General features: G+C 36.6%; 5 protein-coding genes across 5 annotated transcripts in view; 3 read left to right on the top strand and 2 right to left on the bottom strand.

Annotated features, from left to right (window-relative positions):
- Positions 1-13,147: 13,147 nt before the first annotated feature.
- On the top strand, positions 13,148-17,093 carry LOC118751077 (replication factor C subunit 1-like). The gene is given in 10 exon segments (XM_036485842.1): positions 13,148-13,306; positions 13,380-13,532; positions 13,534-13,629; positions 13,631-14,069; positions 14,267-14,379; positions 14,446-15,023; positions 15,109-15,808; positions 15,869-16,020; positions 16,117-16,780; positions 16,837-17,093. Coding segments are annotated over 10 exon segments (3,033 nt in total). The 5' UTR covers positions 13,148-13,297; the 3' UTR covers positions 16,966-17,093.
- Positions 17,047-18,656, bottom strand: LOC118751078 (queuine tRNA-ribosyltransferase catalytic subunit-like). Its single transcript, XM_036485843.1, has 2 exons — positions 18,269-18,656; positions 17,047-18,208 (listed from the first exon to the last, which is right to left on the bottom strand). Exons 1-2 carry the CDS (start codon positions 18,398-18,400, stop codon positions 17,123-17,125), a joined length of 1,218 nt encoding a protein of 405 aa, XP_036341736.1. The 5' UTR covers positions 18,401-18,656; the 3' UTR covers positions 17,047-17,122.
- An 8,467-nt stretch (positions 18,657-27,123) lies between these two features.
- Positions 27,124-31,400, top strand: LOC118751076 (structural maintenance of chromosomes protein 5-like). The gene is given in 17 exon segments (XM_036485841.1): positions 27,124-27,352; positions 27,423-27,974; positions 28,042-28,207; positions 28,209-28,289; positions 28,354-28,452; positions 28,516-28,812; positions 28,869-28,970; positions 29,030-29,238; positions 29,296-29,459; positions 29,536-29,662; positions 29,721-29,926; positions 29,997-30,214; positions 30,273-30,473; positions 30,538-30,762; positions 30,827-30,984; positions 31,050-31,167; positions 31,232-31,400. Coding segments are annotated over 17 exon segments (3,123 nt in total). The 5' UTR covers positions 27,124-27,251; the 3' UTR covers positions 31,331-31,400.
- Positions 31,401-37,984: 6,584 nt separating this feature from the next.
- On the top strand, positions 37,985-62,223 carry LOC118751074 (meckelin-like). Its single transcript, XM_036485840.1, has 10 exons — positions 37,985-38,275; positions 44,212-44,876; positions 44,934-45,272; positions 53,829-54,452; positions 54,519-54,788; positions 54,851-55,218; positions 60,473-60,629; positions 60,705-60,792; positions 61,577-61,740; positions 61,818-62,223. The coding sequence occupies exons 1-10, from the start codon at positions 38,059-38,061 to the stop codon at positions 61,896-61,898; spliced, it is 2,973 nt and encodes a 990-aa protein (XP_036341733.1). The 5' UTR covers positions 37,985-38,058; the 3' UTR covers positions 61,899-62,223.
- A 5,654-nt stretch (positions 62,224-67,877) lies between these two features.
- LOC118751073 (E3 ubiquitin-protein ligase TRIM33-like) overlaps positions 67,878-72,089 on the bottom strand; it is a gene marked incomplete at its 5' end in the record, with an annotated part of 8,958 nt that continues 4,746 nt past the window's right edge. The window contains one exon of the mRNA XM_036485839.1: positions 67,878-69,840. Within this exon, the coding sequence (XP_036341732.1) occupies positions 69,502-69,840 (339 nt within the window). The remainder of the gene's footprint in view (positions 69,841-72,089) is intronic.

The raw sequence follows: 72,089 nt of genomic DNA, 5'->3' as shown, positions 1-72,089 counted from the left end.
GGTTCCTCACCTATATATTGGTGCTGATATTCTTAACCCTCTCACTACAAAAAATCAACCGCTGAAGCTAAAAATCTGAAAATTTGTTTACCGGCTAATTTTGGGTCATTGATTTCAAAAATACCATCAAAGATTTTATAAAATTATTAATTTTACCGTTATTCAGCGTCCATTATATTGGAGAGCGGTACTCTAGATTTGTAAAAAGGGATGTGCTATCAATAATTTTTATTTCTTTCTTTTGCGAAATGTATTTCAAAACTGAGAATAAAATTTAAATTTTTTTCCGATCTCAATTCCACCTAAAAATAGTTAATTTATATATATTACACTTAATATCGATTTTTGTGACACTTTTCCCTTTTGTGAAAAAAACACGGCAAACTGCATCCCGAAAGTATAGTAAAAGAAATGCGGTAAATAAGAATAATATACTTTTCTCAAAACAGCTGTTATTTTAAAAACAAAAGCTCTTATTTAAGAAAAAAAAGAGCTTTAAGTAAAAAAAAAGTTTGTCCAATGTATTGGGCGATTGTACTGAAAGGGTTAAATTAGTTGATAAAGTAAAAAATCTTGGCTTCATAGTAAATTCTAGACTGACTTGTGAGGATCACATAAACGATGTCGTTAGAAAAATTTACGATACACTGCGGTGTCTCTGAGTTACCTCTGCTTTTACACCACAAGACACTACGAAAAAAATGGTAATAAGTCTAATTGTTCCCCTCTTTACTTAGTCCCATGTAGCTTATAGCGAACTTGACTCTCAATCATTTCAAGAACTAACCGTTGCTTTTAATTTGCACCTGATATGTACATTAGATTACATCACCAAAAAAAGTCCGCCGGGATTAAAAAATTTATTATATTTTAAGACGTCCACCAAAATATTTCGGAAAAATATTAAGATTTAAGCGAGCTGGGCCGACTTTAAAATGCCTTCAAAAATAGAGCTTTTTATCAATAAAAATTGTTTCTTAAAGAACTTTTTGAAAAAAGTCCCCTCAGATGACAAAACAGATTAGGCTTAAGAAATCTGCAAAAAAAATATTTAAAAAACTTTTCAACGAAATCGTAATAATGAGATTTTTTATGCTGTTTTTTTTTACTTTTTTCAAAGAGTGATTTACGAAAAACTTAAATAACTGGCCAAAATTATACTGATTTAGACTTATGGGATCTCGGTAAAAAGGTATTTTCCCACTATTTTTATTTATGTGCAAATAAAGTCATTCGTGTCGCAATTTTTTTTTTGTTTTCAAATACCAACACATCTTAGTTCTACTTTGAATGATGTTCGTTCATCCTACCTTTCTCTTTCATCCTTTGAATGAGCTTATTAGCAAAGAAACAAAAAGGGTGAGAAAATACGTTTCCAATGATACCACATAAGTCTAAATCGGAAGAGTTAAGGATCAGTTATTCAAGTTTTTCTTATACCAATCTTTGAAAAAGGTTAAAAACCAGCATCAAAAATCTCATTACGATTCCGTTCAAATTTTCTTTTTTAACATTTTTATGTAAATTCTTTAAGCTTAAACCATTTTGTCATTTGAGGGGATTTTTTTCAAAAAAACATCTTTAAGAAACTATTTTTATTCATAAAAAACTCCATTTTCAAATCGGTCCAGCTCGCTTAAATCTTAATATTTTTCCGAAATATTTTGGTGGATGTCTTAAAATATAATAGATTTTATAATTCCCATGGAACAACAGTACCGATTTTTTTTGTATGGGGAGTGATGCAGTCTAATGTACATGGGTTAAGGAATTTTTATCATTTAAGAAATATTCAGTTTGAGCATTTATAACATTCAAGACGGTTTCCACCTGTGTAAAACGTTAAACTCAAATTATTTAATAAGTCAAATGAATTATTAATGTATGGGTATAAATTGGGTTAAAAATGTTTTTTCTGAACTTCATTTAAGAGCGTTGTCATATTTTTTAGAAATATAATTCAACTTGAATTAAGAGAATACCCATATTTTAGGCTGTTGTACGCTCTTTTTAAATCGGTGTCGATCAACACTTAAAAGTATCGACTGAGCAAATCAATACACTTGCCACCAATCCATTGCAAAATAATTTGCGCCGACTATTTCGTAAATTTGAGGCGTCACCTTAAAAACATACGATTACTTCGTATAAGTTTTCAGATTTTTGAAGATACTTTGCTTCTCGAATAAAAAAAAAACGGACACTCCATAGACCGGTTTTTTGTTTTAATTATCACCCGGACAAATAGACTAAAAACCGAACTGTCCGGTCAAAACCCGGACACCAACCCGGTGATGACAGATGTGTCGGTGCTTAACGTGACTACAGGTCAAAATTAGTTGACATCAACGCCCTGAAATGCAAGTACCTCAGTACCAATTGGCAGTGTGGGGTGGACACACTAACCACCTTGGTTGGGCTCGAGGCCCATTTAAAGCTCTGCCGTACTATGGGTCCACCACCCGGTTGCAATGCAACTCCCCATTGAACCATTGCTGTTTCTACCCGCATTTGGGTGTTAAACCACAGCCACCATATTACTTTCCGAAGGGCCGTACCATGAACAGACCGGAGTAATGCTCACCAGCCAGACTTGCTCGACCAGCTAGACTAGCCCGACTTACACAATTTTCACCTGCCGGCCTTGCCAAACTTGTTCACATGCGCACCTGATGTCTCCCACATGGAGACATTTTCACCATTTCACCATTTTTATTCATTTTATTAAACTTCTTTCTCACGGTTTTGCAAGATGAAGGAGGGAATAACTAGAAAAGCAGAAAATTAGTTTAAACTGTCAAGCCAAGGAGGGCGCCGATGGACCTGATTTTACTTCTTAAAGTAGGTACAACTATGTCGTCGACGTTTGACGGATTTGAACGCATCTTAACTTGGTCGTATTCTGTATGCGTATGTTTTGTGAAAATTTTGAAGAATTTTTTTTTAATTTTACACAAAGTTTGAAATTTTAATTTCGCTTGGTGGCACTGGAGTCACTTATAAGAGTCGTATTAAAGAAAGTGTATATGTATTAAAAGTAGAGAAAAATTAGTCAAGTATTTCACTTTCTGTGAGATCGAAAGTGACATTTGGGTTTAAGGAATCTGAGGGTTTTTACTTGTAATCTATTTCTACGTTTGGTTTTTATCCGATTCTGAACTCAAAAGATACGTTCAACATTTGCCGGGCAATGTGGAATAGACAATATATGTATGTACCTTGAGCTATTTTAAAAATGTTTACAAACATCGGGTCGTTCAGTTCGTTTTTAATAAATTTTATTTGCTGGACCGCGCGTTCATCTGCACACGCCACCAGATTTACCCGCCCCTGATGCCACTCAGCATCACAGACGACTGGTGCAGGCCCGGGATACTTCGGAGGATCCCTTTATATACTCTGCATATACTCATCAGTGCGGACTTCCAATTGTCCTTGATAATGTGGCCGTCCGGACGGTCCTTGTCCAACTCCGCCAGCGTGAGGTGCTCTTTGGCGGCCTCGCTGAATGGCTTCGTGGTGGACACGGCGATGGACGGACGGGTAGGAGGAGAGGAAATCCTTGTGCCTTTTGGATCCTGAGATCGTTGTGTCTTGGGGGCTAGGTCCTTCCGTGGGTTCGCCTTAGTGGATGGTTTGTCCTTACCGCCTTTCCCGGAGGATCGCTTGTCGTTGGCGGCAAAGAATTCCATTGCCCACTTGAGGGAGGCTTTTTGCTCCAGTCTTTTAATGACCTTGGAGGCTGCCCTTCGGTCGCGCTGAGCCCTGACGGAGGGCGGAATTATTTTGCTGCATTGGAGCAGCCAGGGCGCCGATCAGGGTCGTTTGCCCCGGTTGTTGGAGTTTTACTCGCAGCTTGTCCGTGGAGGACTTGGGCTCGGCTACTACCCCCTGCGAGTTGGATGTGCCGGGGTGGGCGTAAAGAGAGGAGGCGTCCGCAGCTTCCCCACCGGCTTCGACTTTCCCTTGAGGGGTACGGTTCTGCTGATATCGCTGGAAGTATGCTTTCCCTCTGTGGGCTTAGCACTCCTGCGGACGATCGAAACTGATTGGGCCCCGTAGGCTCTGTCTTTGGCACCGTGGTGGGTTTATTGGACTTAACTTCGCAATGTCCAGCGGCTGCACTACCCGTGCAGGGTTCCGATACTGCTTTATTTTTAATCATTTTCAACTGGATCTTTGGCTCGCCTAATAAGCAGAAGCCTTCTTGCACCATTGCGACAAAGGAGGAAGCCTATTCTGCCGTAGCGGTGTAAGCAACGATGCCCATTGCCCAGTCGGCACCCGCTTAGAGGGTATGTCAAGGCGGATTTTCGCCAACGTAAATTGTGAAATTAGCTAATTTCTTGCACTATATGAGTCGTGTTTGCGGAAGATTAAAGTTCACCATATTTCAGTTGTGAATTAAAAAAAATCAATGTTTAACAAAATGGTAGAAATATTATGAAATTTCGTATCTAATTATTTCGATCTTTTCTTGCCCTCATTTGTAAAGAAATAAATATTGTACCAGCATGCTGGTATGTTTAACGCTCGTATCTTTTTTTGGATAAAAAGCAGTATATTACTTCGTGAAAATACCGTTTCGCAGTATCTCCATTTAAAAATAAGAGCATTTGTTACAATACATTACAGAAATAGTTTCCCAATAAAATTAAGGAATTCCTGGTATGGTCACATAATATGACCCCGAGACAAAATGATATGTCTAACAAAAGCCATGTAAATCCAAATTTCTCTTTATGTACAAAAATTAGAATTAAAAAAAGTGGCATATTCTAGTTTTAGGTGTTTGCAAAATACCGTTGATTTTTGATTTTTTTTTTTTGCTGACGGCGCACAGTGGGACGTCCTGATATAAGCTGCAGCCAAAAGTAGTAACCGCACTAGAAATTCGCTGAAATTTCATATATGCGCTATTCGGCACTTGGGAATGAGGAAATGCGGAAAATTATAAAATTCAACGCACTACCACGCCCACAGCTCTTGTGAACGGAAATAGTAAATGTTATCCGATTTTGATTAAACTCAGAGCATATGCTGGTTTTAATGAGAAAAGCATAAATCTGAAAGATTGTCAAAATCAGGTTACATTATTTTCAATAATTTTAGAAAAACAGGCGCAAATTTAAAAAAAAAAAATCTTTTTTGATGAAATTCGGAGTGCCCTGCTCGCTTAAGCCAAAATTTTCCAACTTGGAAGATAATAAAGAATTTCTTATTACGGCGCCCACCTCCTACACAACTGCTCCAAGTACTAAATTTTATGAATTTTGGAGAAAATCAACAGGCGCATTTATTTTATTTCTAAAGAAGTTCCTATTTCTTCATTTTAAAAATGACGAAACGAAAACATGTACAATAACTGCATAATAAATTATGTGCACGATATGTATTTACACTGAAACTTTCAATTTTACCTATATTTTATACAACAAAAGCTTAGCTAAGGCCAGCAGGACTCTTGCCATCGAAGCGTCCATTTTTAGCTGAATGTTGAATGGGGTTGTTATTATTTATTTATGTACATATCAGAGTCTTTCCATTCTGCACTACAATAAAAATTCAATAAATTTACAGGAGGTGGGTCTATAAAAGGAAGAAGATTAATTGTAAAATATTTTTAAAAACATTTTTAAGAAATATGAATTCTTGAGTTTTCTAAAATCCATCCATTGAACATTCTTTTTTGCTAGATGCATCAAATTTACTCGACCCCGGGTTAAAAAAAAAAAATTAGTTTTAAAGTTCTTGCGAAATGAAATAATGGGCGCAGATGATTTTATGAAAACGGGTAGCGAGTCGTCGCTTGAATCAGTAGAAAATGAGTTCGATCTTTGGGATCCTCATAAATCTCTTGTATACAAAGTAACAACAAAACGGTTATAAAAGCTTGGTTAAATAATAATTAACATGGTGCTACAAAAAAAGTCATGAAATACACCCGAAACAAAAGGGTAGATTGAAGGTATGGTCGAGTACAACATGAAAATAGGTCCCGTATAGTTCCTGAACCATCCAAAAAAAAGTTATTTTCGTACTTGGTGCACTTACCTATTAATACCTTGACTATTTTCCACCCGATTTTAAAAAACGAACAAGTTTTGAAATGAGGATTTAAAACGATGTATAGCAATATATTATCAGACTTTGCTTGTTGGGAGTTTTTATAGGTTAAATTTTAATGAGCCCCTATTTTTCTTAATTTTTTGAACTTTGATCATTTGATTAAATTAATCGATTATTTTTGTCCAATTTATGATTTAATTGTATCGTAGTTTTGTGTTTCATTAATCGATTATTAATAGATTAATTATAAAATAATCTTAAAAATATTTTCAAGAAATATGAATTCTTGCGTTGTCTAAAATCCATCCATTGAACCTTCTTTTTTGCTAGCTGCATCAACTTTGCTCGACCCCGGGTTAAAAAAAAATTAATTTTGAAGTTCTTGCGAAATGAAATAATGGGCGCAGATGATCTTATGGAAACGGGTAGCGAGTCGTCGCATGAATCAGTAGAAAATGAGTTCGATCTTTGGGATCCTCATAAATCTCTGGTATACAAAGTAACAACAAAACGGTTATAAAAGCTTGGTTAAATAATAATTAACATGGTGCTACAAAAAAAGTCATGAAATACACCCGAAACAAAAGGGTAGATTGTAGGTATGGTCGAGTACAACATGAAAATAGGTCCCGTATAGTTCCTGAACCATCCAAAAAAAAGTTATTTTCGTTTGGTGCACTTACCTATTAATTAATACCTTGACTATTTTCCATCCGATTTTAAAAAACGAACAAGTTTTGAAATGAGGATTTAAAACGATGTATAGCAATATATTATCAGACTTAGCTTGTTGGGGAGTTTTTATAGGTTAAATTTTAATGAGCCCCTATTTTTCTTAATTTTTTGAACTTTGATCAGCGCTAATTTCAAAATGTCTATGAAAGTTGCCAATATGTGGTATTTATCTAAAAGAACATTTATTTTCGAATAAATAGATACCTCATCCAATGCCATTGCATAAAAATTGTCGAAGTTAAGCAATTTAAGCAAAAATACGGTCTTGAATTTATATGTGTGTATGTACCGGATGTGCAGATTTTTTGAGCCGGATGTGCAGATTTTTGGGCTCTTAAGCAAAAAAAAAAAATGTTCGTGAATTTTTTGGAAAATGGGCGTGGCACCGCCCACATATATCAAAAAAATAGGTGAAATTCCATCGTGTGAGGGATGCACAGCTGCATGCAAATCATATAAAAGGAAAGATATAATGCATTTTTCAAATTTAAGGGTTGAAATTTTGTTCATCCTTTAAACAGTGGAATTGTATTTCTCGTCTCAAAATCTATAATATTAGTATCATAAAAAATACAAAAAATGTTTTTTTTTTGTTAATATATCCGTTAGATTTTGCGTGTTTTTTTTCGAAGAACACTATTTTTGGCCAATTTTTTTAAGGTCAAGAAGTGATTGTGGCTCAATGGCAATAATTTTCCTTGAAAGGCAATTACATTAGATTTCAAAGCCTTTTTGTTTCATATCAAAATATTGCTTATGCCGAAAGCGCTACGATTAATTGGCAAAAAGTGATAAAAAAAACCACACTGTGTGCCGTCGAGTTAGCTCGAATATTTTATTTTTCAGTCGAGAAGTGTAATTTGATATATGATTTATAAAATTATATAATTAATTTATAGGCAATATATAATAAATAAAATGTCTATCATACTTGGGCGTAAAAATTTTTTGATTGTTATATATATTATTCTGTTATTTTTGATCATTATCAACTATTTCTGATTTTTACGAACTATTAATGCAATTATTTGATTAATTTCAATTATCCATCAACAAGTCAAAGTACATCTAGACAAAAATTATGAATATTTAATAACTGCTTGAATTATTTATTTATTGTATTGTTATCCAAATCTCAAATTTTAAACAATAATCATTACTTTTATAAAATTTTAAAAAGAAAAGACTGAAATGTAGAAAGTTAATGAATTTTATTTATTTTAATGATAAAAGTTTTCATTTTAGTTCACTCGAAAACGAACTATGTATATATTCATTTTATTTTTCACTAAAATATTTTCTTTTGCGTATTCAATATTATTAAAAGATAAAAACATAGTATTTATTGTACCTGAAACCTTTTACTTTTAATTACACTTAATGAAAAATGCATTTAAATTTATGTTCGAAAGTTTGAAATACTTATGTATTTACCTATTTTTGCTTTTAATTAACTCAAAAAATTTAACACTAATTATTGGCAAACCTAAGACTGCTAAATCAAGATGTGTAATGTACTAAAGTGCACTTCATGATACAATAATGTTTAGAAGGTAGTTTCACTTCAAATTTTTTTTACATAAACCGTGTCTGTGAAAAACATGCAATGTGGCCACTGCTACGATATAGAACTTGGGGATTTTTGCTTGTTTTTTAGATATTTTTAACAGAACATATACAGATTTATATATATAATAACTGATCTTTTCATTTAAATAAAAATCATAAAAACAAAAATGTAACGACAATATTTCTTGTTTAAAATGTTTTAGATCCATCGCGCACCATGGATTAAATCGGCCCCGCGATTAAGTTGGTGTAGTGTGCGGCGCACCTCCATACATCTTCATGTACATATTTAAGCGAGCCCTACAATTTAAGTAGCCGACCGATAAAGTCTGTGGCACGCGGTGGCTCTTATACATAGCTGTATTCATACACCTATTGCGTGTGTTGCAATATCCACGTAAGCAGCAGTTAATTTTTTTATAATTTATTATGAAGAAAATTATTAAAAAATATTAGAAAATTGTATACTTATGTATATGTTTGGCTTTCCTTTGTTTTATTTTTCTAACGTTAAAAGCTGGATTTTTTTGTTTGAAAAAGTTGGTACAACAAAAAATACGAAACACGTTTTCTGTCACATAGCTAACATGGCGGATCAGAAGAAGAAGTGAAACTCCCTTCTATTGTATCATGGTGAACATCAAAAGTTTTTTATTGTATATTCATGAACTAATTTTATTTTTTGACTTCCCAAGTAGTGGTTTTGGTCCATAATTGGACTAGTATTTTTCTGTCTGTTTTGAACTAGTATGAGTCTGGTATATTTCTGGCCGAAATCTGACAATTGCTATCTCGTAGGACATCCCCATGTTAAAAATACCAGTCGATTGCATGGAAAAAAGATAGTTGGCTGACTAGTTGTGCATGCGGTTCATACGAGTTGGTAGGTACATAGTTAACAACTAGTACATTTGACTACAGGGATGTTGTGGCATACTAATATTACTACACATGTGTGTGTATGTATAAATAATATATGTAAGTGTAATAAAATTGTAGTTTAAAAAACTAAAACCTCCCTATTATAATTGTCATTCGTACTGTCATCAGGTATGTAACTTGAGAATAGAAATCGCTGCATCTTTTAGGCGCATCAATATTACATAGTTACATCCCGAGCTAATAAAAGGAAGGTAATAATAATAAAAAAGGAAGGTAAAAATTATCTCTTATTTTTTACTTTTCGTAAAAATTACTGCGAATGCAATTTGAATGAATTTCAATTCTATAGTTTTTAGTTTATTTAGTTTGTAATTAGCTTTTTAAACTGATATAAAATAAAGGCATTTATATTTATTTACTTAAAACACGAATTTATTTTTATTTCTAGTATTCGCACTAAAGCATGACTACAAAACTAGTTTATTAGCATATTTTAATTAATGGTATCTAATAATGTCCCGAAATATCCCGGGATCCCGGGATTACCAATTTAAGATCCCGAAATCCCGGGATTCACAAAATGGTCCGGGATTGGATGCACAAATTTTTCAAAAAAGCATCCAAGATAAATGCGACTCTTTGCTAGTTGTTGGAATCAGTGTTGCCTGTTGAGTCGTTTTCCGGCTAGATTTAAGGTCGGTTGTTCAATGTCTGATTAACACAAATCGGAGGTAGAAGCTCAGGTTAAGTACAATGACTGCTTTATCGATCATATGTTACATGCATGATCAGTGATCGGACTTCTACCGCATTGTGGTAGATCTGCCACTTCTTGAGCATCTACCAATCAAGGTCTGGAATCTACCACATATTCGCGTTTTTGATTACTTTTATTTTTGCTTGACATAATTTTCTTAATTTTAAGAGCAAAAATTGTCCAACACTAAACACTATATGGTAACAAGAATGATGACAAGAAGGAAGACTCCGCTTTCCCGACGACGATGAAATTTCTCAAGTGAAAGTAAACAAAGCCGAATGGGAGGATAAAATAAACTGTAAAATAGTAAATTTTCTCAGTAATCAATTTTTTGACGGAAACGCGGTTTTATTGTGATAAATTACAAAATATATGATTTGTAAAAAGAATTAATAGCGGCGATTTTTGTGAAAGTATTAGCAAATTTAAGTGCATCTAAGGTTTCTGAGGCGTTGTTTACTTTTACTTGAGAATTGTCAAAATCGGCAAATCCCAATTAGCTGTTTCTGGAGCGTGCCACATTTGTTCCCTACATCGTGATGTGATAAATATAAAAGCTGGCAGCACTCCGCAAGGTTGCAGAAATCTCTTTTATGGACTACAAAACTGCATAGATACCATTTTGTAAAGATGCTGATTTAAAAGTTAAAAAATTTTGATAAATTTCGTAATTTTTGCACAAAGTCTGGTGTTTGTTGAGAATCAGCTAAATTTTCTTAAAAACATAATAAACATCAGGGGCCGGTTGTTCAATGTCTGATTAGCACTAATCGGAGGTAGAAGCTATGGTTAAATACAACGACTGCTTTATCGATCACATTTTATATGCATGATGTCGTAAACGTCGATAATGATGTTTCACCGCCAAGTTGTAATAACCAGACATTGAATAAACTAGATAAAAATAGCCAACACTTACCAAAATCGTGCGTTACATACTTATAAAATGAAGATTTGTAAAATAAATGTCTACAATAGGGTTGCCAGATTCTGAAACAGAGAAAGGAGTACATTTCTATTTTCGATAGAAAAAAAGCAGTACGAAACATAAAAAAGGAGTACAATTTTTGTTTTAATTTTTTTGTGCAATTTATTCTTACAAATTACCATTAATTAGGTACAAACAACAAAGATATCATAGAAATCTTTTTCAAAGCAACAATAAATGTTAAAAATAAATATTTATAGGGGGGTTGGTCGAATGAATGGCCTCCTAGTCACCAGTTCCGAGTCCTTTCCATTCCTGAGAATGAGGCCTTATGTTGGACAAAAGGCCGAGTATAAAGGAGCCAAGAAGATTACAGAAGATATGCAATAAAGTAACCGACGAAGACTTGCGTGCCGCTTGCGCTTTTCTCTCAAAGTGTTTACCGCTGGTAATCCCAAATGAAGGTTAAAATTGAAAAACTTATTAATAAAATTTAAGTAAAATCTGTGGATAATTAACAATAAACCGCTTTTATTTAAAAAAAAAAAAAACCGTGCAACAGTTATTATTTTACACCCTGTATATAATAAAATATTAAGAGCTGGAAAAAGGAGTACAACAGAAGTACAAAACTAAGAAAGGAGTACATTTCCAGATATTTTTTTTTGGGAGTACAAGGGAGTACATTGCAATAAAAAGTACGTTTACTCCCAAAAGCAGTACGTCTGGCGACCCTAGTCTACAAATAACTTTCACCCCTATTCTGCAACTCTTTCGTATTCGGATTTTGCTACGAATCGTAGAAATTCGTAACAATGGCATGCCTAAAAACGAACGACAAATGTTTGTGCTAACCAATTTATTATTTTTGTACGTGTTTTTGCATCCAATCACCGCGCACTTCATTTTAATTACATTTGCACAAAAAATCACTTAAAAATCACTGAAATAAACCACCGACAAAATAAACATAAAGAAAGAAGCAAAACAGAAATAGCAAACTTCAAAATTATGAACGTCACACACTTTTTTCTCAATTGCTATTACAAATGGCTGCTTCTGAACCGGTCAGATCTGTTCTAATTAGGCCTGGGTAACGGCGCCAATTTTTTGGCGCTGACACACTAACCCCAGCACCACTGTTGGAATCAGCACAGTGTGTTGGCGCAATGGCGCCTCTTCAGGCTAAAGCTCATTTCCTTTATTGCTGCAGTCTGCACCAAAGTGAATTACTACAAAGTTATATCGGCTGAGAAAAAACTCAAGTATACCCAAGATCAAAACCCAAAAATACAACAAACCCATCATTTTCACATTCAGAAGGACCGCGACGAACTCTAGCAACACCACCTTGTATAAATTCGCCTTGTGCTGCACATATTACAAGAGACCCTTCTATTTCGGGTGTTCTTTGCGACACCCGGTGTTGTCAGAGTTCCGGTGTTGAACTAAGGTGAATTAATACAAGGTGGTATCGGTTGGGCAAAAACAACTCAAGTATACCCAAGTCAAAAATACAACAAACACATAATTTTCACATTCAGAAGGACCGTGGGTAATTTTAGCAACACCACTTTGTAAAAAATCGCCTTGTGCTGCACATTTTACAAGTGACACTTCGCTTTTGTGTGTTCTTTGCTGGTTCTTTGCGCCGCCCGGTGGTGTCAGTGTTCCGGTGTTGCTGGCGCCATTGCGTCACTGAGTTGTGTCAATCGGTATCGGCGCCAGTAACTCAGCTCTCGGTATCAGCACAATGGCGCGGCGCCGCACTGTGTTACCCACGGCTAGTTCTAATTGGTTCATGGTTTCTGCAGCAACTATTACTACGTTTATACGTAAGCTATTTGCAAATAAAAATAATTTGCAAATACCTAACTCCCTGTTTATTCCATGGTGAAAAATTCTTGTTTAATATTGCCTGATTATAAAAAGGCAATATAAACTTGCTTTGGTTGCAGTCACACCAAAGAACGTAGATAACGTTCTTTGGTCACACCATGCAACTTTAATTCCTCAAACTGATTTCCGAAAAGGGACAGAAAGGTCGTTCTGGCTGTGGCACATGGAAGTGAAATTTCTCTTTCTCAATGTGACAGCGAATTGCTTTGAAAAGTGGAAAATATTGCAATGTCTGGCACGCTATGATGTGTTGGCTTTAAAATTTTGATTTATCTCACTGCCTTGGCAGCCCCTTTAATCAGCTGTATGCAGATGCCAATTTTGAGTTTGCGCGTAAATCACCGGTGTGAAGCTCTGGGACTTTTGTACTGCCTATAAATTGATTGAAATCAATAAATTTATTTTAGAGGAAACGTAATAGAATTAAACCGAATATTTAGTTTGTGATAAATGAAATGCAGCGGGTAAGTTTCATATCAATTGCTTTGCATTTAGTTGTTCAATGTTAATTCGTTTGTTGTACTCACGTTCGTATAGGACATAACTTCCTTTTTCAAGCGTGCTACGCCTGCAAAAAAGGTCGAAACTGCGAACGACGATGAGGAAATGCAAAAAAGTAAACTTAAAAAACGAACCGCTCGAGTAATATCCAGTGACGAAGATGAGGTTCCAGAAAGCCCAAAGGCGCCTACAAAAAACGCCTGCCAGCAAAAAGAAGCGCGTTGAAGAGAAGTTGCCGCATGAAAGAAAAACTCACGTCAATAAGAAACCATCACTTTCAAAATTGAAAAAACCAATCTCCTAAAAAGCTAAAGCCAATCGACCCCAATTCAGTTTTTGGAGGGGAAACTCTTCGTGTAGAGGCTAAAAAGCCGCCACCTCCAAAAATAGCAGCTGTCATTGAATTGGATGATGAGGAAATCGATAAGAGTCTAATGGAAGTTGATCTAGAAGTAAGTGCGCAAGTCGAAAAAAATACAAACGGAAGGCGAGAAGATCGGCGTTCAAAGTCAAAAACACCGCGCAAAAGTCCCTCGAGGGCAAAACACACACCTAAAAAAGAGGAAAAACGGGAAAAGAATATCGATAAAACAAAAGAGCCCAAAAAAGAAAAGGAGCATGCAGATGATAAGCCGAAGAAATTAGAAGCCACGCCTAAAACTGAAAAGAAAAAAGATAAGAGCACACCGAAGGCTAAGAAACAACTCTCGGAAGACCTGGAAAGCAGTAAGCCAACATTTCGAGCTCTAACCGCCAAAATAACGTAAGCGACATTATTTTCAAAATTTTCTTTTTGATGCAGAAATGCATCTAGATGCTCTAGAAATAGGTCTGCATCAAAAAGAAAATACTAAAAAAAAATGTCGGTTAGGTTATTTTTATTAAATATGAATCACGTTAAAACTTGTAATCTTAAATTAAAGGTGTGTTGTCCGATGAGGAGCGTCATGAACGTAAGCGCTTATCTGCCATACTCTACCAGAAATATAAAAATCGAGCAAGTGTTATAAATCCTGGATCAAAGGAGGTTCCAAAGGTATTTCTATTAATACTTCGATTTATCTGTTAATGGTTAGTAGCACGGTATATTATACATTTCAAGGGTAAACCGAATTGCTTAGCGGGACTAACATTTTTAGTCACTGGGGTATTAGAATCTCTGGAACGAGACGAGGCCGCGTCAATAATAAAGGAACTTGGAGGAAAAATGAGTACCACTGTAGGAAAAAGGCTTAACTATTTAATTGTCGGAGAGGAAGCTGGGCCCAAAAAGCTTGTGCAGGCAGAAGAGTTTGGTGTGAATGTGATAAGTGAGGATGGACTGTTCAACTTGATTCGAGAAAAGTCAGGTGATGTTTCAGACAAAGAAACGAAAAATTACATTAGTCCGGATAACATAAAAGTAGAATCAACAGATTTAAAAAAACCTAATAAACAAAAACTCAAGGTCAAAGAAGAATTGAAGCCAACGTCTCCTGAAAAAAATCGAAAACCGAAAAAATCGCCCAAAGTGGAGAATGTTATAAAAATAGAAAAAAAAGAACATAGTGAAGAAACTGAATGTAATGTCCAATTCAAACAGAAAGTAGATGACGCAAATCTTCAGTGGGTAGATAAATATAAACCAACTAGTGTAAAAGAAATCGTTGGTCAATTCGGACCGACGAGCAATGTGTCCAAGTAAGTAAATATATGTATATCAAGTGAAAAAAGCAACTACACAAAAAACATAATTTTTGGTACTTATAATTATTTATCATTAAAGGTTAACTAATTGGCTCTCGAAGTGGTACATTAACCATGATGGCAAAAAGAAACTTCAGAAACCTAATCCATGGGCCAAAAATGACGATGGTAGTTTTTATAAAGCAGCATTGTTATCAGGTCCACCAGGTATTGGCAAGACAACCACAGCTATCCTAGTCTGCAAGGAATTAGGCTTTGACACCGTTGAATTCAATGCGTCGGATACGCGTAGCAAGCGTCTTCTAAAGGAGGAAGTAGCAGAGCTACTCTCAAACAAATCCCTTTACGGTTATTTTCATGGTCAAGGCAAAGAGGTTACAAAAAAGCATGTACTTATTATGGACGAAGTTGATGGCATGGCGGGCAATGAAGACCGCGGGGGCATACAGGAACTAATTGCACTTATAAAAGATTCTTCCGTGCCGATTATTTGCATGTGTAATGATCGCAACCATCAAAAAATGCGGTCCTTAGTTAACTATTGCTACGATCTGCGTTTCAGTAAGCCACGAACTCAACAAATTAAGGGACGTATTTTGAGTATTTGTTGTAGGGAGGGTTTCGATATTGATCCCGATAAAGTAAATGAAATAATAGAAGCAACTAATAATGATATACGCCAATCTATAAATCATATTTCGTTGTTAAGCGCTGGAAAGAATTTACCATCTAACAGTACTAAAAGTGCATGCAAAACCGCAGAGAAAGATTTGAAAATGGTAAGCAATATTTATTATCGAATAATGCAACATGTAACATACACTAACTTTTCCGCGCAGGGTCCTTGGGAGGTGGTGCGCAAAGTATTCTCCGCCGAAGAACATAAACATATGACACTTAACGACAAATGCGATTTGTTTTTCCAAGATTACAGCTTGGGACCATTGTTCGTGCAGCAGAATTACTTACAGGTGTCCCCCGTAGGTTCCAAGTGAGTGATTAATTATTCTTAGTGTCGCAGTTTCTTAATTTACTCGAACGCTTGTTTACATAGTACACCCATTGAACCCTCATCCCTCCCTTTTAGGTCTGAGGTACCTGCTAAGGTTGCTCTTACTGCAGACGCCTTAAGTTTGGGTGACTTAGTGGATAAACGAATACGCTCCGATTCTGCTTGGTCCCTGCTGCCAACACAGGCTGTGTTTAGTTCAGTAATGCCAGGAGAGTATATGAGTGGCCACTTCACGGGACAAATAAATTTCCCTGGTTGGTTAGGTAAATATTCGCGAACCAATAAGCGAAATCGTTTGGCTCAAGAGATTCATGATCACACCCGATTACGTACTTCTGCCTCACGTCAGTCCATTCGACTTGACTACGCCCCTTTCCTTCTGGCGAAAATTGTGCGCCCTTTAAAAGATAAGGGAATGGAAGGCGTTAAAGATTCACTGGATGTTCTAAAAGAATATCATCTCTTACGCGAAGATATCGACTCTTTGATCGAACTTACTGCATGGCCTGGCAAGAAGGGTTTAATGGACGCAGTAGACGGCCGTGTGAAGGCAGCTCTAACACGCTCATATAATAAAGAGGTTTTAGCATATTCGTATTCAGTGACTGCAGGTGTAAAGAAAAAGAAAGCTGAAGCAAGCGAAGAAAATGAGTTGTATACTATTGAGGGTGAAGAGGAAGGTAATGCGGCAGCATCAGATGAAGAAGATGATAAAATAGAAAATGATGGTTTGATTAAGGTAAAATTTGCTTTAAATTGTCTTTCTTAAATTAAATACTTACAATCACTCCACAGGCGAAGAAAAGCAGTGCAACTGCATCATCTTCGAAAGCAAAGGCTGGCACATCAAAGGGCAAAACTGGAAGCAGTGCTGCTAGTAAGAAAACAACAAGCAAAGCTTCATCAACTAAGGCAAAGAAATAATATAGGGATCTTTTTGTCGGTAAATCATTTTTGGTTATTATTTGGAATTATATGTATGTATATAATAGCTTCTATCTGTTGTACTTGTTTGCTGCATCTATTTCAATATATATTTTTTCTATAAACTATTTAATCGACTTATAAATCTAAAATACTGTTATGCCTCGGTTTGAGTTGTTTTTTGTTCATTCGGCGGCAATTCCACATTGACCGCTTGTAAAGCTTCCCTTATCCAAAGCGGAACTGGTTCGCCATCAAAGTGTATAGCCATAAAATCACAGATAAATTGCGGAAATTTATCACGTTCTATTGCGTCTCTCATATGCCTCATCAACCTCAATTGATATGCCACGTTATGTATACTTAACAAACTACATGAAACCGATTCGATGGCGGCAATATGATGTAGGTATGAACGTGTATATCGACGACATGTGCTGCATTCACACTTTTCGTCTATGGGACGCATATCGTGTTCATACTTTTTATTTTTTAAATTAAGTTGTCCTGCATTTACTAGTGCACAGCCGAAACGCGCCGTTCTAGTAGGAAAAACGCAGTCAAACATATCAATACCGAGTGCAACACATACCACCAAGTCAGCTGCGAACCCTACGCCCATTAAGTATCTTGGCTTGTCCTTAGGTAATAAATCTGTGCAGACGTTAACTGTACGCCAAAACTCATGCTTGCTTTCTCCGCCACTAAGACCACCAACAGCGTAGCCGCGAACATCTCTCTTTATAAGTTCGTCAGCACACTGTCTACGCAAATCAGCATCCAATGCACCTTGTACGATGGGAAATAGGCTTTGATCATCGTCACGCGAATGTGCAGATATACATCGATCCAACCAACGAATAGTACGATGCATAGCCTCTTCAACGCGTGGTCCAACCGTTGTTGTCTTCACTACATCATCCAACTGCATCATTATATCGGCACCAATAGTGTTCTGAATTTGTATTGAGTGTTCGGGTGTTAGCATACACTCACTGTTATCAAAGGGTGAACAAAAGTTTACGCCATTTTCGTCTATTTTTGCCAATTTGAGTAAAGAAACCATTTGAAAGCCTCCCGAATCAGTGAGAATACCTCTCGGCCATCCCATAAATTTATGCAATCCTCCAGCTTTTTTTAACGTTTCGACGCCAGGTCGCATGCCTAAATGGTAGGTGTTTCCCAGAAGTATCTGGCAGTTAAGCTCAATGAGCTGATCCGGTAGCAGACCTTTCAGCGTGCCCTAAATATAATAAAGGTGCAATAAAACCTTTAGATAAAGAGGGAAAGGTATTGATCTTACTTGGGTGCCCACTGGCATGAAAACTGGCGTATTAACTTCTCCATGGCGTAGTGTCATCAGGCCAGATCGTGCTTTCGTCACAGAACACTCAGCAACGACTTTGTAGGTAAGAGGAGGTACCTTAGCAGTCATGATTGCAGAAATTGGGGCCTTTTACAAGATTTTAAGTAAAATTCAACAACAAGGGGGCACCCCAACAACCGAAATATTATCTTTTATTCCTTTTTGTAGTGACGTTCTTTGCGGCACGTGCATAGAAAATCTATCTTTTTTGTTTTATTTAGCGTTCTCGGTTCGAAGTAAAGGCCATAATTAAATAAGAGCGTTTGACGGCGCGTTTACTGCCTTGTTTCGATATTTGCGATTTTTATGCGGGCAACATCTCTTTTACTAACTGCCATCCCTAAATTGGCGCGTCAAGCGCCAAGCAACTGTCAAAAATCCTCATGCCCATACAATTTGTATGAAGCATCCCACAATAACGCGGCGCTTACGCCGAGCAAATGGAATTTTCATTTTTTGACAGGGCGTTACGTGTTGAAGTTGGATGCAGAAGACGGAAAGAAAGAGAAAGGACAAACAAGTGAAATAGGAAACGAGAATAAAAACGAGAGGACCTGAGAAAACGTCAAAAATTACGACGCGTTGATTTGGGGATAGCGCGCGCTGACACTCGTTGACAATGGATAACGTAACGCTTAGCGCTCCAATTTAGGGACGGCAGTAAGGCGAATTTATACAAGGTGGTGTCATGAACCAAAAATACAAGATCACGCCTTCACCTTAGTAGCCCGTTATAGTCGCATTTAGGAAAAAAGTTGGGCGCTCTGACATTAGCCGTTTGTTTACATTTGTTCGTTGTTTACAATTTGGTGGTGGCTTTATACCGCAATTTTCTTAATTTTCGCTTGTGACAACGTGTGCACACATAAGGTAAAGAATAATTTAACACAGCGACATGGTTTATAGAATTTGCATAATAAAAATGATTATTCATGCGTTCAACATTTACGCGGTTTTTTTGTTCTTTTCGTTGTTTACTTCTTACAACAAAGATGGCGTCAAGATTTCAACAGCTAGAAAATAACTTTTTTCTTTTTTTCGGGAAGGCGTGATCTTGTGTCTTTCGTTCATGAGGTGGTGTTGATGGCGAATTAAGATTTTCGCCGCGGTACTTCCCAGTGTCAAAATGATGTGTTTGTTGTAAACAAGGCGAATTCATATTACAACAAACACATCATTTTGACATTAAGAAGTACCGCGGCGAAAATCTAAATTCGCCATCAACACCACCTTGTATAAATTCGCCTTGTCTTTTACAGTAAAACGCCAACATTTGGTACATATCGCGGGGAGATTGCGATAAACGGGGCGACAAATTTTTACTATGGCACTGGAAAGCTGGGCTCGCGGCTGTTCAAATATACCTGCTTTCAGGTCCCAGGGCCTTCTAGTTTTAAAGATCTTGTTGAAAGTAATTTTTTTTTTTTTTTTTTTTTTTTAATATTAATATCTTATAAACTACATAATCGATTAAAAAAGTAATGTTCCAAAATAAATATGATAAAAAGAAATTACATAATTTATATTATTGTGGCGAATACTGCGGCAACGCGAAGCGAACAACGAGAAATAGGCAGAATGTTCGAGGAATGACGTAGAATGTTCCACAAGGAGAAACGTCAAGTTGGATGAACACTGCGAACAGCGAGAGAAAGAGAATGATCGATAAACTTCGGAATGTTCTAGAGTTGCCATAAGTGCAAGCGCAGGTATATAAGGGCGTCGCCACAGCGAGGTGAGTTAGTTACAAGTCAGCAAGCTACAAGTAAAGTGAGCAGAGAAGCGAGTTGCGAATAAGCAAGCTATAAGTTTAATTGTGTTAACAAGTTCAGTAAAGCGTTGTAATTGCTTTAACAAGTATTGCAGTGTTTTTACTGTATTAGCAAGTATTGTAAAATTGTTTGTTGTACAATAAAGTTAATTGTACTACCATTTGGCCATCGTTAGCCTTTATTTAACAATCCAGCGATACGAACCGGAGCATTTGGGAAATCCGGACGAGGGTTCAAGGATCACGATGTAGCGGAACAAAGGTGGCGCCGTCAGAGGTACCGCTACTTTGGTTTTACCGATTTTGACAGTTGTGGTAACTTGTAAATAAACTTTTGTTTACAAATCAGTGACATAGAGAAATTTGAATTATTAGTGAAAAATCGGTTAAAATCGTGTTAATTTGGAATTTGTTAGTGATTTTTCAGTTGAAGAGTGTGTAAAAACTGATAAAATGAAGTGCCGTGTATTAAATTGCGACAGTCGTGAAGGTAGTGCCTCGAAATGCAGCTTTTTTCCTTTCCTCGCAACGATGCTGTGGCGAGAAAGTGGGTGGAATTCTACAAGCAGGATAAGCCATTCAATTTGGATGCCAGCTTCATATGCATGCGCTGTTGTCCTTCCATGAAGTGCACCATGGTGCCCCATCTCATTATGCGTAGATGCAAGTGTAGCGCTGCGACGAATCTGTGCATTTTGTGTATATAGGGCGCGGCAATGCCGTTCCCGAAATGTTTTTTTATTATTATATTGACAGCATTTTATCAGAGTCATATCGCTTCTGCTCCAAGCAGCCTCCTTTAGCAAGTTAGCTAATCAATCCCACTCAGATGCTGGCGCAGTTTGCTGCACCAGCCTTAATTGCAAAGCAATGGAGTACACTAAAACGTTTGCTGCAGCAGCCTTAATTGCAAAGCATGGAGTGCACTAAAACGTTCTCTATTCTCCAATAGATTAGATGAAAAATGCAATATTTTCGCATTGATCAAAATTAAAACGCGTCTTTCGCTGTAAAGTGAACTGTTTTGACAGTTTGAACTCGTTCTACTTTTGTCTATATTCTTTGTTTACTTGTGGTACACAAATGTCAACGGCCAGGACGGCGCAATCTTGTATTCTATCATTCTTGTTCAAGGATAATAGTAACATTATTTTTCATATACTTTAAGGTCCAAAATTAAAAAAAAAAAACGAAAAATATTTGTTAATGTACAGTATTTATAAATATATTTTATTGGCTGCATTTCTTTATTCATTCTGAACGTTTTGAATAAACTTTTTTGTTTACTTATTCCTTAGAACGTTCCTGATGATATGTTAACGTATATTTCAAACACATTCTGTTTATTCCGGCTGTGAAATAAAATTATCCGGAATGTATAAAGAAACGCAGCCATTTTATTATGATCTGCTTTTGATTATTAAGTATTCAGTGATAATAAAAAATTTAATGCATTTACAGGCAAGTGTCAACCTTACACCTATTGTAGTTTAATCAGGGAGGACCTCTCCTCCGGCAACACAGAAATGATAATTATGCGTAGTAAGAATTATAATTCCAAAGTGCAGCCGAAGGCCGCCTAGGCAGAGAGAAGTTGGGCCCCTCTTCTCCGGTAACACAGAAAGGAGAATTCTGCGTTGTAAGTGTTATGATACCTAAGCGCGGCGAAGGCCACCTACGCAAAGGAAGATCTGCCCCATTCTCTGGCAACACAGAAGGAGAATTCTGCGTAGTAAGGATTATAATCAGCGCTGCCGTTTTGGTCCATTTATACCAAAATTGGTAGCTTCACTTTCCATTGGTACTTTGGTTGGTTTGATGAAGCTTTTGGAAGGAAAAAATGTTTTGAAAATGCAACCAAATTGAGCACTACAATTTTTTCGCTTCCAAGCCAGAAAAAAACCGGATTTTTGTCCATTTACCGTTTCCATTTTCGGATACTTTGACCACTAAAGCCAGTATGCAGCTCTCAAGAAAAGGAGAAACTCCATACAAAATGACGTGCATGAAATGGCTAAGAATTTTCTTGTGTAAAATTATCTTGAAGCAGAATGCAGTTATTAAGAAATTTTCTACGCTTTCTATACGGTTTTCTAAAGTTTTTTGTGAAAAAGAGCACAAGGCAACCCATGTTTGCAACAGGAATAGCACGGTGCAGCGAACAAAGGCGGCGCCGTTGTTGTTGTTGTTGTCGTAGCGGCTACAACAACCCTGCCCAGATAGCTAATATCTCAGTCGTTGTCGTCTAGTTCCACTAACGGCAGCCCCAAGAACCGTTCAGCCTCTATGGGGTCGGTCCATGGGGACGACGCCGTTAGGGTTGTGGGGTTTTCCGGGCATGCGAAGAGATGTTTCGAGTCGTGGGGGGTCTCTCCGCATGCCGGACATTCGTTCGGCACATCCGCATTTAACCTACTCAGGTAGGAATTTAGCCTGCTGCAGTAGCCAGAGCGAAGTTGGGCTATAGTTGTCCTGGTCTCCCGAGGCAGATGGAGCTCCGTCGCGTCAATGTCCGGTGTTTGTGTGCCTACAACGGCATTCACAGGTCTTGAGTCTACATAACTCGAGACTGCGTCCCTGTGAATGCCGTTCAGGGCCTGTCTGTGAGCTGACGGGTCCAGAGGTTGCTTAATGAACCTCTGGACTTCGTCCGTCAGTTCATATAGATGCCTCCTGACGTGCCTCGGCGAGGGCTCCTCTGCAAGCAGCTGTCTATTTCGGTGGCCACATCTGTGGCTCCCAGCAAGAAACTGCTTGCAGAGCATCGTGTTGTGCTCCCTAATTGGGAGCATTTTCGCCTCGTCGTGGAGGTGGTGTTCTGGTGCCATCAGGAGGCATCCAGTCGCTGTCCTGAGTGCTGTATTTTGTACCGTGTGTAGCTTCGTCCACTGCGTCCTACTAGTCCCCGGCGACCACACTGGTGCTGCGTAGTTTAAAACCGGCCGGCCTATTGCCTTGTATGTTGCCAGTAACGTTTCTTTGTCTTTGCCCCAAGTACTGCCGGCTAGCGACTTGAGGACTTTGTTGCGGCTCTGTACTTTATTGACAATAGCGGTTGCGTGCTCAGAGAAGGAGAGCAGGCTGTCGAATGTTACTCCGAGAATTTTAGGATTATTCACCGTCGGAATTGGTGTGTCATCGACGTGAATTCCTAGCGGTAGCCTGACCTCCTTCGTCCAGGTTGTGAAAAGGCTCGCGGAGGATTTCGTAGGGGAGAGGGCTAGACACTTTGCAGTGACGAAGCGAGTAAGTTCAGACAGATAACCGTTTACTTTCGAACACAAGTCATCAATTCCATTCCCGGTCGCCATGATCGAGCAATCGTCGGCGCAAGAGACGATTGAGACTCCCTCTGGTGGTTGAGGGAGCTTTGAAATGTAAAAGTTCAACAGTAGTTGGGAAAGGACACCACCCTGTGGAACCCCCTGTTTTATTTTCCAAAGTTTGCTCGATTTGTCTCTAAACATTACCGACGAGTGTCGACCACTTAGATAATTTGCCGACCACCGTTTGAGCCTCTGTGGGAAAGAGGAAGCCTCTATATCTTCTAGTAGCGTGGAATGGCTGACAGTGTCAAAAGCCTTTGACAGGGCCAACGCTACTAGAATCGTTCTCTCACAGGGACGTTTACCGTTAAGGCCACGAGTTATCTGAGTGTTTATGGCGTTAAGTGCTGTTGTTGTACTATGCACTTTACGGAAACCATGCTGATGCTTCGCTGGGGTCAAGTGGTTTGTGAAATACGGGACTAGCAACTCCTCTAGTGTCTTCGCTACCGGGGAAAGGAGTGTTATTGGACGATAACAATCTCCTATGTTGGCGGGTTTCCCCGGATTGAGCAGTGGGACCACTCTCCCCACCTTCCAGATGTCTGGGATGATGAGAGTGGCCATGGACAAATTGAAGACCTCCGTTAGGTACGCTACCCCCGCAGGACCCAAATTTTTCAGCATCAGCATGGATATTCCGTCGGGACCCATGGCTTTGGAGGCTTTCGCCTTCCCGATGGCCACCAGAACTTCACCGCAAGTGAAAGCAAGGGGGGCACAGGTTGTTGGCAGTTTGTGCAGCCTTCTGGTCTCTCGACGCTTGGCTTTGTCCACCGGAGGATGCAGTATGAACTGCCGGCTAAAATAGCTCGCGCATCGCTCCGGGTCCGACGAAGCATGGTCGCCGAAAGAAATTTCGACTCTGTCGTCGTGCTTCGTCGGATTGGACAGTGACCTCACGGTTGACCAAAGCTTACTCACACCAGAGGTGAAGTTGCAGGTCTTCAGATGCTCTTCCCACTTCTTCCGCTTATGTACGTTTACTAGTTGCCGAATCTCCGCGTTGAGATCCCTGATACGGGAATCTCCGGGATCGGCCTGACGAAGGCTGTCACGCTCATCGGCTAGAACAGCCGCTTCAGCAGGGAAATTTGGGCGTGGGTCGGTGATGCATCCTGCCGGTACGAAGCGGGCTGCAGCAGCGGTGACAGCCCTGCGGAACTTACGTTCACCAAGGTGGACGTCGGTTGGTGTGGGGAGGGCAGCGAAGGTGTTTTCAGTAAATTCCGCGAAGCCTTTCCAATCAGCTTTTGAAAAGTTGATATATGTTCGGTGCTCCGCGGAAGCAAAGTCGGTTGGTTTATCGATCGAGTTGACTATGGGCAGGTGGTCTGATGCCAAAGTCAGCATAGGTCGCCATGATATGCTGTTTATCGACCAGCGCTGACTATTGTTATGTCTGGCGCGCTGCAGCAGCTGCCCATAATCCTGGTGGGTGCGTCGTCGTTTATTGTGCAGAATGTCGAATCGTCTATCTGCTCAGCCAGTCAGTTCCCCTACGATCGTTTGACAGGCTTGAGTGCCAAAGGTCGTGGTGCGCAGCAGGTGACAGGGGGTATATAAACGTTAAACATTTCGAGCTCAACATCGCCTGACCGGATAGCAATGCCCTGACATTCTAGGGTGGTATCCCTGCGGTCGGTATCTGCTTCGATGAGACGATACTGTACGGTGTGGTGCGTAATGAACGCTAAGCCTCCACCATTATCCCGCTCGCGATATCGACGGTGCACGTTGTACCCGGCACAATTCAACAGCGTTGAATTGCTGTGCAACTTCGTCTCTTGGACCGCAGCCATCAATATGCCATGCCTTCCCATGAAGACGGTTATCTCGATCTTGCTCTGTAGCCCTTTACAGTTAAATTGAAGGAGCTTCATGTGGTTCGGGAGACGTGTGGTGATGCGGGGTGTGAGGGATGTGTGTGGTCGTGCCGCAGTTGGCTGTGTGCGCTGCTGAGGTGGTTGCCGCCCTGTGGTGGTGGCGGGAGGCGTCGCAGTTGAGGTCTGCGACCGAGCAGCGCAGCACGGGCCCTCGAAGTTCCTCGTCCTCGTGCGCGTGGTGCGCAGACCTGAGCATGCCCTAAAGTGGCACCAGCCAAGGCAGGTGTTGCATTTGACTGATGTCACATTACGGAATATCCTGGTCTGACATACCGTGCAGATTGTAGGAGGAACCAGGCGCCGTCAGCGATACCGCTACTTTGGTTTGCCGATTTTGACAGTTGTGGTAACTTGTAAATAAACATTTGTTTACAAATCAGCGAAAGAGAAATTTGAATTATAAATGAAAAATCAGTTTAAATTGTGTTAATTTGCAATTTATAAGTGACTTTTGAGTAGAAGACTGCGTAAAAACTAATACAATGAAGTGCTGTGTGTTAAATTGCGACAGCCGCCAAGATGCAAGAAGCGCAGGTGCAAGTGTAGCGCTGGGACGAATCGCTGCATTTTGTGTACATTGGGCAGGGCAATGCCGTTCCCGAAATGTTTCTCTATTATTATATTAACAGCATTTCCTCACAATGATTTCGTTTCTGCTCCACGCAGCCTCCATTAGCAAGTTAACTAATCAATCCCGCAGAGATGCTGCTGCAGTTTTCTGCAACAGCCTTAGGCTGTGTGCGAGTACGTCTAAATTGCTACCTAAATAGAAAAAATTCTAAATCACTGGAAAGTGTCGGTAATAGGGAATTTACATGATTCAACTTTCACAGGCGATTAGTTGAACCAAAAGTTGAACGAAAGTAGGGAGCCGACCAACTTCATTGTAAGCGATTACACCAGGCAATCGTTGCTTTCAACTAAAAATCGCCTGAAAAATCGCCTCATGTAAATTCCCTATAACGCAGTGAATAGGAACAATTTAGATTTTCTGCGAGCATACTTTTCAACCTAAATTGAACAGTCAAATATATTTGAGCGAGCGATTAAGTGAACAACGACTTTTTGATGTTTTAAATAATTTTTATCATTGCTATGACACAAAAAAGAAAATATTCAACAGGATGTAAGTATAAATTTATTTGATTTTTGCATTCAGATAAGTATATGTGTAATTCGATGGATGGAGCATTCTCCTTCTCTGCTGCAAACTTATTATATTGTTAAATAGTCCCAAAGCTACCACAAAATTATTCATTTTATAGATATATTTATTAAAAGCAAACAAATTCAAATTCCAAAACAAACAATTTAGGTTGTCAACCGAACTGGCACGGTTTTAGCAGCTGTTTTCCTAAATTGTAGCAGTGCTGGAAATTCCCAGTGGAATAAAGTTTAGGTACTAAAATTAAGGTCAACTCGCACACAGCCTTAATTACTTCATTTTCTGCGATAAAAAAAAACGCAATAACCACAACGCTCAACACCAATATTACCATCAACAATCACGTTTACTTTCAAAACTACAATTTTGGATTTCGTTTCGTACCAAATATAAAATGTTTGTATGTCCATTTACTTAAACGCAAACGGATTAATAATCAAAGTGCTGGCATAGATTTCAACGTTTGCACAAAAAGTATGTTTGATGTTGAAACTGTACTTAAAATAGGTAAATTGTACTTTTTAAAACCAATTGGACTGAAAAAAGCACAATTGTACTTAAAATATCAACACTGGTTGGTTTGTGAAGCTTCTTGGGTGGTGTATTTCGCTCTTTACGAATCGGAATCGGGTACCGAAAAGGAAGTACTGGTACCAATATTTATTGATGTAATGGGTATTGAAAACTCATCACAATTTATTTGTTTGATATTTATTTAAAAGGCGCAATTTTAAAGTTTTGCAGTGTTTTGAATATTTACGTTAATATATTGATGATGTCTCGGCGTGCGCATCGTGAAATTCCACAGCTGGAAAATGATTCAATTGTGGCTGTGAAAGGGAAAATCAAAAGCGTCTACTGCAAAAATTTCGTGTAATTTATCAGCTAAACTAGGCATATGAAAGATGCGAAATTAATTGTCTAAATTAAAATAAAATTTCAGGACCTACGGGGAATGCACTTTTCACCCTACCGAGTATTTGAATGTTATTATCGGGCCTAATGGGACCGGCAAATCAACGCTGGTTGCGGCCATAGTTTTAGGGCTAGGCGGAAAGCCCGAGTTACTTTCCCGTTCGAGTTCAATTGGTGACTATGTTAAAAATGGGCGCGATGAGGCCATGATTAGAGTTGAAATCTTTCGCGAAACTTATAACAAGTCGACGATATTCCAACGATGTTTTCCACGCAGCGGTAAATCCACTTATAAAATCGGGGAAGACACCGTGTCAGAGAGAAACTACTTAGCTGCTATAATGGAATTCAAGATACAAATAGGCAATTTATGCCAATTCCTGCCACAGGACCGTGTGCAGGATTTCGCTAAAATGGATCCACAAAAAATCTTTTTTAATACTATCAACTCAGTCTGTAGCCCAGAAACACTAAATACTTTCGATGAACTAAAAAAACTGCGTCTCAACCAAACGAACGAAGCCGATGGCGTTAGAAAGAAAAAAGAAGAATTGGAACAGCTGCAGGCGCAGTGCCATATGTAAAGCAAATTTCGAAGATTAAATTGGTATTAAATTATGTACATACATATTTATACTTTTTCGTAGACTTTGCCAACGTTTAGAGCGATTCAATGAGCAGCAAGAATATCAGAATAAGTTAGATGTTTGTCATGCGAAAAAATTGCAACTGGAAGTGCGCGCTTTGGATGAAAAGAAAAAACAAGAAACAAAAGATCTATTGCTAGCTAAAACAAAACTCGAAGAAGAACAGAAAAAAATATGATATCATTATTCGGCGTCAGCATGATATATCGAAAACTTCTCAACAACTTGCTAAGGATATTGCTTCAAAAGTACTGATATATTTGCATATATAAGCTTGTTTAATCTAAGACGTATTTTTTAATTTAAAACTAGGAACGAGAGGAGCAAACAGTTATAGCTAAAAAGCAGCGCATCGAAGAGCAAATAAAGATACTAAAGGACCGTATCGAACAAGCTCGAACTACATATTTAGTAAGTTCAATTAGTAACTCATAAACACACTTTGCTTATCGAAACTGATTAATGTTTTTATAGAAAAAGAAACGAGAGAAAGCGGATTATGATAATGAATTACAAAATGAGACTAGAATATTGCGACTTTTTCTTGATGATCTAACGAAGGCAAAGGAGAATATAGATGCGGATAAAGACTGGAAATCTGAAAAACTGGCACTTACTCAAAAGCTTCAACGTTTGAAGGAGGAGCTAGCTGGCTATATGAAAACTCGTTCGGAAATTAACAGCAAATTAGATGAACAGTATACGCCAGATATTGGTTTATTGACAAGAAGACTTGAACGTGCAAATGATGTTCATGCGCAAAAGTTACAGGTGAAAAAGGAGCAGTTCCCATAAATATTTGTATTTAGAAATCTTTTGTGATATAGTTAATACGAGAGAAATACCCCGAAGTGTATCGAGGTGTACAATGGTTAAATGATCATAAGGATTTATTTCAAGGCCGTGTATATAATCCAATGATATTGGAGGTAAAAAGATGATTCGTTAAAATTTTTTATTTCGAAATGAACGCTTAAATATTTTGTAGCTGAGCGTACGGGATCCTGATCATGCCAAGTATTTCGAAAACACAATAAGTATTCGAGATTTACTTGCATTCACTTGCGAAAACAAAGAAGATGTCTCGCTGCTGGTCAATGAGTTATGCGTTAAACAAAAATTACAAGTTAGTGTTGGCCATGCTCCGCCAGCTAGTAAAATAAATTACCGTGCGGATGTATCAATAGATTCCTTAAGGCAAGTTAATCATTAACCCATTTTGTTGAATTTATAGTTTAATTTTCAATTTACTAGATCCTGCGGCTTTACTGCATATTTAATTGACCTGATTGACGGCCCGCCGGCCATAATTAATTATTTATGCAATTTGAATGGCATTCATAGAATACCGATTGGTTCATCTGCTGTTAATGAGAAAGCAGATGACGTTCCGAATAATATAAACTTCTTCTTCGGGGGTAATGTTATATCAGTCTTTATCGCCTTCTTAAATCAAATATTAATTTTGGCTATATGTACATACATTTATGTTAGGCGATCAACTGTACTCTGTTAAAGTATCCAGATATTCAGGAGAAAAATCAATTTTACAAAATCAAATTATAGGTAAAAATCTGTTGACTAGTAGAAATACGAACCAGATTTTAGAGGATGAGAATAGGTAAAATAGCTATATTGTTTATGTTATTTTATGTCAGCATAATTCGTTGCATTTAAAGGCTGCGTGGACTAAAGCGTGGCAGTGATGCACTAAAAAATCAGCGTACAGCTTTGGAAAATAAAATTGAAGAAACAAATGTGAAACGCGAAGAAGTAATGGCCAGAAACCGTACTATTGAGGGTAAGATAGCGGAGAGAGGACAATTGGAAGAGAAATGTCGACGGCAGAATGATAAAGTGAAACAGTTAAAGAACAACGTCATCAGTAAGTTAAAAACGTCTTTAGTTAATATTCTATAATATTTCAACATAGCTTACCTCGTTTAATTTTACAGATTTGCCCGAGTTGGAAAAAACTTTCTCCGAAAAAGTGAAAAGTTGTCTGCAAGAAATAATGCAGCTTCAAAGTGAAAAAATTGAGATTTTAAAGAGCCTGCAACAAGCTTTACTTAACAAAAAAATCGCAGTTATGAAAGAGCGTATTTTTAAGCAAGAGAACGAAGAGCTCATCAACACTATCAGGGAAACGACAGATAGCAAAGCTCAAGCATCGGTAGGAGAATATAATAAATGGTAAATTAAAATCAACTCTATTTGTTTTTCATATTTAGCGTATGGTCGAAACAATAACCAGAACAATGGAAAAGACAACACAGCTACATGATTCAAAAACTGCAGAAGCTAGAAAGGCTAAAAGAGAGTGTAAGTCACTTGAGCTTTTCAATCAGCTGCCAGATACTATGGATGAACTGAAGGAAGCTATCAACGAATTTAAAGCGCGTTTGGAATGCATGGGAGATGTCGACAAAAATGTGGGTTTCTGGTTTTTGAGAATTATTGGCAAACGTATTATAATCGGTTGTGTTTTCAAATTAGATTGTTGCAGAATATAAACAGAAATGTGCGGATATAGAAAAACTAAAGGAAGAAATGCAGAACTCTGAACACAATCGTCAGGATATAGCAATGAAGATACGGACTCTGCATGACGGCTGGTATCCCGAAATCGAGGGCATTGTCACTACTCTAAACATACATTTCAGCGATTTTATGACTTCTATGGGTTATGTAGGGGAAGTAAACTTGGTTAGGCGAGAAGAGGTAGATTTAAAATGTATTTTCTTATTGACGAGTAGCGTTGGTCATAATCTTTTTTGTCGTGTAGTTTGATTACGATACGTATGGTATACAAATAATGGTACAGTATCGCAGCAACGCACAACTACAGGCGCTTGACCGACACACTCAATCCGGGGGCGAAAGAGCAGTCGCAATCGCGACTTACACGCTGTCATTACAACACATTACCCACGTACCATTCCGGTAAAAAACATTATGCTCGGCTTAGGTTGAAATTATAGATAAGTGATTTTTACATAATGTTTCAGCTGTGTCGATGAAATAAATCAAGGCATGGATGCAAATAATGAGCGTAAAATATTTGAAATGCTTGTTAAAGAAACTACCCAAACTGGACGTGCACAATACTTTTTTGTTACCCCAAAGGTATTTTGCCTTATTTCTAATGACACACACATATGTATGTAATAAAAAATAAATACATTTTCAGCTCTTGCCGAATTTGCTGTACAACGAGCGTATGTCTGTGCACATAGTTTTCAATGGCAAAATGGTTAAATCGCCAAATGCTTTCGCATTCCAAATGTAGTATTATAAATACCTAATACTTATTTATATACCTTGAAATACCTTTAATTTAATTTTTTCATTCAATGCAAATAAGCTTTAATAAATACACAAGTTTTCAATCAAATTAAAGAGAAATAAGTAGCAAGAACATTTTTTGATGCGGATGTATTCATTTCCAACGAAGTAAATCTTTATAAAATACATATATACATACATATATTCTTCGTTGGATTTTAGATTCGAGATTATTGTTGGGTTTTAATTTTCCACTTAATAAAATCCAATATGGAATGTTCAGGACAAATAATTTAATAGAAGTCACGCATTATGCTTTCGTCTTCAATTAACGTACAAACTTACTCAGTTCACAAAGGATCAAAAAACGATAAACCAGAGCGATCATATGATAAATCGCATCCTGTTATTGAAAAGCTGCAATCAACACCGTTGTTAAAAAGTCGTAGGTATGGTACGGCTGAATTTAAGCTAAAAAACTAAGCTATTTTAACTAAAAACTAAGAAACAAACTAAACTAAACCCAAGAAAATGACTTTGTGATACGATGGCAACACAGAATTTTTTCTTGAATTAATGCAATTTCTAATTAATAGATACTCAGTGAGTTTCGCTTCAGTTACAATAGAAAACACTTCATTACTGTCGATTTCGCAAAAACTTTTGTTGGAATTTTCTGAAGTTTACAACAAACATTCTAGTTACAACTGGTTGGTCCACATTCGCCAACTGCGCAATGGCTTTGATCATCTGGCTGTTCACTAGTTGATGCAGGCCGCAATTTGATAGCATGTTTTGGTAAAAATACAACTTCTGTCACATCCAACCAATTCGAATGCTTGCTTTTCACGTTTTCTTCTACCCAAGAGCCACTTTCCAAAACCGTCGAAGCCGTTTACATATATTTTTGGTACGTAAATCAATATCACGAGTATTCATATTTTCTAAATCTGGCAATACCTCTAATAGATGTTCTAAAACTTTCTAATTTTTTTCACTTCTGTACCACTCAGGAGATACCAACACTTCATTCCTCGAAAAGGAACAGATGCCTGTTAATATTAAAAGGTAATATTTTTTTAACAAGCTATTATAAGTTGTTAAAAAAAAACTAAAATAGGTGGAGTTATTTCTTTCCATCTAAGTAATACACGTTATCAATATGAACCAAATCGAACCATATTACGGGTTATCAAATATCGCGACACCTGCGCCAGCTAGCTATTAGTTCATATTGCATACTACATTGTCATCGGGTTCTGAGCTAAGTTTGCAGTTTCAAGTCTCTATCTCATCGGGAAGTTGGTTAAAAATGGATTTCAAGATTTGATGGTGAAAGTAAAAAAAAAAAGCTTGCCAAAAAATTTATTTAGCTAAAAGGTTCGTGTATAAAATAACCGTGCAAAAACGTGCAGCGAAAATATATATTATTTTAATCTACAGGAAATTGGCACGAAGTTTGTTGCAGTTATTTCTTATAGGCATCCCATTGGTAGAGGGCTTCGGGTGTACGAATTTGTTGTAACATTAGTTGAGGACTGGCTCTAGCTGCTAGTCTCTTTAAAATGTCCTCCAATCACGTCGTAAGCAGATTTCCCATGTGAACTTGCAACAAAGTTCAATTCTGCCATTTCCTTAAAGGTATTTTCATGATTTCAGACCTTTAGTAAAGTCAATATGATTTATTCATATTGTTTTTGTTTTTTTTTTACACACCTTTCCTCTTTCAAAAATATACAATTTTATAAAATTCAATGTCTATTTATCATATTGCTCTAGCGTTAGACGATCTAGAGTCCAAACTCATAAGTAGCCCATTACGCCCGTTTGGGTACTTAAAGTTGACATTATAGACTAAGTTTTTATGAAAAAATAAAAACTTTTAAAAATGCTATAACCAAAAAAAAATCAAAAAGAAAAATTTTTACTTAATTTATTTTTGTTTTTTATACGTTGCACATTAATGTAAAAAAATGTACAATTAAAGCCCATAACAAGATGGAAGAAATACATTATGTTTCATTAAGTTGCGTTAAAAGGTTTCCAAGATACAGCACTTTAAAGAAAGGTATGCATGACGTTATCTTAAAATTTAAGTCCCGTGTAAATAGGCAACCCTACGTCATATCGGCAACATATGCTGCACATGCATACTTACGGTTGAAACCGGAATAATGTCTAAATGCAAAGTTTCCATATGCGCAATTTCGGTGCCCCGATCTAATGCAGTTTGATGACAAATTGCTGACGCAAAATATTTTGAAACCTCTAAACGATGTACCGTTATCCGTGGAGGAGAGAGGAGGTCGAGTTAAAATGATGCCCTGCAACTTGTAACAGTACCAATTTTTGGATTCTCGGAATTTTCTGATAAAGATGTGGCGCTGCTAAAAAATATATATACACAAATATAAGCACGAAACTATGTATTTGTGGCAAGGATTATCCACGTAAGATCAAAAGAACTGCAGTTTAATTTTATAAAATTTTGGTTCGGTTATTTGTACAATGATTTTGGGTTATCGCGTCCAAACGCGTTACCCGAATTAAAAAATTTTAACATTTGCGTCTACACATTTTTCAGTTTTAGTTCAGAAAGTTGCAATTCATATTCAGAAACTCCATTTTAAATTCAGATAGTTACTATTCAAGTTCAGAAATTCCATTTAAAATTCAGAATTTCCATTTGAAATTCAGAATATTACAATTCAAATTCAGAATTTCCAGTTCAAATTCAGTAAGTTACAATTCCAATTCAGAATTTCCATTTTAAATTCAGAAAGTTGCAGTTTAAATTCGGAAAGTTACAATTCATATTCAGAATTTCCATTTCGAATTCAGAAAGTTACAATTCAAATTCAGAAATTTCCAATTTAAGTTCAGAAAATTTATATTCATTGTGGGATATAAAGAATTTAGGTTGCATAGTAGAAGCGACTGTGTCACAAACTTTTCAATTTAATTTTATTCAGTACTACATAGCAGAGCACCCGACGTCGTTTGGGGGAAAAAAGCAAAATACAAAACAGTAATAGAAATATTCAGTTCAGTTCCCAAGGAGTTTTTTCTCCGGGAATTTGTTTCTACCAAGAAAGAAATCCTCCAATAATTAACTCCCAGGAAGTAGCATTTTCCCCGAAAATTGGAAATTTCTGAACTTTAATTGTAATTTTCTGAATTTGAAATGGAAATTCTGAATATGAATTGTAACTTTCTGAATTTAAAATTGAAATTCTGAATAGGAATTGTAACTTTCGGAATTGGAACTGGAAATTCTGATTTTGAATTGTAATTTTCTGAGTTTGAATTGGAAATTCTGAATTTGAAATGGAAATTCTGAACATGAATTGTAACTTTCTGAATTTAAATTGCAACTTTCTGTACTAAAACTGAAAAATGTGTAGTCAAAGGATTAAGCTTTGATTTAAAACAAAGATTTCGGTTTGAAATATGCATCTTTTTTTGTAAATTTGGAGGTGGATTTTGCGCAAAAACATTGATGATGAGCTTGATTCTTCTTTACGAAAATTTTAATTTTACCCCATTTTGAAATTGGCCCCGAGTGCTTGGGGAAGGGGCAGGGAGGCGAAGGGACTTTACTTAAAGTTTATACCACACCAAAAAATCACACACATTAAATCCTCTAATGTATTATTTGATTGCTAACAATGTGGCAAAGTACCTACCTCATAATTATATATAATATATGAAACTTTAAAAACTTATTTTCTGTCAAAAATTTTGAAATGAAACTACCTTCTTTTTGTATCATGGAGCGAAACAAATTGTTTTAAAATATCAATAAAATAAAGGCTGCGTTTCTTTATACATTCCGGATAATCCCATTTCACAGCCGGAATAAACAGAATACGTTTGAAATATACGTTAACATATCATCAGGAACGTTCTAAAGAATAAGTAAACAAAAAAGTTTATTCCAAACGTTCAGAATGAATAAAGAAATTCAGCCAAAGTGTGTGAATGCAAAAATATGTATATAAGCTGAAGTGTGAATAGAAAAAAAATTTATTATTAAATGTTTACAAAATTATCAGTTCGAAGATCACAACAAATCGCTCGCAACACGAAAAACTGGTGGAATCCATGAGCAAAAAGCCGTACATTGGTCGAGGCTGTATAAAAGGAGCTAAAGAGGATGTGTTGGAATTCTGGGAAAGCGTTCCAAGAATTAAAGTGGCACAATATCTAGTGAAATGGAGGCACTTAAAAGGAGGGAGCTGACATTTTATCATTTAAGCTAAATGAATCAGAACAATCTCCTAGCAATCTCCTTTGTATATTAATGCAACTGTTAGCTGTTCTTCCACGAGCTTTCGAATTTTCGTAACGGAACTACGAATTCGTAACTACGAACATTTGGATTACAGCATAGGGGTAGTGTTTTAAAATGGCTATACAAAAATTAAAACAAAAAAAAAAAGAACAGAAATTCAAAATATTATTTTTGTTTCTCCACCTCTATACCTGCTATCTTATCTTTTCGAAAATTTTGTACGTTTTATAAATAGCATACCATATCAGTGCAAATATGTTGCTTATATTTTATAAATGTTGCGAAAATTTAATATTTTCTTTGGTTGTGCATTGACAGCGTTTTCCGAATTACACACGTATAACAGTAAAAGCAGCGCTGTCTTCGGCTATGCCGAAGGCTTCATACCTTTCATGGACATCTGAAAACTTTACTTTAACAGATTACTGTATTTGAAAAAATTTATATATTCACAGCACACATAGATAGAGGAGTAACATATATAAAAAATCTTATCTAAACAATCAGAGGTATGGAATATATACCTTATATAGCACCAATCTCAGTGATTTTCACTGCTGTTTAGCTTCCTACGTAAAGGAGATATATCGCAAAAACTGGTATAGGAACAATCAGTGGTATAAGAGATAAAGCTTATATAGCATAAATTTTGACGATTTTCTCAGTAGACTTTGTAGTATTATTTATACAATAGCTTACGAATTAAACTGAGAGACTAGATTGCATACAAACAGACGGACAGACTGACAGACAGACAGACGGACAGACGGACATGGCTAAATCGACTCAGCTCGACGTTCTGATCATTTAAGTATACATTTTAATGGGTCTATCTTTTCATATTCTGGTACTTGCAAACATCGGACCAAAGTTATAATACCATTTCATGCTCATGAAAGGTATAACAAGTAAAGAAATATAAGTTCGGGCGAAACCGAGCTTTATACTCGGCACACGTATTAAATATCGTTTTTTCACTTTTCAGTAAACTGAATGATAAGCAAGAGCATTTTTTTTAGTTATTGAAATATCAGAATTTTCGTATTTCTGAAGTTTAGCGTTATATGGTAGGTGGCGGTAATTTTATGACGATTTCTTAAATTTTCAACATATCGCTTTTTTGAGCCAAGGTTGATAAATGTACCGAGTATGGTACAAATTGATAGACCGGTTACAGAGATACGCATATGTAGGCGTAAGTTGGCGGTGCCGTGCCATTTTTCCAAAAATTTTCCTAACTAGCATTTACTGCTGACAGGTTGTATATATTGATTTCGAGTAAATTAGCTTAAATAGTTACTAATTTATAGCAGTTTTCGTATTTCTGTAAATTACCGTTATATGAGAGGTGGCGTGGTTATTGTCTGATTTCAAAAATTTTCAAAGAATTTCTTAGTGAGGCTCCAAGCAATGTTCGTACGAATTTTGGTGGGGATTGGTGAAGGCAGTACAGAGATACAGCATTTCATCGTAAGTGGCCGGTGCCACGCCCATTTTCAAAAAATTTCATAACTGCAGCGCTAGAGTCAATCGCTACTTTTGAGCCGCTACTGCACCGTCTCCTAAGTAAGTAGCTACTCTATTAACCCGGTCGGTCGGTAATTGATGGAGTTTACCAGGTAGCTACCGATTCATCAGTCCTGTAGTCGCTCCCCCGTACTGCAGGGTGGTTTAGAGACAATTTCTTGGGAAGCGCTGTCTGGATTTGCCATAACAAGTTATGGATTAAGACATGTAGGAATAGGAAAGTCTTCCCCAAAAGGTTAAAAAAATACTTTGCGGCCATCGAGGGAACTACAGATAAGAGCAGGCCGCCCAAAAATATGGTATTGAACTACAGCTGCATTTTCATGCATTTTTAATTTTTGTAGCTTTATGTTCTCTTATTCAAATTCGATTCAGCCTACTAGGCCACCCTCGTAACGGTCATTGTACTACAAATAATACTAATTACCAAGCAAAATACAGGTTCTTTAACTCAAGCGTTTTCATACTTGTTCGAGTATAAAGGTTTGTGCTCTGGGGTAGTTGAGTTGCGAGCAATCTAAAAATCCTTCTGCTGATTTGCATGCAACACCTTGCCTGGGGTGGTTGGCTGAGTAGCTATAGCAACCCCATACTATAGATTTATGCAAACAAAACTTTAGTTTAATGTCTCCTTCAGAAAATTTCCGTACGAGCGACTCTTAAACGCTATCGAAATGGTACTAATCACGCACACGCCTTGCACGTCCAAGTAAGTACCTATACGCTCACTGAGGACAACGCTTTGCGGCATTTAAATTAGTTGACTAGTGTCATCGTGTGAGTGAAGTGAAAACTGATGCAGCCTATAAGTTAAAAATATATAAACAAACACGAGTTTATGCATCAACAAAACGGTCCGTGCGAGAATTTGCCAAAGTTAAAATAATTTAAATAAATAAGTGCTATTCCACATGGGCTTCCTTTGTGTAAATTTGTTCTTCCAAATGGCAACCGTTTTGCTCTTTCGCTGGGGAAACGCCCAGGAAGTGGCGTTGTCCAATTCAAATAGTACTTTGCTCATATTTACAGACATGAGACATTGCAAAAATAACGAATTCTACGATTTGGATACGTTTTCATGTGTTACCTGTGGTAAGGAGGATGATATCCTACAATCCACGACGGATAGTAAGTATTGATTAAACAGATTGATCAGATATTATGGTAGGATCGCAGTATGTTCATATTTAGAAATAACGTATGTCTGTATGTATGGATGTATGTATGTACATTAGACCTCGTCAAAAATTAAACATTCTGCAATGCGACCCCAATCTGACTCAGACTTTAGTATTTGGCATCGTAATGATCAGGGCCGAAGAAAATAGGCAAGAAAAAATCCATTTTAAGCGCTTAGATAAGCACTAAAACATTGGTAAATATGCTTGCAAATATGCTCTCTTCTTTAGTCCAAGAAATGGATAACAAAAATTTATTGAGCCAAATTTTCTTAGGCAGTACGACGGCACCCTTGTTTTCAACAGAAATATCCTTCCAGTATTGCTGGAGTCAATCGCTACTTTTGATCCGCAACTGCACCGACTCCTAGGTAAGTAGCTACTCTATTAACCTATAGTAGTTCACATGGTAGTGCAGAGTCGAACCAGTCGTAAGCAGGATAGCGAAAAACTACGACAGAGGGCGCCCATAAATCACGCAAGTGACTACTTTAATAACTCCCGGTAGTGCAGAGAGAGCCGATGGTGACTACCGCCTAGGACATTGCCTTGTAAAAGTAATCGATGAAATACACTGCAAGTAGTCGGTCGGTAATTGACGGAGTTTATCAGGTAGCTACCGATTCAGCAGTCCTGCAGTCGCTCCCCCGTACTGCAGGGATATGCCCGTTCCATTATTACGTGAGAAAAAAAGTGAGACAGTAGGCTGTGGGGGAAATGTATGGGTGATTGCAATTGAAAACAAAAATATTGTGTAAAAATCAGTGTTAACTGTTCAATAAATGACTATAGGTGACCTTAGAGTCAAGGTGCAGGAATAGTATTTTCAGGGATTGAAGTCAGAATTCCATGCCTTAATTTGAGTCTTTTGCTTAATTGCGGTAGGTACTCAAACTTCCCAAAATCAGTTTTTCCTGTTTATCAAATGACTATAAGTGACCATCAAGCAAAGGTGCAGGAATTTTCAGGGATTTTATTCGAGATTTTTAACTTTAATCTAAGCCTAAGTGGAAGGTTCTACCACCCTTTGTTTCTTTGATAGAGCTTCTCAAATATTGCAAAAAAACGCCATTGTTTGACACTTTGACCTCGTTTTTCTCTGGAGGTGATGAAAACTGTATGCTTACGGATTCGTAATCAGTACAAAACAATCTGTCAAAAATAGCCTTAACATTTGCTGCATCATACTTTTTCCTATTTTTGTTGGCCTGTGTAATAAGTATTGTTAAATAGCCAATACCCGCATGTTTGCGGCGCCTTCAAACACCTTTCGAACTGTAAAGCAAAATCGGACCATAAATAAGATTTTTTGGAATAGATCGATCCCTGGTCCACCTATCAGAAAACATATCCTATGTGTTAACCCAGGCAATAAGCTACCTACGTGATAAATTTGAAGCAAGTGACACCATAAACAAGATTTTTTCGAATAACTAGACCGGTTCCTGGCCCACTTAACGGAAAAAATTGATCCTATATGCTAATCTAGGCAAAAGGCTACCTACGTATTAAATGAAAAATTTTCTTTTTATCATTAAATTCAACAATTTTTATTGAGCTTGAGTGCGTTTTATAATGAAAACTTATTGTGGAAAAGCAACAATAATTTGAAAAAATGGTAGAAGTGATAGCTATTTCGGAAATCACCACATTTACTCATCAGGCTTCTTTCAGTAATTTGTTGTTCCCTATTTCCACTATTTCACTTGCTAAGCCAACTACAATAAAGCGCAGCTATTCCGTTGCAATTCACTTGATCATGTGGTTGTTGGTTTTTGTTAATATTTCTATTATTAGAATGTTTAACTTTTTTTAGGTGTGCTCGTCCTTATGTTATTTGTTTTTGTTATTTTATGGCCTTATATCAATTATATTCAACAATTTTTATCATTATGGTAAAAATACCCCTTTTGGAACGAGTACCAGTTTTAAAACAATATTATAAATTTCTGTAGAAAAAAAGAATTAAGTCGCCCTGTGAACACATGTGAGTGCGGTTTTCCTGCAACATCGTGCAGTGGCGGATGCAGGGTAGGGGCGCAGGGGGCGATCGCCTCCCCCAGAGCTGGAAAGAAATTTCAGATAAAATGTATTACCTCAGTCGAGAAATTTGAAAACAAATTTAAAAAAAATGTTTTTTTAATTTCAATCATAATCCCTTTTTTAGGCTTGCACAAGATTATTTATAGAATAAGAAAGCATGTAAACCTCTTAAATTAAAAATTACAACAATGGGTATGCAAATACTATGAATTTATAGAACTTGTCATAACTTTACGGCATTTACATATTGACAAGATTTGACCATTTGTCTTAATATATTTTAATTTTCATTATTTGTTTATAAAAGCATAGTATAATCTTAAACCAAAACCATATAAATCCAAGCTGGATTCTCTGTGCAACATTTAAAAAATAGTATTATTACTAGCCGGCCACGGATGCGCGAGGCTTCGTCACGCGCTGAATGTATGCATATGTATGTACATATGTACATTTACGTATTTGGAGAAAGAAATCATATTTCATCATGTACTTCGCTTATTGTATATGTACATAAAAAATATTGTCTAAATTCGTTCAGTAGGGTGGTTAAAATATCTCGTCTTTCCTTTATACTATGTATAGCAGATAGTAATTTTAAATAGGGGGCAACCCTAAAAAGTATATTATTCTAAGGAAATATTACCTTGAAATGGCTCCAATGAGCAGGGTTCGAGTCCCAGAGCAGGAATTTTTTTAAAATATTTTTTATTTTTGTTTTTTATTTCTTTTATTAATGGTATTTTTTCGTAATATTAGGGAAAAAACAGTAACTCGAAAATAAGGATACTGTTTTCTTGATTCAAGGAAATGCTTTTTTCTGAGTGTACGCTTATTATGATTGAATAATGTAATTTTATTAACAGGTGGCAACCCTATTAAAAAAATATTATTGCTTTTCTGGGGGTCAATTCCTTTCATTGGACACCTCATCTTTTGTAATCCAACGAACGGTGCGGATCTTACAGTTTTTTTTAGACAGGTGGCAACCCTATTAAATTTTTAAGTAAAAAAATATCCCTCTCTTGTCGATACAGAGTATATTAGAGAAAATCCCGTCAAAATCCGCTCAGTAGTTTTCGAGATTACCGCGTACAAATAAATCATTTAATAACGATTAAAAAGGGATTTTTATAATAAAAGTTATAACCTTTACGGTCCCTGGTTATAAGTTAAAATTTATCCAGTAAAAAATCCAGTAAAAACTTGCAACTTCAGCTGTCATTTTCGCTCTCTCAATGTCCCCTACTTTGCAAGTTTTCGCTTTCGAAAACGCTAAAGCATGAAAATTCGTAACAATTTTTACTGGATCTTACTGGAAAGTGGGTAAAAAATACAACTATTTTCAAAGTGCAACATTTCAAAGAAAGAGCACACAATTTGCATGTGAAGATGCTGAGAAAAGAACACGAAAATTTGACAGCCCTGGCGCAGGGCAGAATAAATGCGACATTGGCCCGTAGTCATAGTCAAAATAAAGTCGACTTTAAAGTTAGTTGCAGCTTTTTTGACAGATATCCCATTGAAAATTATGTCAAAAAGCTGCAACTAACTTTAAAGTCGACTTTATTTTGACTATGACTACGGGCCATTATTTCGAGAAAGGAAAACGCTATAAGTGTTTAGAACTCAACAAACAAATTTGAGATTTGTTCTACGCCACACAAGTGGTAAGTAAAAGTAAACAAGGAGAAATTAATTAAAGGGGGCGGATATGGTTAATGTTATCCGATTTCAATGAAATTCGGTATTTGTAACTTGGATTAACCTAAAAAGACATTAACCTGGGAGATGGTAAAGATCGGTGAACTTCCAGGCCCACCAGCTATCCGAATTCCGGATTCTAATGTGGCTAGGACTAGTAACGATTCTCTAAACTAGCAAAAAATTGCTGCAAGATCTATTTTTGCATAAAAACACAGAAATAAAAAAACTTTGTGTATTCGCGCCCTCCCACGCCCCCTCCCCTTGCACTAGTTTGCGGGAATGGGAAACACTACCCGATTTTATTAAAATCGATTTGTATGTATCTTGCTTTTAAACAAAAACTAATAAATCTGAAATATAGTCGAAATTAGCACATTTCCACGCCCCCCAAACTTGCAAAGATCATCATCTTGATGACGTTGCGCGAGTGTTGACATCGTAGAGACCGTAACCGTATTTCCCATTCTCGACCAACAGTGCGAAGGGGCGTGGCTGGATTTGGTACAAATTGATCAAACGGTTGCCGAGATACACATATGTAGTCATAAGTGGGCGGTGCCCAAAATTTTATCACATACGTATTTTTTTGCTAAAGAACAATATTGCAAACATCAATATTGAATAAATTAGCTTCAGTATTGACTGATTTATCGAAGATTTCGTATTTCTCTATATTACCGTTATATGGGATGTGGGCGTGATTATTTCCATTTGGTATGTTGTACCAAGGCCAACAACTGTGCCAAGTTACCAAGATACACACAAGTAATCATAAGTGGGTGTGGCAATGCCCACTTTCTAAAAAAATTTAATCTGCGGCCCGTGGCAATATCTTTGAAGTAATATCATTCAAGTTTAAAGACAGAGCCATAGAAGTTTCAATAGACAGTATAGCCAAGTTACGGAGCCTGTCTTGTTAGTTTCGAAAATGATCATTCAGCTGTATTGTGGAACGATTTTTCGTCATTCCTTGTCAAATTTTGCTTGGAGACAAACCGGTATCGGCGTTGTGCCATCTTCAGTGTAATTTTTCGTTCTGAATAGTTCGCGTTTCCTTCTGCTTTTATGTATTCGTGTTACTATCTGTCTTAACTGTCATTAGGTCATGCAAACCCATCTAAATACGTCAGCTTTTGTTTCATTAGGTTTGTTCCACACGAGCCCGCGGGTACCCACGGGTGCCCAAAGCAGCCCAGAAAGCGTTCCTCACGCTAGAAAAATGGGTAATAGAGAGCGAATACGTTCCACTTTTCGATCGTAAATATCTTCTTCTTTGTGCACGAAACAATGTGCAAAAGGGCAATTTGAAATAACTGCTGTTGTTGTTTAAATCCGAAAGCAAATTTTATAAAAACAAAAGTGCAAAATATCACAGAATTTTCAGAAAATGTAGTTATTTGGTAATTTTATTATCCATATAAGATAAATACACGTAAATCATTGTTTAGAGCTGAAATGTTGATTCCGGGCACGAAATGTGGTTTTTTGCGTTCCTCACGCTCTGGGCACTTTTGGCACGTGTTGGCACATTTTTGACACTTGTGAGAGAGTAACTTATTTTTATTCTCTAATTACCGGAGCAGCCCGGAAAGCGTGGGGAACGAAGCTATTATCTCGTAGGTAGGTGCTTTGGTTGCTTGTATTCGCCGGCGTGTAGAAATCCGTTATTTTTAATTTCTTGGTTTTCGTGATTGCTACGCTTTTGATTGGAATGTACTAAAAACTAATAATAACTTATAAAGTTAAACTCCTTGACTCTTGGCAAAATTTGTTTTATTTGGTATCCGGAAATGACTACCTCCCTTATGAATTTTAGTTATTGAAAAAAATTTATAATTTGTGACCTGGTCTACGGAAAGGGGGCTTAGGTGTCAAAAAAAATCAATTTTCACTTTTTGGTTGATTCGGATGGAAGATGAGATGATTTTCACTTTTAACAGCTTTTTCACAGAAAACTTTTTTCGCACGTAAGCTCCCTTTTCGTAGACCAGGTCACATTTAATATTTTCCTTAGTGACAATTTGACCTAAATCTCTTAGTTGTTAACGGGTGCTATTCTCCTGCGAACTAGTCCTAACTTAAATAACACCAATCTTTTTTGTGTACATCACATCTTAAAATATTCTCTATTTACAGAATTGTCTTGCGAGTGCGCATCCAACTATGTGACTGTTGTGCTTTACGATACACACAATAGGAGTCCTATCTGCGCTGAAAAATGTTTAGGCGATCCGTCAATTGACAATGATTGTCAAGTCGTACTAGCAAATTCGAGCAAAACACAATGCGAATTTAAATTAATTAATTTTACGCAACCCACCAAGGACTACATAACAAGGTCTGTAGCGACAACAAGACCAATACGAATAACTCCTGCCAGTTTTCATCCGCATGGTATTTGTAACACTTGCGATTTGGAATACAACTTTCGCTACTTGGACTATTGTATTGGTAATGCACTACTCAAGCCATATTTGAAGTACAACTCATTTTGGCAATCAATCAGCGCCAGCGCTGTCCACTTTGGTGACCTAAAGTACGTGGCTTTTTTCTGCTTAACATTGCGAAACGCTACTGCTTGCAACCAGCTGGCAAATCTCTGCATACTGTCCCATTTCTCCGTCGATAAGAACTCACCCTGCAGCGCATTTCTGCTTTCTCAGGTTTCAGATGTTGCTATCAAATATGCCAGCATGGATGAGCACTTACAAGCGACAAAGCCGCCGCTCTTCTATAAAAAGGGCAAAAGTACGGCTAAAATGCTAACGGAACCTTTTCCCACTGGTGCTGGCAAAGGCGCAGTGAGTATCTTATTTTCCCCCAGTGTGGTATTTTTACAGGAAATACATTCCTTTCAGTTCAAACGGTTGCAATTGTTTAGCACCGTTTATGCTTTGGACGGCACTTTGCGCCGTTGGGGTGAATTTAAAATGAGCCATGTGAATTTATGTCAAATGCATGCAGTAAGCGATTCGACCGACTGGAATACGCTACAGGATGTACAATTCGCACATTATACCACACCAATTCAATGCAGACTGACAGTGGAGAACCTAATCGACTTAGCTCGAATTTACGGGAACGATTACTTTCTCAGCGTATTTTTAAATGTTTCCAGTACAACAATGCAAGGGGCTGTGAAGACTAAACTACAAACTCTACCTATTTTGATTGAGGACATTTACGCTGATAATATGGTAAGTATTTGCCTAATGGTATTTTCTAAATGGAAACTAACGATATGACTAGGTATTGTCTAAGTACGGCTCACAAAAAGTTTTTTATAAAATTGAAATTAGTACTTTCAAAATAAGGTTGTTAAACTGACGGTTTTTTGCACAGTGTACTTGAAAACAAAGGTGGTCAGCGTTTTTTTCTCCTCAGGGGAACAGTCTTTAACTGAATTATGGTCCTTACTCATGATAAGGTGTGCATGAGAAGAAAAACGACTATGCAAATCCTTTGTGAATGTCCACCCCTTCCTAGGATGTTCTTCTGTCAGTTTTCTGCCGAATCTGAAGGTAACCGCAAAAAGAAGTTGTTCCAGTTTGCCAAGGAAACAGATATATTTTTAACGTTGCTCTTGGACTAGCTAATTAAGTTCCCGGTCGTAGCCCTTTATGGTAAATCTTTGGACCTTATTGATCTCTGCGAAGTAAGTTATTTTTTTCCTCTTTTTGGTCAAAAATGCTAAAACTTTTCATGAAACATTATGGATCTAATCTTCTCCCTTAATCCCCAGAAGATTTTTGTTTTCGATGATCCCTAGAAAATTTGTCTGCCTAACGCTTTTGTGAAATGTTTGACCCTCTAATTACCTTGTTTTACAAAATTGAGTCATAAAGAACCGTTAAATAAGGAGCTAAATATTAATAAGACAAAAATATTGCTTAATTCGCCTATAAGCTTTCTTAGGCCTTTCCATCGCCCTCCTCTTAAGAGTTCGTGCCTAGGGGCAAAGGGTAGTTTGAATTTTACGTAGAAAAGAAATCGGCATAAAGCCATAATTGTGTTTCTTAATCCACAAATGGAAACGGTAAAAAAGTAATTATAATGAATGGAGAAAAATCCTCTCGGAATGGATTATCACGTGCATACATACTCGTATACGAATGGCTCTCCATATGTGTGAGAAAGACCTGGACCACTTTTGTTTATAAGATGGCGGCGATACCACAACCCCCGACGCCCGCAAATCAAGTTTTACAATTCCTGAGGCTAGCATTGCAGTAAAAAAAAGTTATCTCGAAGCGAAAATCGCCTGGTTTTCGTAATGAGGTTTAAATCACGTCACACAACACAGGAGATAATTAAAATGTATATCGTTTTCCTCTTTTATATGGAATGACCCTTTTAACTTCAAACCTTTATTTATTTTAGGAAACAATCTTCGCCTTAAGATTGGGATGGTTTGGAGACATGCAGTTTAAAAATGTAGACAGACTTTCCTTACGACCTCTGAGCGTACTCTATTGGCGTAGCTAACAGGGATGGGCGTTATCAGGAAAATTAATAATTAAAAAAAAAAAAAAATAAGAATAAGTTTTCATTCCTCATTCAAGTAATTTCAAATAACGAATAAATGTTTATTCATCATTCAAGCATTTTCGAATGATGAATACATTTTTTTCATCCCAGTTGTCGAAATTCTACATTTTTTCATACACTTTTAAATTTTGCTTATCACCAATATTGACTCCTTTATGCTAGTGACGATTTTGAAGTCCACCACCAAAATTTATAGCGAATTTATAGGAAAACTTAAAACCATACTTCTTAGTAGCTTTCGAAATTATACCGAAAAAGGAACCTCAACTTTCATTTACAAAAATATGCATATGTATGTATTTGTATGTATAGATGAGGTGCCTAACGGTTCCTCACTGACTATTATGTTAAACAAATAACGTTAAAACTAAATTGCCAACATCTGCATAAACTCCTCATTCTTTTCATCAGAGTGCAAAACAAAATATAATATTTCCTTCTCTAACGGCAGTTTTACACGGGTTTTTGTCAAGATTGGGCCTAAAGCCCAATATTTTTGCATCACATGATTGGGCTACCGAATTGCACCAAATTTTATGTTGCTATTATGTGTTCTAAAGATGAAGCAAATCTGACCATACATTTTAAGGATAGCTCTCAATTAGAGATGGGCACGGAATATCGGGACCCACGGTACTGATTCAAGATGAGCGGTATCGGGAAGGTCTGCAAAAATTTAACGGACGGAACGGGATTAAAATCTTTTCCCGATACTCCCGATAAAACCGCAACTTCCGCAAATTCAAAAAATCTTCGTTAAAAAAATTGTATGAAATATGCACTTTTTATGTTTTATTGAGACGAAAACGAACAGCAAAGCAAAACAAAATAATTGGAGGATGACTGATCTTTCAAAAAATTTTTTTTATTTAAAATTAATTTGAAAGATATGTGAATTTTCTTAGTGATAGATTTCGTGGCCCCGGGCACGGGGTAAAATTCTGAAAAACGTCGGGATGAGCGGGTTCGGAAGTTAGAAATTGTATTTCGGGATGGGCGGGATCGGAACTTAATATTTAGTCCCATGCTCATCTCTACTCTCAATCCCTGCGCCACCTAACGGAAAACAAACACTGATCCTTTCAAAAATCATTACACAAATTAACAATGGGCGCGTTTCTAAGACGTAGCTGTTGTTAAACTGTTGAGCGCTTGATTTAGAAGCGCACAGTTGAGTAGTTCCGCTCAGCCGAACGGTTGTTGATTCGACGCCATTTTTTCCATCGTAAAATTATTTCGCTACATGAACTCAACAATTTAACTGAAACATGATTTTTGCCTTCCGTCAGTTTTCATAATAAATTCAAAAAAAAAAAAAAAATTAAACTGGCTATAAATAAAATAAAATACACGTGTATATTTAAAATAAATGGAAAATTCGTGGATTTATAAGCATATGTAAGTACATACATATGTACCTGTGTTCGTATGGAATAGTAGCTTAAGTTGGGATGCTTTAGTGTTCATATGTTCATATTTTTGGCTTCGTAAAATTTTTATTTTTGTGCTCTTTTATTTAATATCAGCTGTCTGTTTGGCAGTTCATGTATCATACCGTTTCTAAGACGTAACTGTTGGACCCAACAGTTGACAGCATTTCCGCTACAGTTGGGGTTAACAGTTGTATCTTAGAAACGCGCCCAATCATTCAATGCAATTTAGAAATCTGATAGGAAATGGTTCCCAATTGAATGATTCTTGCCATTTTAAATATATATAGATGTAGGTGTATCAAATTCCATTACCTTATCTATCATAAGTGGTTCCAGTTATAAGCGATAGGGAAATTGCATTCTGTATGCGAGGTGCCTCATCCCCCTTTCGAATACACACCACTTTTCGCCATAACTTCGGTAATGATAACATATGCAGCTGTGTCAAATTTCAGAACGTTAGCATAAGCGGTTACACAGATAAGCGAAATGCGAAGTTCAGCTTGTATGGGAAGTGCCTCGTCCCCTTTTTCAATATCTACCGCTTTTCGCCTTAAGCACGTTATTGATAGCGTAAATAGCGGTGTAAAATTTCAGGGCGTTAGCATAAGCGGTTCCAGGGAAAAGCGATAGGAGAATTTCAGTTTGTATGGAAGGTGCCACGCCCCCTTTTCCAAAATGTACCACTTTTCGCCGTATGTATGGCATTGATAGCATATATGGCTGTGCCGCATTTCAGGACGTTATCATTAGCAGCTTCAGAGATAAGCGATATGAGATTTCAGTTCGTATGGGGCGGTGCCACGCCTCCTTTTCCTTCCAAAATTGACCACTTTTTGTCGTAAGAACGGCATTGATAGCATATGTTTCTGTGTAAATTTCAGGACGGTGGCATAAGCGGTTCCAGAGATAAGCTATATGAGAATTTCAGTTTGTATGGCGGTGCCACGCCCCCTTATCCATTATTCACAACTTTCCGCCGTAAGTACGGCATTGATGTCATATGTGGCTGTGTAAAATTTCAGGACGTTAGCATAAGGGGTTCCAGAGAAAAGCTATATGAGAATTTCAGCTTGTATGGGAGGTACCACGCCCCCTTTTCCAAAATCTACCACTTTTCGCCGTAAGTGGGGTATTTACAATCTATGCATCTGTGCTAAGTTTCAGTTCCTCAGCATAATTAGTTTTAGAGATATAGTGGTTTTCACATTTTAGTCTATATGTCAGATGCCACGCCCCCTATGTATCGGGATTAACATTTCTGGATTAGAGGAAGTTATATTCTTTAAATCGGTGTATGTTTCATTGAAATCGAGCGAACGGTGTCTTCAAAAAAGGGATTGCAAAATTTTCTTGAGGCGTATTTATATATAAAGATTCAAGTAATTTCAAATAACGAATAAATTTTTATTCTTCATTCAAATAATTTCAAATAACGAATAAATTTTTATTCTTCATTCAAATAATTTCAAATAGCGAATAAATTTTCATTCATGATTCAAGTAATACTGAATAACGCATAATTTTTCATTTATTGTATGTATATAAGCATGAACATAAGTATGTATGTACTTATTTAATTATCTATATATGTACATATATAATACGTGAACGGATTTTTGTCAAATGAAAGAGCTCGGGCTATAGAAGTGTCATAAGGTTTTACTTTTTCGAAAAGAGTTGCCACCTGGTAAAAAATTGAATTCCAAATATTTAAAAAAATAAATTAATTAGAATAGTATTAGTTTTGAAAAGGTTATATTTTTTTAGTAAATACAAGGTGGTTGCCACCTGTTTAAAAAATCAAATTCAATTTCAATTATGGAAATTAGATAAGTGAAATATTCATCACAGTATGGGTGTCGGGCGGGAGAGGTTTAAGGAACTTTAAGTTTGGAAATATTTTAATGAGGGTTGTCACCTAATTTAAAAATCGAAAGCAATTAAATTATGCAGAAGTTACTTAGGTACGTGAAATATTAAAACATGGGTTTCAAGCAAAAGTGAGTAGAGAGCTTTACCACCTGTTTGAAAATGTTCAAATTAATTACTCAGTGGTGGAAGAAATAATAGAAACTTTTTACTTTGACCAGTTTTGGCTATATTACTTTGTTTATTCGATGTTTAATATTTTTGTATAAAAGTCTAGCGCAATATATAATACACACCATAGAAATCCACATTTTAAAGTTTGTCCAAAAATTATAAAAATTCAACAAATTTTATCCAAATCCCCCAAAAAATTTCAAACTTTTCAATCAGATTTTTTTGAAAAATTTTGGGTATGCAGTTTTATAGCCCATTAAATTTTAGTAGGTAAAACTGCAAACCGCAAGACGCTACAGAATCGCGTTGATCTTTAATAATTTATTTGGCTGGCGGTGTTGTGCATTTTCTTCCATATAAAGTATGCTCGACCATGCTCAAAATTTCTTTTTATATGGAAGGAAATGCCTAGCAGCGTCAGAAAAAAAAAATTAAAAAACCAATGCGATTTTCTAGCGTCTTGCGGTTTGCACTTTTACCTCCTAAAATTTAATGGGCTATGAAACTGCATACCCAAAATTTTTCCATAAATCTGATTAAAAAAAAAAAGTTTGAAATTTTTGGGGGATTTTGTTAAAATTTGTTGAATTTTTATAATTTTTGTACAAACTTTGAAATATGGATTTATATAGTGTGTGTTTTATATTGTGCTAGACTTTTATACAAAAACATTGAACATCGAATAAACAAAGTAATATAGCTAAAACTGGTCAATTCTGTGCGCAGATTTTCGGGAAAGTATAGTCTGGTTTCAGGGTAAGGAGATAGGTCTTATTTTGTCGGCCTGTATAATTTGAGTTTAACTTTTTACACGGGTGGAAACCCTCTTTAATGTTATAAATGCTCAAACTAAATATTTCTTAATACACTTAGGTCTCTTTTTATGGGTTTTTTTATGCGGATTTGAATTTATGCGGTTTTTCAAACCATTTTTGCACTGTAGCGATTTTGCTTTTTCGAAAGTTTTTATTAGTTGTTTTCAGTTTGTAAATGACAATGCTTCTGATAAATAACTTGTTATTGTATTCTTACATAATGCATGTATTTATTGTGGTATTTTTTTATTTTTGGTTAAAATACAGATAAAATTCTATTTATTTGATTAATGCTCAGTTTTACATGGAGTAATAAGTGCTGAAGTGAAGAAATAAATTTGTTTTTTATTGCTTAATATTGCCTCACTGGATATTTTATGCGGTTTTTCAGAATATTTTACATGGAGTATCTGAATTTATGCGGGTTTTGAAAATGCATGAAACCTCGTTAAAAATTTTTCGTCTGACACTTGTATTGTGATACATATTTAAATTACCCAATACTCGTAATTAAACTTGAATTTAATTATAAAGTCAGGTAGCAACCCTCCTACATGCTGTTTAGAAATAAAGTTTCTTCAAAGCAATTTTGATTTATATTCATATTGAAGTGATTTATTTAACCTATTGCTTATATTGAATTTAACTTTGTAACAAGGTGGCAACCCTCTGCAAAAATGTTTTCAAACCACAACCTCTTTGGTCTGACATCCATATCAGGATATACATTTAAATTTTCTGCCTTTATTTAACACTACACCGAGGGAAAACATTTTTAGAATAAAAAAAATGTGCTAAATTTAAAAAAAATATGCATGTGAAAGAGCACCAACCCAACTCGTTTCAAATTTGGGTATTGTGGTTGTGAAGTGCACAGATACTTTTTCGTAATTAAGAAGAAAAAAAATTTAATTTTATATTGAACCCGGACCCTCTTGGCCGCAACCAGCCATACATGTAAATGTGTTTTCAAATGGGTTTTCAAATGTTGATTTTGAATCAACATCACAGCGCGCGATTAGTGCATTATGTCATAGTTATATATTTTGAACTAGGCCTTTCGAGTGTTATCAGTTTTTAGATATCTCTTTTAGTTTCCGAAATATTGACTACAGTTTTTTCGATAATTTAATAAAAATTAAGTTGACAAATTGCGGACAAATGACGCTTACGACAAAGTTTTACTAAAGAAAATCCTTCATAAACTTAAAACTAATTAACAGTAAACAATAAAAATTAAATTGTAAATGTTATTGTGGCTTATTAACATTTTATTTTTAATATGTGAAAGTGAAAAATCCAAAAAATTGTTCAAAAACGCACTCTGGTGGCGATCAAAATTAAAAATTAATGCGAAAAATGGATTCTCTGACCCAAAGAACCCCCGTATACACATTTTCAATAACATTTTTTTGTCTTTGAAATGCATCTAAGAGGTCGTTTATTTGGTATTTTTGAAAATATCTACCAAAAAATTTTGGCAGGCTCGAAAATGATTTTAGAGGTATGGTTCCTTGGGCGAAAATGTTTGTTATGGTCCATAGTACCAGAATCGTAAGGATATGAATCAACTTTTTTAATTGACCTACTAATTGACCCACCCTAATGTACACATGGATGTATGTATTTACACACATATGCTGCGATTAGGTTATAACCCTGCAAAAAATGGGACTAATCCGGGATGACTCCGGGAGCAATCGCAAAGGAGCATGCGACTAATACCACTTTTGATCTCTTTATATGGAATGAACTGATCGCTTTTGTTCGAGCATGTCCTATGAAGAGACTAATTGTTCACCTTTATACCCAAACGGGTATAAAAAGCGACTAGTCACTTTTAAAAAATAAAAATAAAAATTTGAGCCAGCTGAGATTCGAACCGAGGTGCTCAGTTTTGTTAGGCGAATACTCTCTCTGTGTGCCAACGCCCCACATGAAATTTCATTGACTAAGTGCGTACATATCATTAAATCGTTAATAGTACCCGTTAGAGATGAGTTGGGGACTAATTGATCTCCAATTATACCCATAAGAGATGAGTCGAGACTAATTGACCTCCATTAGTACCCGTATGAGACTAGCTGGGACCAATTAATGCCCAATTGAACCCGATTGAGAGTAATCTCGGAATACTCTCTTTAGAGATTAGTCGCACAATTTTTTGCAGGGGTGTGTCACAATTGGCGTTAGCGACTGTTGCGTACCCAGCCACACATACACACACACACACACACACAAACACTCCCGTTGGTACATTTCCGCCGGAAAGCAAACTATGCGCGTATTCGTGGAGTTATTAATATTGCGCCATCTGTTGCTCCAAATCCGAAATACCTACACACATACTTTTTCTCTCCTTCTCTCACTTCCAGCGCAAGCACGTGTTTGCAAAATGATGACGAAGTGATTTTGTATGGAATATCATTTATGACCATTAATTTGAATAAAATAAAAATACTTATCAACCAATACTTGCCATATACCAAACAAAAACAAAACACCTGAATTTTTGATTAAAGAAAACAAAAACATAAGCATTCGAGCGGTAATCGAGCATTTTAGTAACAAAAAAAATTGCAAATATTTTTTTTTTAAATTTTTGTCCTTAAATTGCTCAATATTGGTTCGAGTTTTACGTGCTCCTAAATTAGCAAAATCTGCAAATCGTTGCTGTGGAAACGTTAAAATGGAATCAAATTACAATAAATGAAAATGGAAGCCCGGCTGAAAACTGTTTTACAAAAGCTTGCTTGATTAAATGCTTATAACTAGGGGTCAATGGATATTAAATGAAACCCAAATGTTAGTAAAGTGATACAAAATATTCGCAATTTATAAATACACACATACATTTGTATGTACATACATATATACTTACGCATGTGTCATACAATTTTTATAATTTTAGCGGCCACTACCAGAAGAATGGCAATTGGTGAAACGCTTTCAGCTAATCGAAGCACAGCCTCGACGTATCCACAGCCATGTCCAGCAAGCTAAATATGAAGACGGATTCAAACTCTCACTCTACCGTAGCATAAGATATGTAGAATATTTTGAAATGCACTATGAAATTCATGAACACAATCAGATTGGTTTGCCGCTTGTAAAGCTGCGCTATCGGCACATTGACCTAAGCGCCAATGCGACACTCAACTCCGTACATCCATTTAAATTGCAAATCACTTTTAAGCGGGTTGGAGAAGCCGTGCATAGGAGACTTATGTTCGAGTCATTGTTGCCATGCTTACTTTTATCTGCATTAGCGTTCGCCTTGCTGCAAATGTATAACTTTAGAAAACGATGCACCGCCGTAACTGCAGAGTTTTGCGCGCCATCCTCTTGTTTGCTGGAATTCCTGCTACACTTCGTCTCTTATGCCGCGAATGCGATTTTGCTTAGCGTCCTTTCCTACATATTCGTCTATCCATTACAGTTTCTAGCACAACGCACCGTTGAGATCACATTGCCTGTCATGAAAGACGATCAACGCTCATTGGAAATTCTAATTTATGTAGCCTTTCTGTTAAAGGTAAACAACATGCCTGTGAAAACTTCGCAAGCGCAACTTTTTAAATTGAATTTTATTTCATTGCAGTTGGTTTTCATTTGCGTGCACCTCTGGCGCGTCAGTCATTTTTATCTGTTTCTCATTGATTGGGAGCGACCGCGTACTTGTGAGAATAATCATTTCACATTAAAGAACAATCTGGAAACTTCTTCCGTCTGCTCCAGTGTACGGACTTTTGCTTCTGATAATGTCTCGGCTTGGAGAATAATCTTCATTGCTAATGAATGGATCCGTTTGAGTTTAAATCAAAAGCACTCGCCTGTGTGGCAGGGCCTCTTGGTGCTACCTTTGGCGCAGGTTAGGAAGAACCAAACATTCTAAGATGGTTTTTTACTAAATATTATTTGATTCACTTGCAGATTTGGCTTACTAATCCTTTGATAAGCAAGGATATCGCTCTCCAACTCTTTCTAATAGCAACTGCTAGCATATTGATTTACATCACTCAACTAATAATCCGACATTTTGTTGTTAACGGTACTTTTGGCGATCCCCTGCAAAAGTTCATCGATCTCTGCTCCTTGTCTAATGTTTCGGTATTTATGTTGTTGGAACACAACTTCGGCTTCTACATACATGGACGATCCCCAAACGGATTTGCAGATACGGATATGTACTCGATGGTGGTGCAAATGCAACGGGACTCACAGAATCGCTGCAGTCGCAAAGGCTTACTAGGCGATTCGGATCAGCAGAGCTACATAATTTTGCCACCTATAAATCTGCGGTAAGCGGATATTAAAATAATTTGTTCAAATATTTTTTCAAACAGGATGGGAAAAGACTGATTCTCATTTCAGAATGAAAATTAAAATAAAGCAGTGAAGAATTCTAAGTTCAGACAGGGCTGATTATACATATGTACCTGCATACATACATAATAAGTATATGAAAAACTTAGTGTCGGACAGTTTAGTTAATTGGCCCCTTTTATCACCAAATTTAAGATACTTCTGAAACCACTCTAAGGCAATGTTATTTCCCAATTGTAAGTGAAATAACACAAATTTGCTTTATCTAATTTTTGGTTGGACAATAAGATTAAATTTTAAGTTTTTCAATTGAGTAATAAAGCAAAAAACTGCGCAGTCACCCAGTTACAGTTGACAAAATTATTGTCGAGTGACATAAGGCCCAAGGCCATATTGGAAATTGACATTATGACCACTTCAAGGGGCCTTATGTCCGTTTGAGATGGTCACAATGTCAATTGACTTTATGACCGTTTTGTGTTTGCCTTTATGGCTATCTACAGCATTTTGTATGGACCTTATGACCGTTTTGTAAAAAAAAAATTATAAAATGCTTTTAGTTCAACTGTTGAAAAGTTAAAGCTACAAAATTCAAAGTTTCAATGAAAAATTAATATATGAACAAGTCAAATGGGCGGATATGAGTGAAAAGAAAAAATAGGTAATATACATATGGATATATATGTAAGTATACAATTTTGGAAGTGTCCATTGTCGCGGGGTTCACGTTCGCGACGAATTGATAACCTCCTCCTTTATTTTAAGTCAGTTAAAAATCAGTTCGTTTGTTATAAATACTTTCTTCTTATAAATTTATTTTTCATCTTTGATACATAGGTATATTACTAACCTTAAAATAATTTGAATACTGTCATTTTACTTTTTATTAAAATCTGGGTTATTTTGATAACAAATTCGACGTGTTGTTGTACCTCATTTATTTTTTTCCTTTTAATAATGTCATTTTAATTTGTTTCTTTGTTGTAAAAATAGTTTAACTATTTCTAATGCCGAATTTCCACTAGGTATTGAAATGACAAAAAATGTATGCCATTTAAAAAAATTCCATGTGGAAATGAACTTAATGACTATTTTTTTTTTTAATGTAATGACACGATTATTTTTTAATGCCCGACTTTGTCATTTGTCATTTTCGCCATTTGATGCCTAGTGGAAATCCAGCATAAGGCAACATAAATTTTCAAAAGCCCAATAAAACCATAATGGTTTTATTTCCATTTCCAGTTGAAACTAAGACCATATCGAAATTATTTATTTACAATCGCAAAGGTAAATATAGCCATTATGGTCTATGTATGGTATGTAGTCATTATGGTATACATATGTATTGGTGTCACTTTTGAGTTGATTGTTGCGCTTTATTTTAAACTAATTTGAAATTTCAGTAACTCTCTGCACATAAGCGTCAAACTACCTTTTTCTATACCTTAGAATTATAATTTAGCCATAAAAGGGGTGTAAAGAAAACATGTTTGCCTATTTATATATATGATATATTTTTTGTAGATTTTATTCATACCTACATATATACGTTTGCACATAATATGTGTATTATGTATGTATGATCACAAAACAGAGGCAATCCTAATAAGCAGGAGGAAATCCTTAGAAACGATATGTTTTTGCGTCCATCATATCCAAACCCGCTCATACACCTGCGTTCAACTAATTAGCACCGAAATTAAAAACGATATTGTTTGCAACTTATGTTTATTTATTTATTTTTAATAATTTTCATTTCAAATATAATTTAATCTATAAAAGAAACCACATAAATAAGGGTTTCAAAGCTTGCACAGGTAAAAAAAAAAAAATAAAAAATTAATTAAACTTAAAAAAATTTCATCAATTTCATTTTTCAAAACATTTTTTTCCATATAAAGATTTTGATCATACATTATATGGAAGAAAATGCGCAACACCCTCCACAAAAAAAAATCTAAAAAAGCAACGGCAACTTTTACCGACTTGAAACTTGCATTTTATTAGACTAAAATTGAATGGGCTACAAAATTGCATACCCGAAAGTTTTTTAAATATTCGAATTAAAAATTTGGAATTTATGATGAAAATGTTTTTAAGTTTCATTATTTTTTTATTTTTTTGACATCTGTACAAGCTTTGAAGCTTTTATTCATGTGGTGTCTGTTATAGATTGAATTATATTTTAAATGAAAATTATTAAACATAATTCAATAAACATAAGTTGCAAATAATACAGTGTTGCCACAAAAAAATTACCAAATTCCTCAAAAACATATGAAAAATCCTACAGATATGAGTATTGTGTACTACAAACTATTTACAGGTACAGTATAAAAATTAACTACATTCTCCAATTCAATTGGTGCATTTGTTCTTGTGGCTCAAATAAAGTATCACCGTTATTTTTATACCCGAGCGCACTTGTGCACAAGGGTATTATACAACCGTTATTGTTTGTAACAGGCAAAACGAATCGAGATAGATATAGACAAATGTATACATAAATGATCAGAATGAAAAGAGAAATCGATTAAGCGGTGACTGTCTGTCCGTCCGTCCGTCTGTGCACACGATAACTCGAGTAAAAATTTAGATATCTTAACGAAACTTGGTACGTGAACTTCTTTTGGGCGTAGGACGGATGGTATTGAAAATGGGCGAAATCGGACAATAACCACGCCTACCTCCCATATAACGGTAATTTCGAGAAATACAAAATCTTCGATAAATCAGTAAATATTAAAGCTAATTTATTCAAAATTGATGGTTGCAACAATTCTTTACCAAGAAATACGTTTATGATAAAATTTTGGAAAATGGGCGTGGCACCGCCCACTTGTGATCACATATATGTATCTCGCTAACCGTTCTAGCAATTCGTACCAAACTCGGTATGGTTATTGTGCTTGCCACATAAAAGCAAACCGTTGAAAATTGTTGAAATCGGTCTAAAATTACGACCGCTTTTCATATAAAGGTAAATTTCAGAAATGCTTGAAATTTCAATATTTCGAAATTTAAGGACGCTAATTTACTTAAAATGTATACACCCCGGCTTATCAATTAACGGTAGCTTTCGGAAAGGTGGAAAACATATAGGCCCCTATTGCGAGTGTCGACTGGCAGTAGAATAGAAATTTGTCGATCATCTTTTATTTTGCTATTGTGTAACTTGATCGATAAAAATTTGTACTATTGTGAATGGTTGACAGAATTGTAAACAGCTGTTTGTTTGTTTACATTTGTTTCTTGAGTGTTTTATTTACATCATTTTTAAAATAATTGCTTTTATTATAAAATTTAAAAAATGGACACAGTTGAAATATGGTTTAGTGATGAGGAAGATGATGCGGAAGCTAATAGATTAGTAGAGTTAGCTAAAGCAAGGAGGGAATTGCGAGATTCGTCGGATCCCTTGGACTTTGAAGGTGTATGTACACGTGTGAGTTTTATGAATAGAAGTTGCGTTCCCGATGCTTCACAGTTTTTAGGCTTTACATGATTTGCAGGAAAAGCTGTTTTCCTCATTAATAAACTTTATGGAAGTTTAAGAAATACGGTACGGTTAAGTTTTTTGTACAATGATGTTGGGTTTTTGTGTCCAAACGCGTGACCCGAGTTAAAAATTTTAACATAACAACATAACAAGTGTATTGAAAGAATTAAACTTTAATTTAAAATAAAGATTTCAAATTTCCGAGCACTAGTCAATTAATAAATTATGCAGTTTTTTTGTATAAACTTTTGATGTTGGTTCTGCGCAAAAACACTGTGGATGGCGTAGCCGGAGTTATATGCACAAGAAATATTGTATATGTATCTTTTCCAATAGAAGCGGAGCTTCCTACCCTACTCTTTCCGGAAATTCCTTTGCCTATGTCTTCACTCTCCTGCATCAGTACGAACAACCGCGCAAGTTGCCTTTTGTTGCTTATAATTTTTGATCTGTAATTCAGACACATACATGCATATGTATATTTCACAATTTTTTACAACTTCCAGTTCAATTGACTTACTTTTTATCCATTATAGTACCACTTTCTTATGTAAATTTTATAAACGCAAACTCCAACGACTAAAAAAACAGCAATAGAAGAATGAGCGATTAAAAAGTATTCACAGTCGCTAATTGAGCGACTAAGCGACACTCGCAATAGCATCGCTAATCGATAATCGCTTAATAGTCGTTTATCTACTGCCAGTCGACATTCGCAATAGGGGTGATATTTAATACTTGCGCCGGGTATTTAATGTTCGGCTCCGCCCGAACTTAGACTTTCTTACTTGTGTATACCTTGCTTTGTATATAATATTGCTGCAACTGGTCCTCAAGTCAGTCCTACACATTTTTAAACTACTAAAAATATACGTTGTACTGAAGCATTATACTGCATACTGAATTTGTATTTTATTTATGTTCTACGCTCCCTGAGCAAACAAAGCAGCCGATTCCTTCGTCCGCAGTAGCCGAGTGGTGAAAGCTTCGTACTACAAGCATGCAGGTCCCAGGCTCGATCCTCGATTGGAGCGATTGCCAAAAAAATGTGTAAAATTGATGAAAGGTTTGAAAATCCAAAAACTGGAAGAATACTTCAGTGAGCAAAATTACACAAAATTTAAATTAGTCAAAGCTTGGAAAAAGGTAACCGCTTTCCTTCAATTGTTGGGATTATTATAAAAATTTTGGAAAAGTTTTGCATATATGTAACTGACCAAATTTTCACTACGGGTACAATCACTTCCTATGAAATACCAATCCTCAGAAATGTGTGAATACATGCGCCGTGTAAATAATGTAGTTTCCCTTGCAAACCATTTTTTCAGAGTATTCTGAATTGTAGAGAAATCATCCGATTTTTTCCGAATTTTCTAAAATAAAATACACTGTGCACACTTCGATTCTTTGACGAAATTTCGGATGCAAATCGGTAAAGCAATGATAATAATGCTGCTATGTGAAGAATTTCTTGGAGAAATTTTTCAGAATTTTTTTATTTTTCGTACAGAAATTTCCTTACTAGTTCGTGTAAACCGCTTTATACAATTTTCTTTGAAGATTTGTAAAAAAAAATCATAACAGAAACGAGATACTTCTAAGGATTTCGTTAAGATTCGGGATCTTTGGTTTGCAGGGCTCTCTCGAACTTCGACTTCTTTACCTTTTACAGCCACGTTTGTATCTATTCTATGACATTTTTAATTTGTATCTATATTTTCACATAGAATTTACTTCGAGAAGTTAATGGCCCCTTTCCAACGGTCTTACAGCATTTCGCAAGCACATTTTCAAAAAGAAATAAACACAATCGACGCTGCTGTGGAGCGTAGTTCGGCGGCTTACAGCAGTCTGAATCGGTTTCTATGCGCTTTTATAGACCATGTAAGTGAGTTCGGAAAATAAACCATAAGTACTTATTCTATAATGTATTCGAATGCAAACTTTGATTCATTGCAGGCTATCAAAGACATGGATTATATTATAAAAGAGAAAACTTTCATGGAAAAACTACTAAACTGTGAATTCAATAATTATTTGACCGAAAGTAAGTTACGAAATACTGTTGTCCAGACACCACTGTCCAATACCTATGTACAATTGCGCGGTGATTCCAAAAATCGAGTTAATTTTTTCTATGGATACGTTTTTGAGATATTTGCAATTTACTTTTTATTCAGTTTAAAAAATTTTCTTACGAACCAATTGAGCAATCATAATACGGAAAATTAAAGCCAATGAAATTCTCCATAAACCGCGTATACGTCACTTTTCGAAAGGCCTGATAGTTTCTGAGAAATCCAGATTTTTTATTTTTTTGATGAAAAAATTAAAAAAATAAAAAATAACGACTAAACAGTCTTGCTTTTCATTTTTTTTTTTTTGTTAATTAATTCCACAGAAGCTATCGAAAAGTGATGTATATACGATTTGTGAAGAATTTCGTTGGCTTCCATACGTATTACGATTGTTCAATTGGTTCATAAGATATATGTACATACGTGATTAAGTGGGACCACTCTTTTTTTAAGTTGTATAACGGAAAATTGCAAATATCCCGAGAACGTATCCATAGGAAAAAAAATTAACTCGATTTTCGGAATCACCGATCAATTCAACATAAAAATTGGATAGAGGCATCCATAGAACATTTTTTTCTATAAACCAGTGTAATCTAAATATCTAATGCCGAATTTCCACTAGGCATTGGAATGACAAAAAATGTATGCCATTTAAAAAAAATGCCAAGTGGAAATGAACTTAATCATAATTTTTTCAATGTAATGACAAGATTATTTTTTAATGCCCGACTTTGTCATTTGTCATTTCAGGTAAAGGCACATTCTATATTGATAGTGAAAAATCGTTTGCCCGACTTCTTTTATATGGTAATAGTTTGAATCTATTCGTAATGGAATTAGCGTTGCTCTTGGCTTTGTACATGATGACATCTAATTTAATAGCAGCAAATGTCGTCGTTTATTTGCTCAATAAGGTACTTAGAAACCCCAGATTTTTTGTGCGCACAACCCTTACGAATGTTTTTGGGTTTTTTATTTATTTATTGTACAGCTCTTACGGCACATCTTCCATAAATGGGTGCGCCAAAATGTCACAACCAAAACTTCCATTGACCAACGGTTTCTGATGTAATCTGAACTATCAAATCATCAGTGCAGTGGTAATCCAATCACCAAATTAACGGAATTTTAAGTTATGTATATTTTAGAGAATCTATGTACGTATTTAGTTTCTAGGTTAGTTTGAGAAAGAAACAGTGCAGAATCGAATTTTTCTATATAAAATAGAATTGAAAGATTTCTTTGACGACATCGAGAGATCTATCATTTAAATGCATTACTCTTACTTATGAAATAGAGTTTTATAAAATTTGAGCCTTTTTAACGAGGAAATTGCTAAAGCCCTTTATATATCTCAAATCTTTCATGTACATTCGAATAAAAAATCAAAACAGGCAGAAAGATTACTTCACTTTCTCATCATACATATGCAAGTAAAACTCATGATTCAATAATATTATTTATTATTGAATCATGGGTAAAACTTTTCTCTCAGGGTTTTTTTATAAGCTTTTATTGTGTTTTGCCTGTGTGTTATCTAATCTTGAAATCAATTTTTAACCAACTTCTTGATGGCCTAGAGACTGGGACACTTCAAAATTAGCTCAGAACCCGATGACAATGCAATATGAAAGATCCGCTAGGTGGCGGAGGTGTCGAAATATTTGAAAACTCTGTATGTACTGTCCGAAGAGAAAAAAACGAAAGGCTTGAACGCGAAAAGCTTGAGACGCTGTCAGACAGGAATGCGGCTTCAAAATTTAATTAGAAAATAAGGCAGCAATGAAGTGGTTTCAAGACCCGGGCCCCTTCCTGTAGACATAAGGATGGAAATCTGGTCACAAATAGCCAGAGTATAAAGTGAACACTTCTCAATGCTTTTGAATGGCGGCACTGGCGCGATTGATGAAAAAGAACCCGAACCAATGTAGAGGGGCGACGCCCACTTTCATTCACTTGACCAAGACCAGGTGAGAACAGCAATAAGGCTGCTTAAAGCTACTAACTACTAGGATAAGTGAAGCGGCTACTTAGATATAGTATTTCATCATAAGTGGGCGGGGTCACGCCCCTTTTCTAAAGATTTCATAATGATATTATTTTGTACCAAAATTCTACTTCACATACGAATTTTCAACAAATTGGATCAAATATTTACTGAAATATCATAGTTTTTGCATTTTTCGCAAATACCGTTATATGAGGGGGCGTGGTTACAGTCCGATTTCGCCCATTTTCAATAGCAACCTACCTTGGATAAAGGGCAACCTATATACCAAATTTCGTTGAGATATCTAAATTTTTGCTCGAATAATCGTGTACACGGACCGACGGACGGACGGACGGACATACAGACATGGCCAAATCGACTTCTATTTTCATTCTGATCATTTATGTATACATTTGTCTATATCTATCTCGATTCCTTTAGGCTGTTACAAACAACCGTTATACGAACAAAGTTATAATACCCTATGCACAAGTGCGTTCGGGTTTAAAAAAGAATATAAGGGGTTGGTGAACGAGTACAAGACCAATTACTGGAAACACATAAGAAGTCGTCACGTATTGGTACACACGTCACTGTTCGCACTCATAACTTTGAAATAGTGAAGGGCTTTGTCTAATATACCACAAATAATGTCAGCTTGGAGATAATGCGAAGAATAACGCTTGTATGGACATAGTTAAGCGCATAAAAATACGATTACACTGGCGTTGGTGGAGTGAGATATCAACCTATCTGGGAGGGGTTGTTGTAACAACAACAACGATTACACTGGAAAGCAAGGGCGCCCACGAACTCAATGAAAGGACCAAGTGCAGGAGAACCTGTCCGCACTTGTGATGAACAGCTGGTGAATCTTTTCGGCCTCGGCGCAAACCGACAACCGGTTATAGTGCTAAATAAAAAGAAGGCAAAAGTATACCACGTACCAATTTTCATCAAAATCGGAGTACGTTTTTTCCTTTTTGTCACCAAATATATGGGGAATCTTCCACTGCCTCTTCTTCTTCTTTATTGACGCTGCAACGGCCTAAGCGATTTCAGCCGAGTCCAAAACAACAACCCGCGTTGAATACTTTCAGAGCTGAAGCGTTTCTGCCCATTCGAACGGCATCACCTAGCCAGCGTAGCCGCTGGATTTTATTTGCTGCACTATGTCTATATCGTTGTAGAACTCATACCGCTCATCGTTAAATTGTCTATGGTATTCGCAATCGCCAACGCGTTCATCAGATGTTTTCATTATCCATGCCTCCGAGCCATACACCAGCACGGGAGTGTGATTTTTGTACAACGAGGCGAGAGGACTTTTACTTCTTAGTAAAAAGTAGCACTTGTTGAGAAATCTGATTCTCCGTTGGATTTCAAGGCTGACGAAGTCGTCTACCTTTTCAAATTTGTAACTATCAACACTGACGTGGGCGCTAAGACGCGAATGTATGTGTGATGCAGGAATTTCTTCGTCTTGCCCTCGTTGACCACCAGACCCAATCGCTTCGCTTTCTTATCCAAACTGATGTTACCGATGATGTCGATGTCGTGAACATACGCCAACAATTGCGCGCTCTTGTAAAGTTTTGTGCCTGAGCGATACAGTTCTGCGGCTCTTATTATCTTCTCCAAATGTGAGTTGTTGTAAACAGTCAGGAGAAACTTGAAAACTCTTCCGCACCACATCGTCAGTCTATACCGAGACCCGTACATAGCTGTGTTCCGGGGAGTATGAAAGTTCATTATATCTGGCAAAGACTATCACTCCAACAGCTAAACTATTTGCTGTGCAATATCTATAAGAAAGGCTTTGTGTGACCAGAATTCGCGTTTGATCATAGCTTGATGATACGACTCCGTTCAGCGATTCCTGCTCAAATATTCCGCTGTCCAATGAATGCGCTAATTTAAAAGATCGGGATAATAACTTGTGTAGTCTTCCTGCGTCACTTTGAAGACCAGTGCTCGAATCGTAACATCCGTTTACGGATCGAAAACCATACGAAAGAAAATTACGTGATATGTCGGCCGTATAAGCTGAATGGGATAAAGAGTACGTTCACGTACATATGTCATAATCCAGAAAGTGTGTTTTTACGTGACGAGTAATACGATATCGTATGTGACGATTCGAGCCCAGGTAAACTCTTAGTTACAAAATAAACATTTAGGTTTGAGCTCAACTTGAGGTTAAGTTGGGAACTAAGGTATTTCTCAAATCTCCAACGTTGTTTCTCAACAGTACCTCAAGTGGAAGATCATAGCGTTCTCAACAAAAAGGGCATTTTTCTTTGTATGAAAAAAGGACTGTTTCTCAAGTTGATAAATTGCTAGTTCTCAACTTGAAGTCCAATGTAATTCTCCAATTGGTCTCAAACATATCATTGAAATACTGAAATTGAAATAGTAAAATACCTTATACCTTTTTGATTGAAAAGACATACATAGATGAATTTAAACATTAATTTTTCATTTTATTACTCCTTTTGTATTATGTAGTATTACAATAATTCACTTCACAGTATACAGTCCGACAGTAAAATTACTTGATTCACTTGGCGTTTTATTATCTTTCAAGATTATTTGAAGATATTTTGAAGATTATTTACTTTTTGTTGGTAGTTTTCCTCTTTATATATGCAGCTTTAGGTTTTCACTTGGCAATTAAATATTCGTTTCTCTATCACTTATTACGTATCTGCGCGTCGGTTAGAGATGAGTTGGAGAATGGTGTTGGATATCAACTTGAGAACTATGAATTTCTCCAAGGTTGGAGAAATATTTTTTTTAGTGTTTATTGGGTTAACAACAAGGAGAGTTAAAACTTTCGATTCTCATATTCACGATGCTTAGTTAGCAAGTTTAAACCCGCTTGGGCCACTGACCCTTTAGTATGATGCAATAATTGTATCATGACTCTATAGTTAAAATCTTGATAACTTTGAATATTTTTTCGGGGAACTAATTATTTTCGTGGAAATCCAAATTCGTACAGAAAAATTTTGATTTTCCAAGTTGCATAATTTCAAACGATATGATTTCCGTAGTTAAATATGAATTCATAGTTAAATTCTTGTTTGTATTATTCTACTACGCACTGTGAGAAGATGATTCCAAAGAAATTACATTCGAATTAAAACAGGGGCACTTATTACAAACGAATAGCTGTAAGGAGCAAGATCAACAGTCGGCGAGGCGTTGCGCCACACGAAAGAAATTGGTTAGTATTAAATATATATTAAAATAAGAAGACAAATTATTGATTTACATTAAATATTCACTTGTTTATTAATTCATATGTTTGCTTAAAAATAATGCAGTAGATTATAACTTAATTCACATGCTTACATGTATGTACATACAAGCATATACATACTTTCTTACACTACCCTTTAGTATACGTAGTAACCATATCGTTAACTCTTCAGTAGCAATATGGTAAGGAATACCAGCGTCAATAAATTATAAACTATTTCTACGATAAAAACTACAAAAATTTAGTAATTATCTGTATGTATGTATACGTATTGTATGGGTGCTTTTGTAGAAATGTTTAGTATGCAAATGCATACATCTAAATAAAAGTCGTTAAAAACAGTGTAAGTTTATGCCTCCGTATTTGATGAAACCAAAAGAAAATGAAAGTTTAGACCTTCCATAGCAAACCCCAAAAGAATTTTTAATCTACATATCGTTGCCTTAATATAGAAAGGCCCTATCTGACATCGTCACTGATTTACAAAAAGTCGTAACTAACTAAAAATCGAAAATTTCCGTTTTAATTGATTATGATGCATTTGATCGAATTATGTGGCCTCACATCGTTTTATGCAATAAAAGATTTTAGTTAGTTACGGCTTTGTGCATTTCAGCGACGATGTGAGATAGGGCCTTTCTATATTAAGGCAACGATATTTAAAGTTAGCGATTCCGAAAATACCCTATATGCCGGAAAAATTGATTAAAATTCCATCCAATTTTTTGTTTTTTTTTTTTGCTTACTGCTTTTGCTGTCGAGCAAGTCATTCGCCAAATTCAAATAAAAAAAAAACATCTATGGCTAAAAATTCTTTTGGGATTTTGTTATGGGAGGTGTAAACTTTCATTAACTTCTGGTTTTATCAAATGCATAGAATCTTGTTGCACTGTGTCACTATGATGGCTATTATAGTAGAATTGATAATTACAGATAACGAAAATAGCCAATTTTGCTTTCTTTCTAAATTGGTGCTATGTGATATATATAATATGGTATCAAAAAAACTTTGCGAATGGCTTATATCCGTATACGCAATCAACAATTATACATACATACATTCTCTATAAAGGGTTACCCATCATGCATGTATGCATTGGTATTATGTGCAATTATGTTGGTACGTCCACAGTCATACGGGTTCTACACAATGAAAATAACTACTGGCATGTACATTTTGCAGAATACAAAATAAAAAGTATTATATCGTTACCTTAATATAGAAAGGCTCTAATCCATATTGTCGCTGAAACGCAAAAAGCCGTAACTGACTAAAATTTAGTATTGCTTAAAATGATGTGGGGACTGATAATTCGATGAAATGCATCATAAACAATCAAGAAGGGAATTTTGGATTTTTACTTAGTTACGGCCTTTTGTATTTCAGCGACAATATGAGTTAGGGCCTTTCTATATTAAGGTAACGATATGTGTATATTACCTAACATTCATTTGAGTTCCACATTAGTTTTTAATCTTAAATTTAGTATCTACGAATGTATGATGTGGTAATAATAAAAAAAACTAGACAATGGTTGCGTATGCATATCCATGTAGAACTTATAAAAACCCTATGCAAAACACACATGTCCATTCGTAACTAAAATACTTTGCCTTTTTTTAATTTTTAAACACTCTTTTCAATATGAGCTAGTTTTTGTATTGAATTAGTTAGTTGGGGTAATTTGCCAAAAACGTGTCTTATTTATTGTAAATACTTGGTATGAGGAGCTACATACATATAAACTACATTATAACATTTCTACGCTATGCTTTCTCGGATGCTTTGATTTATATTTTTATACCTATGTATGTACGTATGTAATTTGTGTATTTTTCCATGTTTGTTCATTTGTTTTTAACTAGTCGCGTTGCAGCGTTGAACGTTCGCGAGACTCCGCAGAAATTAAACGCGTGAATGCAATAACGAAAATATGAAATGGATTTATGCTCTAAAAAATAAAAAAGTTTTTCATTTTTCAGAATACTTGTAGACTTTCGCTGGTCTAATATTTTTTTTTTATCACAAAGTTATACTTGTATGTATTTTACTGTAAAAATGCTAATAGTGAGTTAATGTTTTTGGCTTCGTACGAGTGGAACTTATTACGCAAAGTAAATTTTTAGTGCGATTTCTATTAAAGAAAGACCCAGCTTAACTCAGTTTACGAACCTAATCTTCTAGGTTCCAACATTGCTCAGTAATTCTCTCTGGAAAAGTTCTCAATTCCACCACAATTAATCCAGTACTCACCATTTATTAGCGTAATAATTTTTTATAAAATCACAAACTCATATTTAATATAAACGGTAAATTAACAATATATGAGTTATGAATATCATAGTTTTTGAAAGATTTAAGATTTCATTGGATGCATGTCTCGAACTAATTACAAAATCAATAAAGTTTCATGTCGCAAATACACAATTTATGACATATTTGAAATGTGGCGTCTCAGCGATAAGCAGCTGTATTTTATAAAATTTAGGTTGCATGTATCAGTAACAGTATATTGCATTTCAGTTATTTCTCCTTGATTTATTTGCATCTTCATATATCATATATGTAATCACTCAGAGATATTTTGGCTGTCAATGCGTAGATCGGTAAATTACACATTTTTAGTGTATTATATCATTAGTAGGCAGAATGCATTATGGTATATACAAATGAGCTTGTGAATGATGATCGCAATGAGTTTATTTGTATTATCTTCTATACTTTTGTTCTTTGCGCTCTTAAGATTATTTTAGGTGCAGCTTTAGTTTAAATTTTAGTAAGTGCAATTTGGTTTTTTTTTTTTTTATTGATTATGCTTTTGATACTATTCTGTTTTTTCTTTTTCAAATTCAAAATGAGTAAATTTAATTTCTCTTGTATTACTCTTGTTAAATTATTTACAACATACATATGTATATATATAGTTAATTTCAAAACGATGTCTTTCAAATAATGTCTATTCTTATAATTAATTCTTTACTGTTGTCATAGTATGGGAAGTTTCTCAATGTTACTTCGAATACAAATTTTGAAGACGGTACTGCAGATCTTGGGGCTCATGCCAGTGCTGCAACATTTCTTATATAAATTCGATGCCAATAAAATCTTCAAAATCACTACTTTAAATAATGCTGCCACAACAACTTTTTAGATTGCAAATGCGTGGCGTTAGCATAACTTTGATCAATGACGTATGATATTTTTTACTAACTCATCTTGTGGCATTTAGCGTTAATAAGTTTTAAATCCTCGTTTTCGTTTTTATTAAATGTAATCGCCATAGCTAGGCATTAGAAAAGTAGGCTCGGCGCCTGCGTTTGCGGCGGGCAGCATAGACTAAGCAGTGCGAGCGCTTCTTCGCTTTCGTTGCCATTATTGATTGTTGCTAGCATGCTGTTAAGTAGCTGATTAAATTTTTCCTATTCGGTTAGTTTACGTGATCTCTTTGGCGGAATGAAGGAGTCATCATCCCGACTTAAAGCTGCACTGCAGCTCTTTCTACCGTTCTCCATTAATGCAATGCTACCGGGTGAGCCAACGGCTCCGGTGGCGATATTCATCAGACCTGGAGATGCTGCTGTCGACGTGGAAGCACTATTATTGCTGTTATTTGTTGGGTTGCTGATGCTATTTGTATTTACATTACCATTTAATGCATTTGAATGGGATTTGTTAGCGAAATTTGGCAGCCATTTGGCCAATTGTTCTTCGAAGAAGTTCTCCAAATATTTTGCATTAGTGAATGTTTTTGAATCCTCCTGAAAATCAAGGGTAACATTAAATAAAATTTAGAAATATGTCTGGAAGTATGGCTGTTCTAAGTTTTAAACAGTTACATAACACGAACCATGGGTCAAAATAAGATTATACGAATTTTTCAGCCAGATTCAAATTTAGAAATTTAGAGTAGAAACTAGAGAGAAAGTAGCCAACGCTCTATTAAGACAGCATCAGGATACAAATGCAATGAGTGCACGGTGGTGCATTCTGGAAATGCAATGTGAAATCGGTAGTTCAATTTCTTGCACTGGTCGACTGAAATCGCATGGGGTAAAAAAAGAATGGCTTTACTTAAGAACGCCTACATAAATTATCTTCTGGGTTGTTGGGGCTCTGTACTTTGTTGACAACTGCGGTTGTGTGCGCAGGGAAGGAGAGCAGACTGTCGAAAGTTACTCCTTCGTCCAGGTAGTTGTTGCTGTTGTTGTTGTAGCGGCTACTAAGCCCCGTTAGGGGCGGTTCATCCATCAACGTTGTCGTCAATTTCAGCTAGGGGGAGGCCCAGGAAGTGTGCTACTTCCACAGGGGCTGCCCATAGGGACAGGGGCGTTAGCTGAGTGGGGTTCTCACGGCATGTGAAGAGGTGCCGGGAGTCATGTGGCGACTCTCCACATGCCGGGCATTGGTTGCACGGCATTCACAGGGCGGGAGTCTACATAACTTGAGACTGATTCCCTGTGAATGCCGCTCAGGGCCTGTCGGTAGGTTGACGGGTGCAGAGGTTGTTTAATAAACCTCGTCAGTTCGTAAAGATGCCTCCTGACGTGCCGTGGCGAGGGCTTTTCCGCGAGCAGCTGTCCGCTGGGATAGCCACGTCTGTGGCTCCCAGCGAGGAACTGCTTGCAGAGCATTATGTTATGCTCCAACAACGTTTCTTTATCTTTGCCCCAAGTGCTGCCGGCCAGCGACTTGAGGACATTGTTGCGGCTCTGTACTTTGTTGGCAATTGCGGTTGTATGCGCCGAGAAGGAGAGCAGACTGTCGAAGGTAACTCCGAGGATTTTCGGGTTATTCACCGTCGGTAATGTTACGCCATCGACGTGAATACCCAGTTGCAATCTGACCTCCTTCGTCCAGGTGGTGAAAAGGGTTGCCGAGGATTTCGCTGGGGATAGGGCAAGGCTCCTTGCAGTGAAGAAGCGAGAAAGTTCGGCGAGGTAATCGTTTACTTTCGAGCACAAGTCATCAATTCCATTCCAAGACGCCTTGATCGAACAATCGTCAGCATAGGAGACTATATTAACACCCTCTGGTGGCTGAGGACGCTTTGAGATGTAACAATTAAACAGTAGCGGGGACAGGACACCAACCTGTGGTACCCCCTGTTTAATTTTACGTGGCTTGCTAGTTTTGTCTCTGAAAATTACTGACGAGTGTCGACCACTCAGTAATGCGCCGACCACCGTTTGAGTCCCTGTGGGAGTGACGAGGCCTCTATATCTTCTAGTAGCGTTGAATGACTGACAGTGTCGAACGCCTTGGACAGCTCCAACGCTACTAGAATAGTTCTCTCACAGAGGCGGTTTCGGTTTAGGCCACGAGTTATCTGAGTGTTTATGGCGTTAAGTGCTGTTGTTGTGCTATGCACTTTACGGAACCCATGTTGATGCTTCACTGGGGTCAGGTGGTTCGTAAAGTACGGGAGCAGCAGGGACCCGAGTGTCTTCGCTACCGGGGAAAGGAGAGTTATCGGGGGATAAGACTCTCCTTTGTTGGCTGGTTTCCCCGGTTTGAGCAGTGGGACCACTCTCCCCATTTTCCAGATGTCTGGAATGACGAGAGTCGTCATAGACAGGTTGAGGACCTCCGTTAGGTACGCTACTCCCGCAGGACCCAAATTTTTCAGCATCAACATACATATTAAGTCGGGTCCAATGGCTTTGGAGGCTTTCGCCTTCCCGATGGCTACCCTTACCTCACCGCTGGTGAAAACAAGAGGCGCACTAGGTTTTGGCATTTTGTGCAGCCTTCTGGTCACTCGACGTTTGGCTTCATCCACCGGAGGATGCAGAATGAACTGCCGGCTAAAATAGTTCGCGCATCTCTCCACGTCCGACGAAGCGTGGTCACCAAAGTCTATCTCGACTTTGTCGTCGCGCTTCGTCGGGTTGGACAACCTAACGGGGTTAGATCGCCGAAACAACAGCCCTTGGTCGGTTAAAACCCGAGTAATTCCGGTACGTTGTTGTTGTCTTAGCGGCTACTAAGCCCCGCTCGGGTCGGTTCA

The sequence above is a fragment of the Rhagoletis pomonella genome, unplaced genomic scaffold (assembly GCF_013731165.1).
Source record: "Rhagoletis pomonella isolate Grant_MI unplaced genomic scaffold, Rhpom_1.0 Rhpom_scaffold_00514, whole genome shotgun sequence".
NCBI lineage: Eukaryota > Metazoa > Arthropoda > Insecta > Diptera > Tephritidae > Rhagoletis > Rhagoletis pomonella.
The sequence above is the reverse complement of the archived record's forward strand: the minus strand, read 5'-3'. Positions and strand labels throughout refer to the sequence as shown.

Coding starts and splice junctions, on each gene's coding strand:
- LOC118751078 (XM_036485843.1), bottom strand. CDS start 18,400: ATGACTGCTAAGGTACCTCCTCTTACCTACAAAGTCGTTGCTGAGTGT. Junction 18,209..18,268: donor TCATGCCAGTGGGCACCCAA/GTAAGATCAATA, acceptor TATTATATTTAG/GGCACGCTGAAAGGTCTGCT.
- LOC118751074 (XM_036485840.1), top strand. CDS start 38,059: ATGGGCTTCCTTTGTGTAAATTTGTTCTTCCAAATGGCAACCGTTTTG. Junction 44,877..44,933: donor CTGGTGCTGGCAAAGGCGCA/GTGAGTATCTTA, acceptor CATTCCTTTCAG/TTCAAACGGTTGCAATTGTT. Junction 54,789..54,850: donor TGGTGCTACCTTTGGCGCAG/GTTAGGAAGAAC, acceptor ATTCACTTGCAG/ATTTGGCTTACTAATCCTTT.